The following is a 72,089-nucleotide window of genomic DNA, read 5'->3' as shown; positions in this document are numbered from 1 at the left end:
TGAAATTGAAAGGACAAAGAGATGGCCAAACTTAGAAAAGAGATGCTGGTGCAGTCCAAACTGGAACACTGTTCGGTAATTAGGTCATATCTGGAGCTGTAGATCTTGGATTTAGGTTCATTTTATATGGATGGAAAGATAAGACATAGGCCTACAACTTTCATGTGGAGCCCAAGATTTAAAAAGGCCGTTTTCAAGTCCAAATTGTAGCAACAACGAAGAAGTCCGAATCTGTCCTGCAGCCCAGACACTGTTCAGTGTTCAGCCCATATCTCGAGTTCTAGAAGTCCAAATGATCTCAAATTTTTACCCTGGAAATATAAGACAATTTCCTAGAACTTTCATGATTCAAGTTTGTTCAAATTATGACGTCATCAATGACGTTTTTGGCAGACAAGAAGATAAGAATTGTCACCAAGTCAAGATGTGGCCACCCACTCATCAATTAGTCAACAAATCAATAGTTCCGAATTTTGGCCTATAAAAGGAGGCATTTGCCATGTATTTAGGAATCTTGGTGTTCAGATCAAGATCATGCTCTTGCTCTCTCTTTTGTAATACTTAAGTTTTATATTAATCTCTTGTTTATGCCTTTCATTTCCTTTTCTTTACTTAGCTTCTTTCTCATTTATGTTCTTATCTTGTTTATTTATGTTTCTTTCTTTCATTATGTCTAGCTAAATTAATTATGTCAAGGTGAAAAGGATACACTAATGGTGTAAGAATAAGTATAATTTAAACTTAACATGGACCTTAATGTTGGATACTAATATGCTTTATATTTGCTATCTTGTTCACTTATAATACTTTGCTTGTTAAATGGTTAATCTAGATTTATGTTGTATAACACTTGGTACAACAAATACTTGGCACTTTCATAGCCCATACTGTATGGTATAACCGACACCTGAGCTATGAAAGGAACTTGATTTGTTGTTAACATAAGTTATAATCATGAATGCCTGACAACATTTACAAGTATTAGCATTATTCGAATAAGATAGCTAATGTAATCATGTTAACAATTTATAATCTGATTGGAAACTCCTTTGTGTGTGGTTTCCAATTGAATAATAAGAGTTTATACTATACTTGTTTGAAGTACCATTAGTGGATCCTCTAACCTTGACATTTGTTGTTATCATTGTTTAATTCTTACGTTAATCTTTCATCTCAAAGTTCTCATCAACTTCCTCTTCTTCTTCACTATTATTATTATCACTATTATTATTATTATTGTTATTATTATTACTACTACTACTACTACTACTACTATTATTGTTGTTGTTGTTACTATTGTTATTATTATTATTGAATTATTTATTCGGGTTATTTATTACTTCACATTATTCGGGTTAGAACTCTTAGAGATCACATGAATCCCACAAGAACAAGTGCACCCTCATGCATAGTTTTTCCTCCTGATGCATCTCATTTTAATTTTAAGACAGGCATTATTCAACTTTTACCGTCTTTTCATGGCTTAGATTTAGAAAATCCATACTTGCATTTAAGAGAATTTGAGGAGGTTTGCAACACGTATAATGACTCAAATTGTAGCATGAACACCATTAGCAAAAACTTGACACGACCAAAAGATTGATGTCTTCTCCCAAGTGCAGGAGTGTCGAAGTAATAAATAACCCGGCAAGACCGGGGTCGAACCACAGGGAGGTTACTTGTATAAATTATAAGCAACAATAATACTACAACAATAGTAACAACAACAACAATAATAATAGTAGTAGTAGTAGTAGTAGTAGTAATAATAACAATAATAATAATAATAGTGATAATAATAATAGTGAAGAAGAAGAGGAAGTTGATGAGAACTTTGAGATGAAAGATTAACGTAAGAATTAAACAATGATAACAACAAATGTCAAGGTTAGAGGATCCACTAATGGTACTTCAAACAAGTATAGTATAAACTCTTATTATTCAATTAGAAACCACACACAAAGGAGTTTCCAATCAGATTATAAATTGTTAACATGATTACATTAGCTATCTTATTCGAATAATGCTAATACTTGTAAATGTTGTCAGACATTCATGATTATAACTTATGTTAACAACAAATCAAGTTCCTTTCATAGCTCAGGTGTCGGTTATACCATACAGTATGGGCTATGAAAGTGCCAAGTATTTGTTGTACCAAGTGTTATACAACATAAATCTAGATTAACCATTTAACAAGCAAAGTATTATAAGTGAACAAGATAGCAAATATAAAGCATATTAGTATCCAACATTAAGGTCCATGTTAAGTTTAAATTATACTTATTCTTACACCATTAGTGTATCCTTTTCACCTTGACATAATTAATTTAGCTAGACATAATGAAAGAAAGAAACATAAATAAACAAGATAAGAACATAAATGAGAAAGAAGCTAAGTGAAGAAAAGGAAATGAAAGGCATAAATAAGAGATTAATATAAAACTTAAGTATTACAAAAGAGAGAGCAAGAGCATGATCTTGATCTGAACACCAAGATGCCTAAATACATGGCAAATGCCTCCTTTTATAGGCCAAAATTCGAAACTATTGATTTGTTGACTAATTGATGAGTGGGTAGCCACATCTTGACTTGGTGACAATTCTTATCTTCTTGTCTGCCAAAAACGTCATTGATGACGTCATAATTTGAACAAACTTGAATCATGAAAGTTCTAGGAAATTGTCTTATCTTTCTAGGGTAAAAATTTGAGATCATTTGGAGTTCTAGAACTTGAGATATGGGCTGAACACTGAACAGTGTCTGGGCTGCAGGACAGATTCGGACTTCTTCGTTGTTGCTACAATTTGGACTTGAAAACGGCCTTTTTAAATCTTGGGCTCCACATGAAAGTTGTAGGCCTATGTCTTATCTTTCCATCCATATAAAATGAACCTAAATCCAAGATCTACAGCTCCAGATATGACCTAATTACCGAACAGTGTTCCAGTTTGGACTGCACCAGCATCTCTTTTCTAAGTTTGGCCATCTCTTTGTCCTTTCAATTTCAGTACTTCAACTCATCAATCAATTCTTTCATTTATGTGATAGGCCTGCATTTAAGATGAACATTTACCATAAATTAAAGGTATCTTATATAATTAGATATGTTATTATAAAACATGCTTTAGTTAAGGAGTTATTGATACTTTAAGTGCAAAATGATGATATAAAACCTTGATAAAAATGCACTTTTAAGTACTAATCACGTAACTTGGTGGGCTGACCCGGTAAGACCCGATCAAAAACTCGATTGCAACCCGTTAACTTTTATATTTTTTTTTTATAAAAACAACATCGTTTTGATTTTAAAAAAATTGATCCAAATAACCCGGTAATCCAGTCAAAAACCGATAACAATATCAACACCTAAAACCCGACTCTTCTAATGAAGAGCAAACATACCTTCTTCTAGATTCCTGTGCAGTGTGCATGTAATAAATCAAACCCACCGACACGTTACTGCACTGGGTGTCATTTTAATATCAAAATTAATATTCTTGTATTCAGCGAAATAACCACACAATTACTACTTTGCTAGATTAAAATACTATTTGGTATTTGGTATTGTTATAATAACTATTTTTAATTTTTTTTTGTTTGAAAATATATTAAAACAATATATTTTTTTAAAAATTTAATTTTTAATATAAGTATGTCAAAATAATATAAAAACACCAAAAAAGGGAACGAAAATCTTATTTTCTTTCATTTTCAATACTTTCTTTTCTTAACAACACAAAGCAACAATTCAAACACTCATATTTGAACTGGCAAAAACATTCATGAAAGGTCGCGGTATTGATTTTCTATAAGCAGCCTTGAGACTGTCATTCAGCACAGAAGAAAACAAAGTGCGAAATTTGACCAATAGCCTTTCTCCAAGTAGACATGTGACCTTAAATATGTAATAATAGGGCAACAAGCCCTTGTAACAGCTTACAAGCTGGCAAAATGTATTTCCAACAAGATTATTTTGTTAGGTTGTGCTGCTGTTAGAATTAATTTTTTTAATATAAAAAAATATCTAGATGTTATTAAAATATTTTTTTAATAATGTTTTTTTAAGAAGTGTAGGGATTGACTCAAAGTGATATGATTGGCTTGGTGATTTCAAAAACAACCGGGACAACCAATAAAAACGTAATTCAAGGTGATATTTTGTCTTTTTAATATTGAAACGATAATATATTTGATTGAGTTAAGTCAACTCTACTTAATTTGTCAAATTCATAACTATGATCATAAGACTATGATAACCTCATAGAAAATAAATTGAAATAAATTATAAAGACTAATTCTCAATCAACCTATTATTGAAGGATAAAATTGAAAAAACAAATCATTTAAAAAAGAACAAAAAAAATTGACTTACCAACTCAGGTTGACTTACTAAACTTGTTGCACAGGTTATAAGATTAGGATAACCTTATAGAAAACAAATCAAAATAAATTATGATGTCCAATTCCCAATCAACCCAATATTGAAGGATAAAATTGAAAAAAAAATCAATTAAAAAAAAACTTTAGTCAACTCAGGTTAACCTGTTAAATCCCTAACTTGGGTTATGAGATTAAGGGATAACCCCATAAAAAAAAAATCAAAACTAATTATAAAGTTCAATCCTAATAAATTTAATATTAAAGGATTAAATTGCAAAAAATAAAAAAATAAAAACCAAAATAAAAATTAAAAAAATATATTTTTTCAGTGAACAATGTTTTATGAGGAGGTTAATAATAAAGTTGCCTCTTTTTTTTTAATTTTAATTTAACATTTGAAAGGATAAATTACAATAATCTTTTTAAAGTACCATTAAATTATATAAAAGTGTTTGAAATTTTAATTAAAAAAACCCTTGTATACTAAGAATGACCTTAGTTATTATTTAGAAAAGGCAATATTTGAATTAAATTTTTAAAATTTGAGAAATAATATTAAAGAAACTTAGAACAAAATTTACTCGAAATAAAATAGTAAATTTAATATTTTCATGTAATAAAAAATAATATGTCCATCTTTTAAATTCTTTCTCTAATTTTATAATTTAAATATCTTTTGTAAATCACAATTAAAGGTGTTTTGGATACAAAAGAAATGTTTTGTAGTATTTTTTTAAACAGAGGTCTTCGACAAATTTTTATATGTTTTGGATTTTTTTTATAATTTTATAATATTTTAAAAGATTTATTTTAATTTATTTTATTTGAAAAAAAATACTATTTTACAGGAGTAGATGTTGTCCAAAATTATTAGACTACTGAGCTTAGATGTTTAATTTATCAATATAAGAAGCCACTAATCAAATTAGTTCATACAAGTTTAGTTTATAAGTATATAAAAATATATCATAGAAAACTTGCCATCAAAACTAAATATCATATAAAGATTTTAGCATTTGTACTAGGTATATATCTAAACTTGTATAGAAAATTGAAACACAATCCCAAAATACTAATAGTGTACGAGAGTCTGGGTAAAGGGATTAGTTATGCAAGGGGAAGACGTATTACCCCAAGACGTATCATAGAAAACTTGTTATCTAATGTTTGAAAAATGTTCTCCTTAATATAGAGATCCTTATCTCATCAACTTCCTTAGTAGGGAGATCCCTATCTAAGGTTCAACCATTTTTTTTAAGTTATTATTTTTTTAAATTTGATAAATTTATTTTTTCTTTCTAGGATACATATAATAGCTAGTTGAAGGAGAGATACGAGGACGATTATTCGACTCATCTGGATCTCGATCTGGATTTGTGGTTGGAGGCAAATAGCTGGTTGAAGAAGAGATACGAGGACGATTCTTTGACCCATCTGGATCTCGATCTGGATTTGTGGTTGGAGGCAGGATCATCCTATGAACCCGATAAAAATTGATTTTATGGACTTTCTAACACTACAGCCAAGAACTTGCGAACGTCTCGTAGTGTTTTGATCGTTGGATTTTCACAATCAATTCTGAACACTCAAACTTCGGAGTTTACGACGATGTTAGACCAACAAGTACAGGCTTGGACGACCCATCTTAATGAAAAATGTAAACGACTCACTACTGATTATGAAGAACTCTGAAAAATGTAAACGACTCACTACTGATTATGAAGAACTCTGCCAATTAATAATAGAGATGAGATTATAGATGAGTGGTACATGTGCAACTCTTAATAGGATCACAGTTCCAATGACGATCAGCCTCCTCCTCCTCCAGCCTTGCATCTATTTTAGATTTATTGTATTTGAATGTACAAATGTTGAAATTTGTAATAAATATTTATTTTATTAATTATTTTTTTTACTTATGTTTAATATATCTTTTTAAAAAATATATATTTTTAAAATACTATTGACGGGGTTTTTGACAGAACAACTCTATCAGTATATTCCAGATAGAGTTAGAAAAGAATTACTATAAATGTTACTAGTACTGTTAATTTACTAACAGAATTACAGATGGTACTATATCAGTGGTATGTTATATTTATCGATAGATATATTAACAGAAAAATAAAAACATTAACGACATTCCATTGAGTTTTTTTTATTGGTGATATATATATATGACAAAAACAATATTAACTCCCAACACTAGATATCGATTTACACCATTCTATTTATCACTAAAAAGAAATTCTAAATATATCGTGTCGTTGGGATTTATTTAATCTTGAGCAAATATATTCACTCATTTTCTAAAATATTTTTTTTAGATGTATAATGATAATAAATTAATAATTTACTGTATCATCAGAGAGATCTCGCTATTATTTAAATCCAGTTTTGGTGCACACAAAATAACAATATGAGGTAACTATAAAAATGTCCCTAATATATATGTTTATTAATGAAATACTTTTAAACATGCATAAAAAAGTACCTTTGCTTTAGATTTCGTATACTCTTGAATAGCGTTTTAATTAATATATAAGAGATTGATGGATAAATAAATAAATAAAATATTGTTTTCTTTATAATAATGTACAAAACATGACTCGATATATATTTTTATTCATAAAAGATAATGTAAAACAAAATACAAAAACTTCTATTTTATTTTTATTTTTTATTTGAACTTTCAATGTTTAAAATAATAATTATTGAACATTAATTAACTTTAAAATTACAATTTCTTTGCTCATTAAAATAATGTTTAAAAAATAACAAGGAAAACATATAGTTTCTCATTTTTGGTAGAAAATCACCCCAACTTTAATTTCACAGATTGTTTTACCCCAAGTATTCTCATCAATTAAGAAAGTTTCTTTACTTTTGGAAAGTTCATTATTTCGCCCAAATAACCAACCAAAACCAAGGAACTCTATTCAAAATTAATCCACCCTTAACGGCTAGTTTCCCTGCAAACGTGTGAATCCGTGCGCTCGTGTTTAGGCTCTAACGGTCAAATTCTCTCACTTTATAAACCCTATCTACTTTGTCAAAAAATCTATTTCTTAGTTTGTTCTTCTTGCTCTGCACTTTTTCTCCCATTCTCTGCTGTTCTCTCAGACTCTTTGTCACATTCAAATGGAAACCCCATCTTCAACAAAAAGAGTCACAAGATCACAAGCTCTTGCTGCTCTTACCAACACCACCACCAACAATATTCCTCTTTCAAGTGAGTGATTCGATTCTTTCTTAATCTTTTTCTCAAGATATCACAGATTGAGAAAAATGAGTTTTGCATTAAATCTTGGATTGATAATGATTAGGATTCTGCAGTTTCTTGATTTGTTTCATAAGATTTCTCGTTTTGTTGATTGCATTTTCAGGGGCCAAGATTGAAGATTCTTCTGATAAGGGTGAAACAAAATCAAGAAGGAATGCGAAACAACAACTACGAGATAGGTCTGCACTTATTGATATAACAAATGATTCGCCTATCGTTGGGCTCGCAATGGAAAGTTTAGAGACTCCATCATCAACATTACGCAATCAAAAGAGCAGTAGAGCCAAGAACAACATCCCCCATACACCCGGATCTGGAGAGGCATTGCTTAGGGGTCAAGTGAAAACCCTCTTGCATAAAGTTGAAGAAGAGGCAGAGCTCTCAAAACTTTCATTGGTGAGCCGTCCTTTTCTGTGAATCTTCAAGGATTTATTGATTCTCCAATAGAACATCTTGCACGCAAATACGCCTCAAGTCCTTAATCTTTCTGGAGATGACATTGCCTTGGTTTCTGTTACTCGTTTGCCGGTTATTGAAGAACAATTGAAGATTTGTCAGCCAATGATCCTCGCAGACTTTTCGCGCAAAAAAACTGAAAAAAATTGAGTTATTTTTTTGTTCTTGTTGAGTTTATGCAAATTGCAAACAGTATATGGGGTTCTGGATAATCTAGAATTTGATAAACTATTGTTTTAATTTTCGTATGGTCTTAGTACATCTGTTTTTGTTAATTTTCTCAATTGAAAATATTAATTTTAACATGTTGTTGCTACATTTCAGGGCGTAAGTGAGATCTTTGAAGTGGAGAAACAAGACTGTCTTGAATCTCAAAAGACTCTGACAAGGTCATTAATGCTGGATTTCTCAGAGAAATCTGAAGGTTCTGATTCATTGGAATGCTCTTCTGAACTTACTTTCCAAGGAGATAGCTGCGGAGTGATGGTAAGTGAAAGCAAAGACAAGTCATCAATGACAGAAGATGACAATGCCTCAATTTGGTCCATTCAGGTCAATGCAAGTACTCATGATGAAGATGAGGAAGAAGAGTATTATTGTTACCATAATGAATATGAGGAGGTAGAAGAAGAAGAAGAAGGGGAGCAGGCTGATGACGGAGGGTTGCTTGATGAACTTTGTGAAGGAATTAGCAAGATAAGTGTGACAGTGAAATCAATGGCTAAATTTGAAGGAAAGCACACAAGATTCGTGTACAACAGTGATGATGAGATTGTTGAGGAAGTAGACTGTGGAGATATGGATTCAGATGGTGTTTTACGCTTGAAAGGTCTGCCAACTCCAAAAGGGAAGCATCTACGCTTTCATTCAGACGAGGAATGAGTGATTCTTGATCCTTATCAGTTGGTTTTTGTTCTTGGATGGATGTCTTTCTCGACACCAATTTGGAGGGATAGTTCCTTTGCTTTGTTTTCATTTTTTGTTTAGCATTCTGTGGGTTTGGTTGGACCAACACATTGAATTGAAACTGTGAAGCAAGTTTGATGAAATAATAGCAATCTTTTCCTATTCTTGAGTTTGAGTTGTGTGACTATAAGTCTATCCGAGGAGCTTTTATTCGGTAGAACTCAATATTAAACCATAAAATTTAATAAAAATTTCATTCTAAATGATGACAACCCGATATGGACTTGGTAATTTAATTTTTTTTATTTTATTATATAACAAAAAATACAAAAAAAATATCAATAAAAATTTTTAAATGATAGATAGACATGGAGAAAAAAAAAATTAAAATAAAAAAAATAATTGGCTAAGAAAAAAAAGTTCAACCGCCTAAGCTGCCTACGGAGCAGCAAGGCAAGTGAGCCGAAGGGTGCTTCAATTAACCGAGCTAAAGCCATTACTTTGTTCTAAAGACACTTAAAATAATATATTAATTATTTTACTTTGTTCTCAAACTCTTGACCTCATGTTCCAAATAATTAAAAAAATATTAACTTGTTTTATGAATTGTTTGCGTTTTTGAATTAATTTTTTTAATATAAAAATATAATATTTAACCCATCAAAAATTTCTTAACATTATCATGAAACTCGATATAACTATTAATACTTTAAAAATTTTGATCCAATTATTTTCTTAGTGTAGATTTTAAATTAAATAATATAAGAGTTGTCTTACGTGATCTTATTTATTTAGTAGGTGTAAAGAAAAAAAAAAGTCAATCCTAAACATGTAATCAAATAATTAAAAAAATATTAACTTGTTTTATGAATAAAAACCTCATGTTAAAAAGGCTAAAAAACATAAATGGCCAATAAAAATAGCCATGAGACAAAAAAAATTTAATTTTTTTCTTCAATTGCAACTCGAATATGCAAACCTAAATTGGGCCTGTTTGGGATTGTGGTAATAGTTGCGGTTCAAAGTGTTTATCGCTTAGAAATGCATGAAAAAAATATTTTTTTATTTTTAAAATATTTTTTATATCAGCGCATCAAAACAATCTAAAAACATAAAAAATTATTTTTAACAAAACAAAATTCAAAACGGGCTCAAAATCTCCCACGTATTAACCACAATGCTAAAAACATGGCGTGGGTATAAAAACAATTAAAATACTATATTAACCTCAAAATGTTCGGCATTACGAAAACGATTCAAAAACTATACTTATGTGGTTTACTGTTCAGAACAGTTAAATTGACTCTTAACTTGGTTTTAGATTAGTTGTTAGTATAATTCAATTTCTCCAGATAAGAAACATTAATGTCTTCATTTTTGTGGCAAAGACAATAACTTCATGTTAGGCATAAAACATCTGCAATCCACTGGTGTTGTCAACTTAGCAACAGCTGTTCATCAGAATATTGTTTTCAACTGATTAACGACCAACCAAGGAAATAATGGTGTTATGCAAGTGAGAACAAGTACAGGTAAATCGGCTATAAAGATTTTTAGAGAAAGAAAAGGTGAAAATACGGACTTCTAACATTAATGTACAGAACAAATTCTCGTTTGTTTAATCAATGTGCACTTCTATCCATAATGAAAATCAAGTGTGATGAGCTTTCGTGATGAAGTTTAGCAAGATAAGTAAGATTGAAGGAAAAGAAGAGCTTCAAGATATCTCTTCCTGGCCCAAAGGTCGATCTTGAAGCTTCTAAAGCACTGATAAGGTATCAATAAGATCAAAGAAGAAAAGGCGAGTCCGGGCCTTATTTCCGGCGCGATCTCTTTTGCCTTCGGTTGGCTTATTCGTAGCCTGGAGGCTTTTCCATATCTTCAGAAAGAGGTCGTATCACTGAATCTTGTTCTTCACTAAGCTTGTTAGGAGTGAGACAATGCTTTATTCTCATTGCTGATCGAAGTGCCTCCAAACTATCATTCTATTGTACCACTGACCTAAGATAATAAACTCAAGGTGGTTACTACCTGAGCTTTAAGTTGCTCAAGAAGCGAACTGGGATTTGGAGAAGATTCTTCTAATAATAGATGTTTTTCAAATTGATTTTTTATTTGGATATATATTAAAATTGGATAACAAGGTGACTGAATTGTCTCTACCTCAATATCAACAAGCTTCCACCCTGCAACCCTAAGCCATTTTGGATTGCAAAATGAAGAGATGTAATCAAGCAGCAACCCAGTTCTTGATACATTGGAAGGACCAATCAATATCAGATGCCACTTAGGAATTCATGGATGATATTACACTCAAGTTCTTTCAATTTCCCTAAAGGACAAGGGTGAATTGAAGAGGGGGGAATTGTCAAGGTTCTAATTTGAGAAAGGAGGGAACAAATTGCTTATATGGGATTTAAGAAAAGATTATTGTTAATATAACACAGAGTTTGATTGCTAAACAATATGTCTCACTCAGAGTTGATGTGCACCATTTAGTTTAAAAACAATACAGGTGCTACACACTGTTTGGACTAAGAATTAGCTATAAAGAAGTCACGTGTCATTCTAAAATGTTAAAGAATGTTATATATGCAAGCTAATTTCTGTAACAGAAGGAGGAAAAATATGAATGAATTGTTAAAGACTATAACCAACTTCTCTATCTCTCTCCCCTTACCTTCTCCTAACTTCTTCTTCATGCTAATATATAAGTTCTAAAAATCTAGAACCACAGGGCTTGTTGCACTTATCTTAACACTCCATTACCCTTAGATTCTATAGTCATTGAATCCATTCTAATGTTGCTTGCAACAAGTGTTATCAGAACTACTGCTCTTCGAACAAAAGCAATGCCCCCTTTACACAAGGTCCCAAGATCTCAGAAGACTAGAAAAGTCATTGGAGGCAGTAAACAAGGAACACTCAAAAAAATATGAGCAAATTTTACATTCACTAAAAACCACTAAGCTACTCATGAAGAGCTCAAAGAACTTATTAGTGGGTTGACTCACTAATAAAATGCTCTCCTACAGAAGTGGCAACACACTCCTGGTGAGACTAGTACCAAAAATAATTACCTGACATTCAACAGAGAAGATTCTGCTACAAAATCAGATAGGGTATATAATGGTGGTTGCTAGCCCTACAAGGTACACAAACCTAAAAGAAATCTTTTTAATTTTGATGATGAGGAGATTGTTGAGGCTGAAAAACTTAGGATAATCTCTTATTACTTAGATGACATGACTTTGTATCAGCACCATAATTTCATGAAGGGCAAGAATGATCAATGTATGTCTTAGAATGAATATGTGGAGGCAATATGCTCTAGGTTTAGAGGTCAGAAGGACCTATTGGAAGAGCTTAATGACCTCAGACATAAAAGATAATTAGAGGGTTACAATAGGGACTTTGATATACTTTGGAACAATGCTGAAATCAATGAGAAACAAGCTTTAATGTTCTTCCTAGAGGGGTTCGAAGTGGAGATTAAGAATTTCGTTTAGATGTTTGAACCAAAAACTTTAAATCAAGCCTACAACCTAGCACGTTCGCAAGATTACACCATAGCCTACAGGAGATCCTACCATAATTCCAGCAACCTTATATTAACAAATACTAGCCATGTTGCTCAATCCAGACCCAGCTAAAACCAAAGACCTTATAAAATTCCATCACCATTGACTGTCATCAACCTTAAATAGCCACAAAATAGCTTACTACCAAACTCTAACCCATACCTTCAATACAAACCTAATTTGAAGCCCACCAAATCTATAAAGAATAAGGAGTTGGATGAAAGAAGAGTTAAGGGATTGGGTTTTTGGTGCGATGAAAGGTTTGTGCCAGACCATAATGCAAAAATAGAAAGTTGTACTCGTTAGTTATTGTTGATAATGATTGTGAATAAGTAGATGATGATGTCAGTAATAATGACAAGGAGCCTAACCTTGAATAAATAGGTAATTCCTCACATTTCTATCAATGCACTAGAAAGAGTCGTTGGCTTCCATACTCTAAAGATCACTAGCAAGGTGGTTAAACACCTATTTTTCACCATGATGGATTCAAGAAGTACTCATAATTTCATTGACTTTATCATTGCTAGCAAGTTACGATGTGAGTTTACTACAATCAGACCCTTAACAGTCAAGGCAACTAATAGAGGCACAATGTTGTGTACTATTGTTTGCAAGAATTTTAAGTGGAAGATGCAGGGAAATAATTCCATGGCTTATGTATTCATTTTTTAATGGAATAATTATGATATGGTGTTAGATATACAATGGATGGAAACTTTGAGAGATTGTGTCAAACTATAAGGAGACATGGATGTCTTTTACGTAGAATGGATAACAAGTAGTAATTAAAAGTGACAATCCTATGAAATTACAGGCCATCCGATTTGAACATTTCAATAGTTTATTGAACATCCTCACTCAAATATCAAAAATGAGCCTGTGTAGCTTGAGGGTAGTCATCGAAGAGGATTGTAAACTATATTTTATGACTATTACATTTCCACCTAGCCAAAAAGGGAATACTGAGATGGAATTACTAATGGAAGCATATCAAGATTTACTTAGGGAGCCTCAAGGCTTAACCCCATCTAGGTTACAAGACCACTCAATTCCACTCAAAGAAAGGGCTCAGCATGACAACATAAGGCTATACATGCACTCTAGACTTCAAAAGGATGAAATCATACAACACCGCAACAATCCTTTTGCTTTTCCTGTTATATTAGTTAAGAAGAAGGACAACTCATAAAAATTATGTATGGACTACTGAGCATTAAACAAGCTCATAATCGAGAAGTACCTCATACCCCTTGTTGATGATCTATTGGAAGAATTAGTAGGGGCAACCATATTCTCAATACTAACTAAATATCTAGTTACCACCAAATTAGAATGAAGCTAGAGGACACTCCCAAGACTGCATTCAGAACTTATAGTGGTCACTATAAATTATTAGTTATGCCATTTGACTTAATCAATGGTTCAGCTACTTTTCAAAACTTGATGAATGAAGTTTTTCATGAACATTTTAGGAAATTTATACTCTTTCTTTGATGATTTCCTAATCTATAGTCAAACTTTCAATGATCACCTAAGACACTTTCAAGCTGTCTTTGAATTATTGAGGGTACATAAGCTGGTTGTTAAAGATAGCAAATACATTTTTGGTAGTGTGTCAGTGAAATTTTAAAGGTGCATCATTACTAAGGCAAGTATGGCTACTGATCCAAGAAAAAAACTTGGCCACTCTCTCACACTATCATACAACTTAGGGGATTCCTGCGATTAACTGGTTACTATAGAAGATTTTTTAAATATTATGGCTCCATTTGCAGACCCTTAACCAGGATACTAAAGAAAGATAGGTTTGAATGGAATGAAGAGGCCACTACAGCTTTCAAACTTTTTAAAGAAGTCGTGACTACACCATTAGTACTGGAACTCCTAGATTTGAACAAGTTATTTGTAATAAAGAATGATGCTTCCATTATAGGAATAAGGGTAGTCCTAATGCAAGAAGGTCATCCCTTAGCCTTTATTAACAAGTTTAGTCCTAGACAACAAGCCTTATTTGTCTATGAAAGGGAAATGCTAGCAATATCGCATGTTGTAACTAAGTGGAGACATTACTTATGAGACATACATTTTGAGATCAAGATAAACCATGTCAGCTTGAGATACTTATTGGACCAAAAGGTAACTCTTCTTTAACATTTATGGCTAGTTAAGCTAATAAGGCATGATTTTGAAATTGATTATAGGAAGGGAAAGGAAAATATTGAAACTGAAGTATTATCTAGACTCACAGTGTAAAGCCTTGTATTTCTATCATGAAGAGCAAAAAAGGCTTGAATTAGACGAAGTTTTGGAGTTTCTTCTACTTGAGCCTTGGGGATGACATGATCCTTCATATATGCCCAATCAGGAAATTTCCAGAGGCTATCAAGAAGAATTTCATAATTGTCAATACTTTTACCAAAATCAACCAATCCATCCCACTGACTCAATTGACTTGCACAGTAAAGCCACTGCTCTTCCCAGAGACACATCTCAGCCTTAGGGACCATGTTATTGTATGTGCCTTGAGTTGCCTTAACCATGGCCTCGTAAAAGAGGCTTTGAGCACGCTGCCAGTAACCATGCTGAACTAGTGAAAGTCCAGCTCTGGTTTCTGCAGTGATTGACCTCTTTTTCCACAGCCCACATCTCATATCTTCTTCATTGAGCAAACGATAAAGCTCAGCCAGAGACTCAGAACAATCTGTCTGATTCATGAATAGCATGGCATGACTTTCTAACAAAGCCAAGGCAATGTGCCATGCATTATATGTTTTTCCAATGTACTTAATGAGTTCACTTGGCATCCGAGGTTGTGGGTGGCTCAACTGAAGGCCTTCTAGAAGTGCTTGCACCACATTTGGTCTGCTGGCTTGCTGCTTCTTGTGATAATCTTTTGATAAGAGCGTAATCATTGGTTTTGCTAATGTAACTTGTTCTTCTTTGTGCAGGGTCACCCAGACAATGGGAAATACCAGCAACCACAGATGGTATGCGACATTTGCATCTGTATGGGCCAACTCTCTTAATGGAATAACCAGATCAGCCACCTGGAAGAATAGAAAAGGAGTTAAACGTAAGATGACATTCAGTGAAGCAAAACTCTCAACTCACATGCTGGGCTATATGGGCATACGACATCACTAAAGTTAACAATGAAGCAGTTGAATCATTAGCTGCATTCAATTGATAATGAAACAGAATAAAGACCAGAGGCACAAAATGTATTGATTGTATTACTTGCAAAAGAAATACTGCTACTTGAAAAGATGTTTTCAGCATAATGGAATAAATAATAATGCACAAATATCAATAGAGCACAAAAACATGTACCAACACTTACACTTCATAGTAATACACACACTTCGTTGTTAAAGCATGAGATATCACTAAGTAGCAGGACGTTAAATATAAATGCAATAACCTGAAGTTTGTTCATCTCATTTAGAAACTGGGCATGCTTAAGAACAAGACCGTCAAAAGTGAGAGGAGCTTCCTCAGAACCATCTGGAACATCAGCAACCTGTTGCAGCATCCCAGAACTATCTGGAACAGAACTCGAGACCACAATTGGCTGAACCCTGGCAGAATTAGGGGCAAGTGTGATTGGTTTGTCCTCAACTAAGATTGCCAGAAGAAGATCAAGACCCTGTTTGAGCCAGAAAACATCACCCAAAGCTTCCCAGTCCTGAACTTGGATAATATACTGCAGCCTTGTAAACAATGATTTCCCAAGAGGTTTATGATAAAGCAAAAAGAATTTCTTCCTAATGTCAGGATCTCTTGCTCGTAATCCAAGCATGCATTGCCTTTCCACCTTCTGAAACACCTCCTGCCGTAGGGCCAATGGATATCTGGACATCAATAAAATATTATAGTTATACCATTATACTATAAAAACATCAGTTATGTCAAAATATTGCTTACTTTGAATCAGCACAAATTCCATAAAGAAGCTGAAGATATTTCCTGTCCCACTCTTCAAGAGAATCAGGGCTGAGGTTTTGCTTATCAACTTGTGAAAGCTTTTGAAGAAAAGAGACTATTTCCTTATGACTGATAAAACCACTTGATGTGACTCTTCCTGGTTTGCATAAATCATCTTCAATCCACCCTTTTATCACATCTAGTATGCAAAGAAGCACACTGGAATCAGTGCCTTTCTCTGAAAGCGATGAATTCAAGACTTGAGTTGCAGATCGTTTGCAGTCAGGAACAGCCATCACTTTTTCGCTAACAAGCTTCAGCACAGATTTTAGATTAGAGATGACTGCTACAAGATCTGCACCTTGACGAGAAGAAGAGACTGTGGAATCTGGATCAGTTCGCTGACCCTGATGTAGAGAATAGCATGATATAAATCAATGCAAGTGAGAAGGAGAGATACATCATACATTATCCCTGATTAAGGTAAACAAAGCTGGAATATAAAGGTTTTGCACATGCAAATAGGTTATTAATTAGATGCTGCTGATCACCAAGAAAACAACAGAGTATTCTGCATTTGCATGGCCCCAATATATACCAAAGAGAGGCTACTGATGGTCTTTAATAGGCTTGGATACTACAAGAGATATTATCACTAACTTTTGTATAATTTGTCAATGTAGAAGGACAACACTGAGCCACTTTATCTATTACACTGTTCAGTAACTTCAAACATGTTGGACAGAGATTTTGCTACTAGTGGAGAGTCTTGGGTGATCCTAGATAGATATTTTTTTGTAGTTCTATTTCTGTTAGTGATAAGAGTGCAGGATCTGTCCTCCGGGAATTTCAAAGGTTTTGGAGGACAAAGGACTATTGAGTTCATGGAAATGTTCAATGTTTTCCATTAATTAGAGCATTTGGTCAGAGCACAACTAAAAAATCTTAAAAATCAAACTATATGGAGATAACTGATTTGTCATAGAATAGGGTTTTATTTCTAGCCTTTATGGTGTTTTGCTTAAAAGGGATGGAAGTGGTATCAAAGGATTTAAAATCTTTCAATATTGAGGCGGATTTGGCATATGATCACACAAAAAAATAAAGAGAAAAGTTTCATAACTAAGTGTTAATCACAACAGGGATTAAACATTTGGGGACACCAGACCCACACCGTAGATTACACGAGTATATGGATGAAAACGATGTAGGATAGCTTAGCCTGTCACTTTTTACCATGCATTTGTTCCAGTGCTTGACAATGTACAGGTTCCCAAGTCTACTGAAGAAGCTCTCAAAGACTTAGGATGGAGAAGAGCAGTCAGAGAAGAAATCAATGCAAGAAACCAGTTGGGTGCAAATGGATATTTACTATCAAACACAAGGCTGATGGGAGTATTGAAAGATTAAAGGCCCAACTGATAGCAAAAGGATTTACTCAATCTTATGGGATAGATTATCAGGAAACATTTGCTCCAGTGGCCAAGCTCAACACCATCAGAATTCTCCTATCTCTAGCAGCTAATCAAGACTGGCCATTACATCAACTAGACATTAAAAATGCAGTTCTTAATAGAGATTTGGAAGAAGAAGTTTACATGGAGATACCTCCAGGACTAAAAACATCCTCCAACTACAACAAAGTATGTAAACTGAAGAAATCACTATATGGACTCAAGCAATCACCACGGGCATGGTTTGATAGATTCACAAAGACAATAGTCCAAAATGGGCATTCTCAATGTCAAGCAGACCACACCTTGTTTATCAAATCTTCTCCAGAAAATAAAAAGGCAATATTAATTGTATATGTTGATGACATCATCCTAACTGGTGACTATAGAGAAGAACTAGTGAAATTGAAGACACTCTTAGCCAAGGAATTTGAGATCAAAAACCTTGGGTACCTCAGATACTTTCTTGGCATGGAAGTGGCACAATCAAAGAAAGGTATATATGTTTCTCAAAGAAAATATGTCCTAGACCTACTAAAAGAAACAGGAATGTTGGGTTGTAAACCTGCAGAAACACTAATGGATTCAACCAAGAAGATAGGAGCAGTACAGGACAGAACACCGGTTGACAAGGGAAGATATCAAAGATTGGTAGGAAGACTCATCTACCTCTCACACACCAGACCAGACATTGGCTTCTCTGTCAGTGTTGTAAGTCAATTCATGAATAATCCAACATAAGAGCATATAGATGCAGTTAATAGAATTCTGAGATATCTAAAAAAGAAATGACCCCTGGAAGAGGTCTGCTATACAAGAAAAGTGACAACAGAAATGTTGAAATATACTCAGATGCAGATTGGGCAGGAGACATTTTAGATAGAAGATCCACCTCTGGGTATTGTTCCTATGTTTGGGGAAATCTAGTGACTTGGAAAAGCAAGAAACAACAGGTTGTATCTAGAAGTAGTGCAGAATCTGAGTTCACTTGGCATCTGTGAAGGAATGTGGAGACAGAGATTACTCAAGGAATTTGGAGTGGAACTATTAAACCCCATCATGATGTTCTGTGATAATCAAGCTACCATAAGTATAGCTAAAAACCCAGTGCATCATGACAAGACAAAGCATATTAAAATAGACATTTCATCTTAGAAACGATTGAAAAGAAAATTGTCCATCTGATCTACACTCCTACCAAAGATCAAACTGCAGACATACTTACCAAAGCACTTCCCAGAACTAATTTTGAAGATTTGAGTCACAAGCTGCGCATGTATAACATATACAACCCAACTTGAGGGGGAGTGTAGAAATCTCCCTCAAAATTAGTTAGGAAAATCTAGTATTAGCTAAACCAGATCTCATAGATTATTCCTTTCTAGTTTAGTGTAGGATCCTTTCTTGTCTAGTAAATATTTCCTATTTTGATAGATTGTAGGGTTAGCACGCTTCTCCTATATATCCTGTATTATACTCTTCAGTTATAATAAGAATATAGAGAAACTTCTCTCAAATTTCTTCAAAACACAATCCCATGCCACAACAAATCCAAAGTCAGTGTTCAAGAGATATGAGATCCAAAGTAAATTTTGTTTTTCTCTAAAAGGATGGGTGCAATATGAAAACTTCCTATGAGGTCACCCATCCAAGCATTACTCAACTCTAGAGCTCTGATGGGTCAGGTGCAATAGCACTACTATGATTGTACCCACATCCAAAAGTAAATTTGATTCAAATGGAGATGACATAAATATGGAGGGAAAATTTGAAATTGGTAATTGTGGAATAGAAAGTGCTAACAATTGAGAATTTAGCAACACTTCAATCAATATTTTTCAACTAACCTTTATATCTGATGTCTCAGACCTATGCCAGGATGAATCAACAGCAGAAACTAACAAGGTTGACAACTGTCTGGCTGTATATCCCTCATCAGAAACATTACCAGGCAAATTAAGTTGAGATGATAAGCAAATGCGGAGGAACATCAAAGCCTGTTTTCGGTAAAAAGCATCCATGCCACTGTTTTTGTTTATGACAGCTGTTACAGCAAGATTAATGCATCTATCCAAAGGCACCAAAAATGGAGTTGATGGCTCAAATGTAAGTATCAGACGAAGCCCGTGCTCTGGGTTATCCTTGCACTCAAGTGCAAGGGACTCTTTAACAAAACGTCTGTTGTGGCCACCTAACTTGCCAAGGATTTGCACAGCTTTTCCACCCCATGGATTGGGTGCAGGCCTCAAGTGAGACCATAAGGATAAAATCACCTCTGACATCACAATAGCCATACTGGGTTCCAGGAAATCAGGATTCAAACTATCTATCCAAAATTCAAGTGTTCTTAAACCTAAACTCACTAGGTCATCACTTCCCTTTAGACAAAAAACAAGAGGTCTCATAAGATGAGGAAGGTGTGGCAGCAATGAGCTTAAGCGTGCAGGCAATGTTAAGCATAGTTCAAGTAAAAGGTCCCTCATATCTTCAACAGTTGGGCCCTCGAGCATTGTTAATAACATATTCAGGCAGGGCTGTAACATTGGAATCAGGTCCCGGAGAAGAAGCTCGAATTTACATCCAGCAAGTGCCCTAAACATTGTTCGAAGAAGCTGCATATAACCAAGAGGTCTTTCAACTTCAGTAGCATTCTTCATGCAAACTTCCATAATAAGAAGGGCATGAGGCTGCAAAACACGTTCAAAATCTGCTGGTGCTTTAGCAACAGCACCTAATATAAACCGAAAGAGGTGCAAAACCAGTTTTGCTGCAGGTGAATCTGGGTTCTTCAAAACATCAAGTTTCCTGCTTACGAGAAAGTTAACCAAGGCATCTGCAAATGGCCGATATACTTTCGAAGATTGCAAGAGCAAAGAAAATATGTGAACCAGTTGAGTATTGCTAACCATGCATTCAAAAAGTTCAGGCATGCACAATGAGAACATGTCCATAAGGTCTCGAGGTTCCATAATACACAGTATCTGGGAGAAGAGATTAAGCATGTCCCTCTCCTCATCCTTCTCCTTAAAGAGAGCTAAACAATGCACCCCACTCTTCAGGACACTTGATGCTTTCCCCACCTGCCCAAAATCAAAGTCAGACCATGCCGATCATGGGACAAACAAACAGAAGACACGTCAAATAATACCTCATCTTCTCTCATCCCTTTGAATGCTTGAGGAGATGGTAAGTTAGATGGCAGTGAAACAAGCACTTGAGAGTGTGTTCCATGTGTTGAAGGAGAAACCTAAACCAATGAAATTAAGCAATGAAAAAGAAGAACGAGCTAAAATGTAAAGAACTGTTAAATAAAAGGCTGTTTTGGAAAAAAGTTAAATTTTCAGACAGAAACCTGTGATCTTGGCAAATGTGCGTGAGTGATGCTCCATATAATAGTCTTCATTCCTAAAAACATAACCCAGAGATTCTTAAGTTCTCTTAAAATAGGTTAATTAACAATGAGAAAAATAATTCAGTGGCATTCATCTCCATGGTGTAGTTATCATTATAAAACATTGAAATAGAATACAGATGGTATAGCAAGAGGATCTATTATTACCCATAACTAAGGTCTTGATCAGATTCTTACAATCACTGACTTCCTTGGAATGTTCCACTGGAACTTGCAGATTCAAAACTGCCTGCAATCAACTGCATGTCAGATTGAAGACAAACCCCAAAGAAGATATATGATGGATTCAAAAGAAAAATATTGTCCAGTTGTATACATCCAATCAAAAGGATTGAAGACAATCCTGTGATGCCTTAATGACAGTGCTTCACCGAAATATTCTAAATGTTTCTATATATTTCCCAGTACATCAGGATATCTATGCATAATTATTCAAAAGAACTCGACAATGCTGGAGAAAACACTCAACATTTTCAAACTATGAAAGTTCATTGAGATAAAATAAAGAGATTGCAGATAAACTAAAAGGCATTTTGTTTCAAGGATCAACTAAACATTTTCTATTTATTCTTTGAAATTTTATGAGAGATACTAGGTTCTAGCAGTTTGCTTCTTCCCAGAAACAACCAACATCATCACAGTCAGGCTCTAGCAGTTTGCTTAACCTACAAACAACTAACTTCATCACAGATAGAGAGTTCCATATCTTAAACCATGCACACAAAAAAAAGCACTATTGAAGATTGAGTAATCTGGCCATTCCCAGGATTTTCATTATATATTTATTTCTAGACTCCAGATTTGGGTACGAGGAAAGCAAACTGCAGGTGATATTCCAAATGACCTTCCAAATGCTTCACCGAAGCTTCTTTATCACAAGAACCAACAAAGAGATACAATGCACAAGCAACAAATAAACAAGTCCTATGAGCAGACACCTAGCAAATGCTGAATAGGCTCAACATTTGTAATAATCATATATACACAGTAAATTTGAAATTAGGGAATGCATAACAAAGCACGTTCTTCTAACAGAGGAAACATGATGCCCAGAGAACAAAGACTAAAATTCAAACTGTTGACCCAAGCAACATGAAACAATGATTAAAAAGCACACAGAAAGTCACAGAGCTACCTGCACAGGGAGTTCAAGCTTTGACCTCATTGTAGCATGCTCCCTTCCCTCCTTACCCTCTTCCAACAGCTATCAATTAAAAAGGACATTAAAGTTCACAAGCAAACAAGACAAAGTGTAGTCAAGAATATTAGAAATGAACAAGCGAAAAAGACAGTCTTCTAAAAAATGTGAAGAAAATTAATCAAAGATATCTACAAAGAAACAAAGCAATGTTAATTATATCTGAGGACAGTTGGCTCCACATACTTAGAATCTTGAACAAGCATATGAAAGCACGTAGGCCAATTAATTAACTCAATGCAAAAGGTCAGGAAAAATCTTATTATAGTTCAATTTCTTTTCTATTATAAAAAAATTATCAATGGAGTTGCCTTAGGACCAAGGATAAGAAGTAAGGGCTACAAAAAAAACTGGAGCAGGAACATATGTGAGCTAAAGATCTGCAATGAAATACTTCAGCTAGATACCTCCACAAGTAACATCAACATGTTCCAATGAGCTAGTATCCACCAGAGAAGAGCAAACAAGAAATGGGAATTGTGTTTGTGTCACTACACTTGTAGACCATGTCGAATTGCATCTGCCTTCAAATTTGTAGCAATGTAGAAACCCGATAAAATAACATAAATCTTCCATCCACTCCAAAATCTTAATCAGAGCTATCCCAAAAGATGAAACTTATAAAGGAATCATCCTATAACCCAGATCAAACAAAGACATGAACCTGTAAATTTCTATCTCTAACACAGTTCCAAAGGTGATGAAATGCTTCATATGCCAAGACATTCAAATGGCTCACAGTCAAGTAATTGACCATAAGTGAGCTTCATAAAGATACCTCCCAGTAATTAAACTATTCACTGTTGTAGCATCACAGCTAAGGTTTGTCCCACCACAATACCACATGAGAAAGGGATCACCAAGCAAGGATTACCTGTGGAATGATGCGCTTGAAAGTGCTAAATTTGCCAACAAAAGCATCCAAAATACGCCCCTGTAAAGCAAGATGAGTTACTCCAAAATATAATAAGAAAATCCAACCAAAAAATCTTCACAAGAATACTTAAATTGATGTCAATACCAGTAAAATACGAGCTTCATCCATGGTTGATTGGTCCACACCTTTCTCAAAAATTGGCTCTACCTAAACCCAACAAACAATTTAACAGCATAAAAAATAGATTGTAGAACCAATCTTAACTATGCACCTAATTAGGCAGCTAAAGCCTTTGTTGGCCCAAGCAAGCATACAAACCAGATTCAACATTAGCCGGGCACAGGTAGTATGGATGCTGAGCGACAGTGAAGCATCATGCATGTTACTTGAGAACAGGTAAATAATCCGTGACAACTGCAGTAGAGATAGAAAAGAAAGTTAGAAGACAGATTTTTGATGATAAGAACCAAAGGAATCTCAGATAAAATATATTTGAACCAACAGATATCACCTTATTCCCTTTTTATATGAATAAACTGGCAACAAATCACTCAAAATGGCAACAATACTGATCAATAATTAAGAGTCTAGCATAGGTAAGAAAACAAGAGATGAAAAAGTAATTGAGAAATTTGATGTCAAAGTAAAATTTGACATCAGGTATCCCACAAAAAGCAGCACCTGTGATAAGGAAAGGTCACTCCGGACATGATGAACAACCTCTGCAAGTAGGCTATATGCCAATGGCCTCAGAGTTTCATAGCATGCCCGACCAGTTCCAACTAGAACCCTAGAATGAACAGGAAATATTCAGTAACACAGCAATAATGAACTTAAAATCAAAGAGCCAAATATCCACAACCCATCTGAAAGTGATCAGATGCAATGTCAAACCATAAAAGGAAAATTCTAAGAAATTTCTCATAGGCAAACTAATAAATAAGCAAAAATAAAATAGACAGAAAATTGAATCCATTTATGGAAACAATTGCACAAAATACATTCAGAAGAAATGTGATGGACCCCTACATTCCTGTTAAGCTACCAACCACATGATGCTTCCTTGAATAAGTTCAGTTTCAAATGATTTGTCAGCAATTTATACAGAACCTCTGTCAAATTATTATTTTCCAGGTGTGGATATAGGTTGCCAATTGTAATGTTCATGTTCAATTTGCTCCTCCTCTGTTGTGATTTTTTTCATCAAATTCTATAAACACTAGACCATTCCTTCTCTTAGTACCACTAAGCGCACACATCAAACAGATTAGAGTGCTATTTCAAGTGTTACTCTTATGCCCCCAAAATTTAATTATTCAACATTTTTAGAATCTCCTGGGAGTTTGTGATCATCAAAGCTCATTGAAATGTATGCCCCTTAATAAGATAAAGGATTTTACCTCTCTTCTAAAAGTGTGTCAATTAAAGGAAATAAACCCCTCTTGAAATCTGTCCCCAGAACATGCTTCAAGGCAACTAGCAGCTCCTGCACCCAAAGTGCTCAGATATCAGTTTTTGACACTACAATAGATCAATATTCATAAAGAGAAAATCAAATTAAAAAGCAGGGATCATTAACCTTTCTAATGTATACAGAGTCTGAGATGTAACAAGCAGATTCACAATGCTTTTACATATACTTTCTTCATGTGGCCTGATATAGTCGGCAAAACTCTTCAACAGGTATGTTAAGAAGGAAACTGTCTGCAAAATGAAAAATAGTGATAATTAGTGGAAATCATAAGATACAAACAAATTGAAGAGCATTCACAGTTCTGCAATTTTGATTACAAGAATCTGATTTCTGCCAGACCTCTATTTGTTTTTTCCACAGATGACATCTATTTATTTTATGTAATTCTCTCCCACCTTTTTGAGAAAAAAAACTGGTAAAATTGCAGTGTAGCACTGAGCATGACAAGAAAGGACGTCAAGTGTAGCTCAACAGTGAATTTCATACAATTGTGAGCAGAGGCACATAAGAGTTTTTGTGGATATATTTGAAAGTTTTTATTGTATTCAACTAAAGAGTTGCTTGACATTTTATAAGCTCAGCAAAAGAGGTCACAAGTTGGATCCTTACAGCCAGAATCCCATTGAAACTTCATATCCTTAAATACAAATCTAAAAGCAAGACTCAAGACTCCATCAAGTGGTTTCACAAGCCTAAGACAAAAAGATTTTAACTTATTTGCAGGAACTACAACAACATCATTGTTTCCACAATCATGCTAGATTAAGAATCCCAAGAATTGAATATCTTTTCTATAACACCATGATTCCAAGGCCTGTGAAAATAAGGTTTCCCTTCAATATTTGCTAGAGAATTGCATATTTTGGTTGAGAAACAATCTCTCTCATTTAAGAACATGAGCACACGTATTTAACAGGCATATTAATGACTACAAAATCCCCTCTATAAAAAAAGTGGTTTTCTCCCCTCCGGAATCAGTCTAAATATGCTAAAAAACTCAGTATTGCCACATGTCATCTACAAAATCAACATGAAACAAGCTTTATTGCATCAGGGAAAACATTGCAGGGATATCAGTGAGAAAATGAAACTTACCTTAACCTGTGCACTCTTCAGCTCAATGAAGTTAGTTTTCAAACGGGGAGGAACCTTGTCAGGGCCCGGGACAGATATTGCAGCAACCATCAAAGGCAACAAGTGAGGAATATTAGTCTGTACAAGTCGGCTATACAATTGGAACAGAAAAATAACCACAAGTGGACTCTCGGTAACTATCTTAAATGAACGAGTACTAGGATTAAGCTGGCCATTCCCAACATGTCCAGCACTCAAAAGCCCTTGGTCTGAAGATGTAGAAATTTCCATTGGCTTAACATCATCTACAGCCACGCTTGTGTTATCAAATAAATGGCTAATAGTCATTCTAAAATTCTGGTAAATCTTACATACAAAATCTAAAAATGGCTGAACCTCATTTTCTAATGTTGGCCTAAAATTTCTAAGAAGATCAAAAATTATACGAATGCATATCAACCCATTTTCTTCATTATCCGTGGTAAGCACTTGCATTGCAACTTTCAAAAGATCCTGAACAAAAGGCCGAAGAACCTCACTATGCGGTAAACGATTCAGAATCTCCACCACAATGTTCCGTAACTTATGCTCAGGATTATCTACAAACTGCGGTTTTGTAATTTGTAACAGAATAATCGAAAATGCCCTGAAGTAACACTTAAGGAAATTCAAATACCCCGCAGTATGAGCAATCTCGAGACTATCCCACACCTCCATCGCGTTCTGTAGCCTCATTTGAATTGCTGTCCGAAAATTATAGACAGAATATAATTAAGAAAGTGAAAAATAAGGAATTAAATTTCTAAAACTCTATCAGCTTAGCCTAATAAAACGATCATTTCCCTTATATTACTTCAAATTACACAATAAACAACCAAAAAATAAAAACAAATTACAATCATATATTCCATTTCCTTCATTTTCTCTGCGAACAAACAATAAAATAAATAAACAAAATCCATAGAGAGAATTACAGAGGTCAGGCTCCACGAGATGGCGAGAATGCAGCTCGAAATTCTGAATTGGACTCGTGGCATAAAAAAAACCGTTTGTTCTCAAATTGAGCTTCTAGGGTTTCATGGTAGTGAGGTTTTGGTTCTCTCGCTTCGGTTCTGGTAAAAATTTATGGTTTTCCAAAGAGAAAGAGAAATTTTGGGTTGTTAGGGTTTTAGATTGAAAGTAAGAATTGGAAATTTTAATGCTACGAGAAAGTTTTGTTTAACTATACTACCTGCCATGACTTTTACTATTTTATTAATTATTATTGTACCTTTAATATTTTTTAAAAAATATAAAAAATAGTTTAAGTATTTTAGATTTGGTGATACGAATGTATTGAATTTGATAATTTGATAATCATTCAAGAGTCTTGAAACTATTAAAATTTGATAATCATACTAGATATAATAGACTTGAATCTAGTGATTATGTCAAACACAACACTTGAATATCTATATTTACTTGAATAATCATAATAATAATAATAATATAGAAATAGTTAATTGTAATTGTAATGATAATAATAATAACAATTATTATTATTATATTAATAATAATCACATGAATAATAATAATAATAACAATAATAATAATAATAATAACAACAAAAATAATAATATGAGTAATAATAATAATAACAACAACAACAACAACAACAATAATAACAATAAGAATAGCAACAATAAAAAAAAATTATGATAGTAATAATAACAACAACAATAATAATAATCATGCTAATAATAATATGAAGAACAACAACAACAATCATGTCAGACCCAAGGTGCTTATATCTCACAAACATGTCTTATCCAAGTTTTACTTGGGTCTGACAACATGTCAAACCCACGTTATTTCGGTCTGGTGGTCATGCTTGACCCAATAGCTTTGGATCTAATAGCAATGATAGATCCAGGTACTTGGGTTTGGCGACCATTTCAGACTCAACAAACTTTGATACTTGAATAATAACAACAACAATAACAACAACGATAATAATACTAAGAACAATAAAAATAACAACAACAACAACAATAATAATAATAACAGCAACAACAATAACAACTATGTCAGGTCCAAAAGTGCTTGGATCTGGCAAACATGTCTGATCCAAGCTTGCTTGGGTCTAATAACAACAACAACAACAACAACAACAATAATAATAACAATAATAGCAACAATAATAATAATAACAACAACCATGTCAGAGCTTGGATCTGACAAACATGTCTGATTCAAGTTTACTTAGGTCTAGTAACAATGTCAGATTCAAGAGACTGGGGTCTGGCTTGGATCTAACGGTTATACTAGACCCGAGAGCCTTGAATCTAGCAGCTATACCAGACCTAAGTCTATTACGTTTGACGATCATACTAGATCCTAGAGCCTTAGGCCTAGCATTGTTGCTTGACCCCAAGCAACACAATAAGCAAATAGAAGACAATTGTGTACTTTAGTTATTAGGAGAGATAAAAGAAAGAAAAAACGCAAACAATCAAAGAAACATCTCATGAAAAGATAAGATGAGAAAATGAAAGTGAAATTATTATTACAATCCACAATAAAAGACCTCTTGATCTACAATGATTTCCTCACACCATTTAGCTTTTATTATAACAATCATTGCCTGACCCAAGCAAATAACAAACAAACAGAGGACATTGTGCACTTTATTTGTCAGGAGAGAAAAGAAAGAAAAAATAGAAACAATCAAAGAAACATCCTACAAAAAGATAAGATGAGAAATTGAAAGTAAAACTACTATTACAATCCATAGTGTCATTACCCAATTTTTTGCCTTTTTATTTTAATTATTATTATTATTATTATTATTACTACTACTACTATTTGATTTACTGAAAAATGATAATAAAAAAATGAAAAATGATAATGAAAAACAAATAAAAAATAAAATAAATGAAGAATGAATTAAAATTTGGGTTAAGGGCAACATAATTGGAAGTTTAGAGATTTAATTAAACTCTTGACTAATTTAATTAATAAAATCAAGGGTTTAATTGGAGAATTGATAAGATTTGAGACTTAATTGAGCTTGGAATTAATTTAATTAATTAAATCAAGGGTTTAATTGGAGAATTAATAAGTTTAGACTTAATTGAACTTGGAATTAATTTAATTAATGAAATCAAGGACGTAATTGAAGAAATACCAAAGTTTGAAGAGTCAATTAAAGGCTGGATTGATACATTCTGAAACCAAGGATTGTTTCGTAAAATGCGCAAAAATACAAGGGTCCAATTAAAGTTTACCCAGGGGTTTACTTACAAGAAGTTCAAAACTTCGAGGACCACATCAAAAATAGCAATTTGAATGGAAAACGGAGTCGTTTCTTGGATAAACTGTTCACTGCCCATTTCAGCTTCCGTTTCCATAGTTAAAGAGAAGGTTTATGTTTCAGCGTTAAAGGCATTAAGAGGGGGGCAACCCAGGAGACGAAGAAAAAAAGGCAAAAAACGCAAGAGACACAAAGGAGGGGGAGAGAAAAAAACAGAGAGAGAGAGAGCGACCGAGAATGGGAAAGAAAAACCGGGAGGAGCATAGGAAAAACAAACACAGAGGGGAGCAATTTTTTTGCCCCTGTTTCTTCTCAAAGAAATAGAGGCGTTCGTGCCTCACGATTGTGAGGCACGAACACGTGAAGAGAGGCCATTCTCTAGCTTTATAAAAGCCAGAGAAGGCCACAGAGAAAGGGAACGAACAAAAAAAAAACAAGGGCTAGAACACGAAAACCAGAAGAGGGAGTAAGAGAGTCAAGGGAACAGAGAAGATAAACAGAAAAGAAGAAGACGACAGAACAAGGAAAGCTAAAAGATATGAGAGGAAGCAGTGTTGGTGGAACAACCTTTCCACACCGCCATCTTCGTTTGCAAGCAGCAGATTCCAGGAACAGATGAAGGAGAAGAGAGAGAGAGAGAGAGAGAGACCGGAGAGAGAGAGGACTGACAGACAAGAAACAAGGAGGAAGGACATCGTCCGGCCAGAGCTAACCGGTCGTCACCTTCGTCTTCATCTTTACCCCGCAGCTACTCCAGGTAAACTCTCGGTTTCCCTCCTCTTTTGCATTTGCATTTGCATTTTAATTCACTAGCTATGCATGCAAATACAATTCGCTTGGCATTGTACACTTGTAATTTTAATTACTCTTGTAATCATAGTTTTGAAACCCGGCCCGGCCCGGCGGGTCAACCCGGGACCCGGCCGACCCGGGGCGGGAACCGGGCCGGGTTGATGAAAAAACGGGGGAAGGAAAAACCCGATGTGACCTGGCTGACCCGGCGGGTCGACCCTGTAACCCGGCTGACCCGGCAAGACCCGGTCAAGACCCGGTGACAAACCCGTTGACTTTTGTTTTTTTTTTACTAAAACGACGTCGTTTTGATTTTTTTTTAAAAAAAAAGACCCGGCCGACCCGGTCAAACCCGGTGACCCGGCCAAAACCCGGAACCCGGGCCTTAGACCGAGCCGGGTCTTAAAACTTTGCTTGTAATGTGCTGAGCGTGCGTGAGGATTTCTTGACCAGCCAGGTCACTGGCTTAGGCCAATGACTAGTGAGGCATGTTGGATCCTGCCCAATCTAAAAGAAAAATATATAAAAAATATATAAAAATAAAAAATAAAAAATATATGCATGCATATAAAATAAATTTATTTTCTTGATTTATTTACTGACGCAGAGTCAGAAATAAAAATACTGATTTAATTGTATTTTAATTTTATTTAGCTACATAAAAAAATAAAAAATATGTGTATGCGTAAAAATAAATTTATTTATTTATTCACTGACGCTAGAGTCAAGAATAAAAATATTGATATAAATTTTTTTTATAGCTACGTAATATTTACCAACGCCAGAATTGGAAACATATATATTTAAAATATTCACTGAATCCATAGATAGGAGCATCACTTTTTTTTATTTGCGCGATATTTACCAACACCAAAGTTGGAAATATTTGTAGGAATTGTTTACTGACAACAGAGTTAGGAACATGAAAAGAAGGATAGAAAAGGAAAAAGAGAACAAATTCTTAGCAATTTTAGATAAAACCAGCAATGCAGCTTGCCTTAGGTAGGATGCTTAAGGGGTAATAACATCTTTCCTTTTGCGTAACCAGTCTCGTACCATGGAATCTCTGCTGACCAGTCAGGGTTTCTAGTGACCATAATACTAGATGACGACTCCTTAAACAAGATCTTTTTCCATAAAAAAATAGGATGCCAAAAATCTGTTCTTTTCCATGAAAATTTTTAAAGCCGCCGCGATGTCGGGTGCGACACATAGTAAAAGGTTTTTTTATCTACAACCTTATATTACTTCAAATTACACAATAAATAACTAAAAAAGAAAAACAAATTACAATCATATATTCCATTTCCTTCATTTTCCCTATGAACAAACAGTAAAATAAATAAATAAAAATCCATAGAGAGAATTATAGAGGTCAGGCTCCATGAGATGACGAGAATGTAGCTCAAAATTTTGAATTGGACTCTTGACATAAAAAAAATTGTATATTCTCAAATTGAGCTTCTAGGGTTTCATGGTAGCAAGCTTTTGGTTCTCTTACTTCAGTTCTGGTAAAAATTTATGGTTTTCTAAATAGAGAAAGAGAAATTTTGGGTTTTTAATGTTTTAGATTGAGAGGTAGAATTGGAGATTTTAATGGTATGAGAAGAGTTTTGTTGAACTATAGTAGTACCTACCACCACTTTTACTATTTTATTACACACTATAGAGTATGGACCACCGACTCACACTTTATGAGTTAATGATAGCTATACTGGATAATAATATATTGGTATACGATGATTTTTTTGTAAAGTTATTTGGTGTATTTTTGGATAGGATAAAAAATAATTTTTATCTTGTTCAAAGTTATTTTAGTGAAGAAATTTTTGTTTGACTAAAAGGTAAGATAAGCTTATTTAATTTTCTGCATAAGGGTTAATCTAGATGATTTAAGTCAATATAAAGATAAAAATGATTGTTATCATAGTTTTAAAACTCAACTATTGGCAGACCCGGGGCAAAATCCGGGTCACAAACTAGGTTGACTATCGACTGAGGTCAACATAAAGATAAAGCCTACCTTGGGGGTCGAACTAAGGCCAAGACCAGGTCAAGGGTCGAGTTAACTATTGACCCGGTTCAACATAAGGATAAAATAATTATTATTATAGTTTTGAAATTCAATTTGAGGGTAAACTCGGGACCAGGCTCGGGTAGCAAGTCAAGACCATTGACCTAAGTTAAAGTAAGGATAAAAGTAATTATTATCATAGTTTTAAAAACTGACTTGAGAATTGATTCAGGACCAGACCTAGGTCATGGGTCGGGTTGACCATTGACCCAGGTCACCATAAGGATTAAAGTAGTTATTTTCATAGTTTTTAAAACTCGACTTGGGGTCGACCCGGGGTTAGGCTCAGGTCACGGGTCGAGTTGACTATTGACTCGGGTCAAGTAAGAATAAAAATGGTTATTATCATAGTTTTAAAATCAAAATCAGGGATCGACCTGAGGTTAGGTCCTGATTACAGTTCGGGTTAACTATTGACCCAAGTCAACATAAATATAATTATTATTATTATAGTTTTAAAACTCAATTAGTGAGGCGGCCTTAAGCTAGGTCTGTTTCACAAGTTGGGCTGACAATTGACTTGAGTCAACATAAAGATAAAAATGGTTATTATTATAATTTTAAAATTCAACTCAGAAGTTGACATGAGGCTATGTCCCAGTCACGGTCTAAGTTGATCATTGATTCAGGTTAATATAAGGATAAAAATGGTTATCAACATAGTTTTTAAACCCTACTCGGGGTTGATTTGAGGCTAGACTCAGGTCATGGGCTGGGTAGACCATTAATCCAAGCCAATGTAAAGATGAAAACAATTGTTGTCATAGTTTTAAAACTCAATTAAGGATTTAACCTTGGGTAAGGCCTAGGTCAAGATGGTTAACTCAGGATGACCCAAAGCAATGTAAGAATAAAAATGATTATTATCATAGTTTTAAAACTCAATTCAAGGGTCAATCTTGGGTATAACCCGAGTCACAACCTGGGAGGGTCAACCCGGGTTGACCAAAATTTAAAAAAAAATCAAAGAAACCTCGCTTTGACCTATATATATATATATATATATATATATATATATATATAAAGTCAATGGATTTTTTACTAATGTTTTATTTGGAGTCGACTAGATAATAAGTTGACTCGAGTTTTTGACTAGGTCAGGTTGGTTTAATCATTTCTCTATTTTTTTAACTTGGAAAGCTCTAAAACTTGGGTAGGCTGAGTCTCGTCTAGTGTTAAGCAAACACAAAAATAAAGCAAATTATCCAGTCCAATCCAAAGCACACCAAACACAGGACCAAAAAAAATTATTTTTCTATTCTTCTCCAGTTCAATCCAATCAACATTTTTTAGCATACCAAACACTATTTAAATGTGTGTTTTATACACTCTGATGTTATATGGATATTTTTTCCAATAAACAAAAGTAAATTTTTTTGACATGTTTGTTTACATAAAAAATATATAATGTAAATAACAAATCTTATGCACACATCTAATTAAATAAATTAAGAACCGTTTGTGTAAACAAATTAAAAAAAAGTCATTAATGATAATTAAATATGTATATGAAAAAGTCAAAAAGTGGATATAGATCAAGATATTTGATATCGCAACACGGTCCATCTACACAATTGCATTTAATGACCATATTCATTAAGATTATTTTTTTATTAAATAATATGATAGTAGAAATAGACATACATATAAAATTGATTGAATAAAATCAAAGAGAAAAAAATATCTCGCAAGGTTGAACATATTAGAGATAATATCTAGAAATAAATATTTTTTATTTTTAAAAATAAATTTTAATTATATAAAACATAAAAAAAATTATAAGTGAAATAGAAAAATCTATTTAAAATTAAATATATACAAAATACTTAATAAAACCATTATTTAAAAAAATATTAAATACAAAAATAAAAAAACTAAAGAGAAGAGGTATTAATAAAAAAACCCATTTAGGAGGGCCGAAGCACGAGCCCATTTATTTTTAAAATGTAAGTAGGGTGGACAAGATGTTGTTTGCCCTAATGTTTTTTGGAAAAAAAAGAAGTCATACGAAACGTCCCCTGACTTAGGCTCTTCTAGCCATTGTAGTGGCTGGAAAATTAAGACTAAATATTTTTCGATCCAAAAACTTATTTTCAACTCATTCTTGACCTAAAACACCTAGAAAACATCTTAGAAACCTTGATAAATTCATCTATGGCCTCAAAAAACTATTCCAAAACCTGAAATCAACTCGAAACAAAAAAATCTTCCCAAGCTTATATATATATAAGCACTCTCAATATAAAAAAAATGAAAAAAACATCTAAGTTAAGCCTCTCTCATCAAATGAAATAATTTGACATAAGATCGACTGTTTTTGTGGTCTAAATTAGTGTCAACAATATTTGTTTCTCTCTGCTGCCAAAATCCGACGATCTCTTTGCCATTTCTCAAACTAGGGACTAAAAACAACAAAAATAAACTTTTTGCATCAAAATTGAATTTAAAAAATATTAAGGGACAAAATAAGAATAATTTGTAAAGTTGAAGGACTAAATTAAACTTTATGTTTGAACTTTAAAACCATAACCCATTTATGATACCTTTTTTACTTTGGTCCATGTTTTTCAATTTTTTTCTTAGTTAACAAATTTGATTTAATTGTCTTGGAATTTGGCTTGGAAAGAATGCAATTGTGCACAAAAAAAATTTGAAAAAAAGGAAGAACTTTGAATAATGGATCAACAATAAAATATGTAAGGGTCAAATACACGCGTGTATAGTGTTTTGGCCACATCTTTTTGATAATAATGTGCAACTTAGCTTTTGTAAAATTATTTTTTAATTAATAATATATAAAAATAGTTTTTTAGATTTTTAATATAAACGCATTAAAATCATTAAAAGCACATAAAAATTAATGTGATATTTTTTTAAGCTAAAAACAGTTAAAAAGCATTTTGAAATACATGTTAAATTACAAAAACAAACATACTTTAAATAACTTTAGGTGTGTTGAGAAATGGAGTAATATATTGTTTTAGGAATTATGCTTTGTGATTTTTATTTTATTTTATTTTGACAGGTTATATATCAATTTTATAGATTTAATTTTTTTTTTCTATTTCAATCCTCAACATTGGATATGTTAGAATTGGAGCTTCTTAACTTTTTTTATTTACTTTCTATGAATTTATCTGAATCTCATGACTCAGGTCACCAGTTTCACATGTTACCTGGGTTGACTTGAGTTATTTTTTTAGCTATTTTTTTATTGATTTGTTTTCAATTTCATCATTCAACATTGAATTGCTTGGAATTGGATTTCGTAATGTTTTTTACTTTCTTTCAAAGAGGTTATTCGGATCTCATGACCCAAATTACAGGTTTTGCAAGTTGACCTAGGTTATCTCTATTTATTTTTTTATCCTTTTTAAATTAAATATTTTTTTAATTAGGCTTCACAATTTTTTTTTGCTATTTATTAAGTTATCTCAATCTCATAAACCAAACCACGAGTTCGACAAGTTTACTCGGTTTATTATTGCTTTCTTTTTTTAATTTTATTTGTTTATTAATTTCACCCTACAATAACTGATGGAACTATATTATTCGATAGTTTCATCCACATTTAACTAGAGTTTTGCCTATGTTTTATATATAAAATGCCTTGATATTCTTTGTTTTATGTTTTGAAGGCACTTTTGAATGAAAGATACAAAAAGGAGTAAATTTGAGGTAATTGACAGATTTAACCTTCAGTCGATGTTTTGTGCAGAGCGTGAGCTCTAAAGGTTGAAATGACGTGATTTCAGTGACATTAAAAAGCTAACATCCATACCTTTCTAGACATCTAAGGCAAGAAAATAAAATAAAAAAGGGGATAGAAATCGCAGCCTTGGCAGAATTTAGTTTTAACTAACTATTTGATCCGTCCTTTGCTACATGTCAAATATTTTTCTTTCTTAAAAAAATATGTATATGTAGATTTTTACATGTTTTTATATATAATAAAATCCCAAGTGAAATTCAAAAAGTATATGCATACATCTAATTAAATAAATCAAAAACTATTTATACAATATTTTTTTTTTAATAGTTCGAACCCTACCTTGTCTTTTATAAAAAGAAAAAAAAAAAAACCTCAGTGAATCAGTTTTGGCAGAAGAATGCCCCGAGAGATGGGAGAAGAAACGTACTCATGCAGATTTCTTGCATGCATGTGTAGATATTTCGAGTACAGACTCGCATCCAGCAATCATGCAACAGTTTTTGGTTAAGAGATAATGGGAGGAACCATGTCAAGCATTTCTTACACATGCATGTGGCGATATATGGAGCATAATGTCACATGAAGCACACTTTACCTATGCAATAAAATCGATGACCACTAAGCCACATGTACATAACAGCTCTTGTTCAAAATCCAAGATCGAATGTAGGCCACTCATCCGTTTTCCTTGTACTCTTGGGCTGATCAATAGTCTTCTTTTTATCATCATTAGGACAGTGAGTACAGGAACCCATCAAACTGGAAATAGTAGAAGCAAAAGCTTCATCACAGCATTTGGTGTCAGCTTCTACTTTGGCCGGATGACACTACACAAGATGTGCAAGAAAACATACAGTTTCAGAACCACAGAGCTTATAAAAAAAAAAAAGTAGCAGGATAGTGCAATTCATGTTCCTATAATAATACTAATAATAATAAGCTTGTGCCTTGGTATGAAAGACACTGGTCAAGTGTTGTATAATTCATGTATTTGGACTCCAGACAACAGACGATATACTTTGATGTCCAAAGAAATGAGCTGAATCTTTATATGTGCAAATTTTGGTGTGGATTTTTACTGATTTTTTTGTAGAAGAGTTAAAATCCTTAGCCATGGTTGCACAATCAATTAGTTCAGAACAATCACATGGTTGCACACATTGCCAAAATGGAGGAAAACTTTTCTGAGCACAAGGACAATAATGTAGGCACACGCAGAAATAGGACTTTCAGAGATGACATGGGGGAACAATAGCCCATACCTGTTCAAAATTTCCAGCAGCTTCAGTGTCATTGGGAAATTGATTACCGCTAAAAGTAGATAATACTGCAAGATTAAATACAGCCAGATTCTCAAAATTTAGATATTAGGAAAGACACGACCTAGAAGATTGGGCAAAAAGAAGCATTCATTGCATGATCACATATTGCATAAAAACCTGCCTTCGGAAAAGTTGAGATCAGCAGATATCTCAATGTCCACAATTTTACTTGATCCTCCATCATCCAAATTTTGACTGGGTCCTTCATGTGGGAATGATTGTCTCGATAATTCAGAGTCTTCAGATAGAGTCGAGGCATTTATGCTCTTATCAATACACTGGACAGCAACACTCCCCTGAACTGCAGGTTTTTGGAGAATGGACAAGATTTGACAGGCTGCAAAGGTGAAAACTTGCAGTTAGTTTAAGCTTAACCAATATGGCAAAGCATCATAATTAGAATTGTGAATCACAAATACATAATGACTCTGACCTATTTAACTTTGGTTTTCACACAAAATGTAAGACGAGCATTCGCAGAAGTCTTTAATTCACACTGCATGCTAATGCTGGCTGACAAATACATTCCAAAGTAACTTTTTGATTGTCTTATGCCCAATTATGGAATGACATGTAAACTTTCTAAACACAACTTGATTCAGATAGTAGAACCAGAGATACTGGAATTTTTTATATGTACAAAACCCATATAGTACAATCAAAGAGATCAGATTCAGAACTCAATAATGTTGTGAAATTGATGAACCAAGGAAAACAAAACACACCATTGCGTAAAGTTTTGTTTGTAGGAACAGCATTGCCCAACCTGGTTCTATCTTCAATAGAGATGCTTCTTGAATTTGCATCTTCCCTTAAATAAGTGTTTTGATATTTTCCTGTCAAAAATAAAAATTCACAAGTTTTCAGCTACAAAAGCATTAAATTAAAGACAAATAAAAGGGCATTGCTCTGTCCAGTAAAGTTGAGGTATCCGTGGTACATACAATCCTGCAAAGGCTTCTTTGTAGGGATTGTCTTAAGAAATTTCATCTCCTCATAAATGTACATGCTAAAATTTGAGTCTGCAGCTTTTGTTGAAAAGGCACTGTTTTGAAGTTTCTCTAAAGGTGAAATAAGTTTCAGGAGGAAAAATCAAACCCCAAGATACTGCTAAATTCCAAAGCAATGGAAATAAAAAAGGTCAAGTAAAATCCAAGTTCTAGTGAACCAATAATACCTTCAGAACTCATTAATGGCTCGCCAACTTCTACCAAATATTTTGGCAGTGCAAACTTGCTTCTGACTTTCACATCTTCTGACAAGCTGAGGAACTTACTGGTCAGGAAGGTTTTACCTTCACTTAATAAAGTGACCTGCATGCTTGAAAGGCTTAAGAAAAGCAGAAAGGAACAGTAAAAAATAAAAATAAAAACAAAGTACTCTTATTCCTTAAATTATCGAGTACTATGCAAATGAATACGGTTACTGACAGAATACTTCATCAGAGTATAGACCATGTAATGGTGTATTTTTTAAATATAAGGTTCGTTTATAATAGTTGGATTTCACAAATTCATTGCAGTTCTTGCAGCTTAGCACACCAAACAAAGTTGCAAGCATGTAACTTAATCATTGAGCAGATATCTCAAAGTCATGACTTTCCCCAAGATACATAAATAATCAACACATTTTGTGCAGAAAGCCAATATTAAGATTGTTCAAAACCCTGCAAGCTACCGCATACGTTAAATTGAAAACCATCTAGGATAAAACAATTTCCAGTGGAACTCTCCCTAACTAAAGTAAATAGATGGTGTATATTAAAGAAGCTAAAGTAAATAAATGACTATCCAACCTCAGAAAGGCCATGTACTTCGAAAAAGCTTCGTTATTACCATGAAGTACATGCAAGTGGTTCAACATTAAATTAGGAAAGCAAACCAAAAGGGACTATATTAAATGAAGCACTATGAATCCTAGGAACATCCAAGGAAAGGCTCAGATATAATGTAAAGCATGTAGACCAACCTGCATTCTGTAAGAACCACAAGAAGCAAGCCTGAGGATTCCACTGTGGTACTTCTTGGCCTTTTGAGTTATATGACTAGTGTAAAGAGCACACCACTCTGCATTGCAGAGGAATCAAATGCAAAAGGTAGAATGGTGTAATAAAAGTCAGATTATCAGAATTGAAAAATTTATAAATCTGGAATGCAAAAGATATCAATAGATATATGTAGCTACGAGAGGAGCAACTTTAGGGTAATGATGACTAGGAATACTGGAGGGATACTGGTGATGAGAAATTGATATCCATCAATAAACTTACAGAACACTGGTTCAACAACCACATGAGAGAGAGAGAGAGAGAGAGAGAGAGAGAAATAATCCATATCAACAATCATGCTGGCTAACCTTTTGCAACGGATTTGTTGTCTTTAATACCATTTGGCTGTCCATGCATTGTTCCCGGTTTGCTAGCATCGTTAGAATTATTTCCTTGAATGTTCAAATCCTCTAGAAGCTGATTTTCTCCTCCAGGTTCTCCAATGTCAACCAAATGAGCATCAAATGATATTGATTCACCAGAACTTATTATTTCATCTTTCTTGAGGAACCTACAATCTAATTGTCTCTTGCTTGCATCATACAGCATGATCTGAATGTACACCCAAAAATGAAGCTAGAGATTAATTGTTATAAGAAAGAAAGCAAAACTAAAAAAAAAAATGTCTTTATAGTAAATTCACACATTATTGTTTAACTTTTTTTAATAGGTTAAATGGCAAAATAAATTATCTAATATATAATTAATCAGAAGCAAAGCTTCTGGAGTGAATGATTCTTAGAATTCAACAAACAAGATGATTAGCCTTGCAAATAAGACTGACTTGTGTAAGTCCTCAAACGAACCTGCGTCCCTAAGGATTCACGATTTGCAAGTCTTAAGAAACCATCGTGGTACTTCTTGGTCTTTTGAGTCATTTGCGTAGTGTATAAGACCTGCCATTCTGTGTTGAAAAGGGGAAAATGTTGACCATAAGTTTTCTAAAAGTGATGCAGATAGCACAAACATAACAAAAGAAACAGAATCCTAATTGAGAACCATCTTCTTAATTGTAAACAGAAAACCATCATAAGAAGCATCTTTTGGTGTGCAAATCAAGCATGACATCACAGCTGTTAGAATCTTACACAACAGCTACACCAAACCATCCATGCACATGATGAGTATGACCATCTAACTGTAGTTCCCAGGAATCAATAGCATTGATGTGGTTTGTACTGATCCAAATGAGTTGGAGCCTGCAGCATGCCATCTGAACCAGATATGCTGTGCTTGATGTTCGGTTTGCCGAGCACTAATTTACCTTTTTGTTATTTTAAGAGATTCAACGTTAATTTCACTACACACGGATAAATTAAAAATCAAAAGTGATACTTCCTAGCCCTTTGAGTCACTAGTGTAGTGTAGAGGACTTGCCATTGTATTCCAGAAAGAAGTTAGTTAGTAATCAAACTAAAAAAAGAGCATAAAGAGTTGAAATTATAGAAACAGAACAAACAAAATGCAAAGAACTTTTAAAGCATCATACAAGATAAAGAAGCAACAATTTCCTAATTCCTTAATGATGACTAATTTGACCTCTACAATTGCTTCAAGGTAGGAATGACATGGTTACATGATGCTCCCTCATTTTTGTTAAAACATGAAAAAGAAAAAAAATCAAACAACACCTTCAAAGAAAATGGAAAAATTCTATTCAACGACAAACCTGTTGCACTTTTTGACATATCTGGACTGCTCTCTGGCACTACATACCTTCGCAGTTCACTTTTCTTGATCTCTAAAACATAAGCAACCATCACAACTTAGCCCGATACAAGCTCAAACACAAACTATTATCTAACTTAGGCCCATAAGAATTAGCATCTCGATACTGTCATCCTAAGAACATCGAGAGAACAAACAACATGATCATTTCTACAAAAACAATAAATTCATCAAACCACAAAATAAGTAAAACTAACCTTTGATGATCTTTTGCGACGTGCTTAGACAATCCGGTCGTGCTTCATTCTTCTCCACGGTATCCTCTCCACCTTTGACCACAAAAATTAGCAATACATTTGAATTATAAAATTGTCAAAACAACAAATTCAAAAACAGAATATTGTTAACATCACTACCGGGGGAAGAAATCGAAGGATTTCTAAACTTTTGTCGACGCATGAAGCCAAACCTTTCGGTAATTTTCCTATCTCTTCCGTGAAAATTCAAATCTGATACCGGTAGCTTATTATTACTATTATTATCACCACCGACCTCAGGATCTCCAACATCAACAAGAAAGGAATTGAATGTTAGGGTTTCACTGGAACTAACAACTTCTTCATCCTTCAAGATTCTGCATTCTAATAACTTCTCGCACTCGTCAAACAGCATGACCTAAACACGAATTTGACAAACGAAGCAAGCGCAGAAAAGAAATAAAAAAACGGAAAACCCAAATCTTACGAAATTAACATGAAATTGAAAGCTCGTATGAATTTACCTTGTTTGTGGAGAAGTGAAGATCTAAGAAACCGTCTTGATATATTTTTCGCTTTTGCTTGATGTGCTTTGTGTAGGTTACGCTCCATCTCTGCTTATTCCTCTTCTTCCAATCGATATCCTCCATTATTGAAGTGTTTTTTGTGGTTTCGGAATTCGAAATCTGAGGAAATGATGTCAATATTACAAAACGCAATTTCTACTTGGCGGGAAGGGAAAATTATAAAGCCAGTGAGGCGTTATGTTTTATTTCCATTTTGGAAGGTTGGGATGAATCAAAATGATGTGCATGAAACGGTGCTGTTTCGGACCGCCATTTGCTTTACATCTGCATATTCGTCCGTGTCTCAAGAGAGGAATTTATTATATTTTCATCTTTCTTTAAGATTGCTCTCAAAAGATTCTTCCCATCATACTTTTGAAATCCGGCCAGCGGGTCGATCCGAGATCCAAGTAACTCGAAGTTAGAGGTGAGCAAAAAAATCAATAAATCGGAAAAACCGGAAAAAAAATAACTGAAAAAACCGAACCGAAAAAAAAACCGAATTAACTGATTAAAAAATCATAAAAAAATTCTGGTTCGGTTCGGTTTCGGTTTTCAAAGTCTGAAACCAATTGAACCGAACCGGTTCAACCATTCCAGCATTTAAAAAAAAACCAAGTATAAATAGAAAAAACCCTAGACCTAAAGTGCAGTTGACGCCCCCCCTCTCTTTTCTCTGCCACTCAACATCTTCTCACACAGCCCCCCTCCCTTTTTCCTTTTTTTCTTTTTTTTTCTCCCTGCCTCTCATCATCTTTTGATTCTTTTCACAGCCCCCTCCCTTTCCCTTTTTTCTCCATGCCTCTCATCTCCTCGTAGCCCCTCTTCATTTTCTCTCTATCTCTCATCTCTCATCTCTCATCTCTCATCTCATCGCTTTAAGTTCACCCTTACATCAACAATATATATACTCTAATCAAACTACATGGGCTGGGCAGATAAAAAGAGAGACAACTTTTTGATGATTAAAATTCTAACTTCATTTCAAGTTCATCTCTGCAGTCTGCATCTTGTGGGTTTTTGTTTTTTTATTATTATTATTAAGTTATAATTTGCTTGTAATTTGTGGGTAGATCTGTGTTCTTGAACAACAGAAACCGAGATTTGCTTATAATTTGTAGGCACTGGACATCGAGATTTGCTTGTAGTTTGTGGGCACTGGTTAGATCTGTTTTCGTGAACAACAGAAACTGAGATTTGCTTGGAGTTTGTGGACACTGGGCACCGAGATTTTCTTTTTGGTTTTACCGGTTTTTGAACAACAAAAACCAAACCGAACCGAACCGAAACCAGTCGGTTTGAACCGGTTTCGGTTCGGTTTCGGTTTTTAAATTTTAAAATTAATCATGTCGGTTTGGTTTATTTTTTTATGTAAAAACCGAACCGAACCAAAAATGATCACCCCTACTCGAAGCTGAAACCAGGTCAGATTAAAGAAAAAATATGAAAAGAAAAACCTTGGTGTGACTCGGCAAGACCCGGTTGCAACCTGTTAACTGTTGTTTTTTTTTACTAAAACGATGTTATTTTGATTTTAAAAAAAAATTATCCCGAATGACTCGGTTAAAACCCGAAACTCGGGTCTTGAATCAGGCCACCCACTAGGCCGGGTCTAAAAACTATGGTTCCAATAACTCTCACTCCTTGTATGTCGATAAAAGCAAGCTGGTATTTTACATGCAATAGTAATTTCAGGGGTAAGCAAAAAACATCAAAAAAACCGATTAAACCGAGAAAACAAAAATAATTACCAAAAAAACCGAACCATGAAAAAAATTGATTAAACCGATTAGAATTTGTACAAAACCGACCGGTTCGGTTCGGTTTTATAAGCCTAAAACTGAAAAAACCGAACCGAACCCAAACCGAAAAAAACTTGAGTCAAATCGGGAAAAAAAACCGAGTCAAACCAAACCAAATCAGAACCGGTTGGTTTGAACCAGTTTTTGTTCTAAAATAACCGAATCGAAACCAGTCGGTTTGAACCGGTTTTTGTTCGGTTTCGGTTTTTTAAAAAAATCGATTTGGTTATTTTTTTTAATAAAAACTGAACTGAACTGAAAATGATCACCCCTAAGTAATTTAGTAAATTGATCACACTTTCTTCTGTGAACACAACCCCACCATGTTTAGCTTCTATGAACTCTTGCAAAGATTTTTGGTATAGATATACATCACCGAGAAAACCAGAAAAAAAATAACTGAAAAAACTTAATCATAAAAAAAACCAATTAAACCGATTAGAATATTTTTAAAAAATTCGGTTTGATTACGGTTTCATAAGCCTGAAATAAAAAAATCGAATCGAACTAGTTTAGTTAAGAAATAAATCAAACCGAACCAGAAAAAACCCACTAAAAGTCCAAAAAACAATATAATTTTCAGTTTTTAATATAAAATAACCAAACTTAATTGAATCAAACTGAAACCAGTCGGTTGGAACCAATTTCAGTTCGGTTTTGGTTTTTTTTATATTTTACAAAATTTTAGTTTGGTTGTTTTTATAGGTAAAAACTGAACCGAAAATAATCACCCCTATCAAGTTCTTCTCATGTTTGACTTTCCAATAATTATATGACTAACACAACACCGTAAGACCCTCTACATCCTTTCCTCCAATGGCTCAAGGTCAAAATTGTTTTTGTCAAAATTGTTGTAACTCGACTAACATCATTTTTTTTTATCTTCTTAGATACATGATAATCAACGTTATGAGATGTACCCTTTAATAGTCAAAACAATTTTGAATTGTAAGAATCAATTGCATATTAGTTGTCTTAAATATAAATGACATATTTTTGGTTTCACATCAATATCAAGTGATCTATAATTGAAGTATTAAAGATTGAGATGTACCTCATGGTTTGAGGTTTAATCTCCTCTAAAACATTAGTTTCAGCCATTAAAGTTTTCTTTCGATAGTTATCGGTGTTACCCACATTTTCCTCCTACTTTTAACTATGAAATATTTAGTAAATGAACCATAAAATCCACTCCAAAAAACAACTTCATCTATGGAGTGAAACTTCGCCATCACTTCCTTAATGTTGCACTCTTTCCTATCCATAAAACCTATAGTAACTTTTTATAAAGACACTGTTAACCAATTTATCTAAGCACAAAAGAAGTTGCGTTCCTATCCTAGAACCTTTCTTCTTTTTAAAACTCTTATTGAAACAATTTTGAGTGACTTTTCTCTTACCACTACTACTAGGATTACTAGTTTTAACACTAACATTGACACCAACAACCATGTTGCTAACATTGTCAACAAAGTTTGGTATACTATCTTCCTTAGAAACTCCATTACCCTCATTTAGATTAACATCTTTTTTAGATGTATTTTTGATCTCATCACCCACCCCAACATCACCCGAAAACATTCCTTGAGAAGGTTCCCAAGCAAACTTACCAATAGGAATACAATTTCAACAATGAACAACTTCTGGTTAGATTCGATATTTTTAAGAACATGCACAGATAAAATTGAAGAAATATTGAAATCAAAATTTACCTAGATTTTGCTGCAGAAAGCACTTGCTTATACATGAAAAAAGGATTACAGGACTTAAGGAAAACAAATCTGGTGGTAGATTTTGTAGATCTTAATCGTAGTGGTGATTTGTGTAGATTTAGAATTGGTTTGTAGGTTTTGTAATTGTTTGTGGCTACAAAACAAAAACAAAAAGAGAAGAACAACGTCTACAAACAGAGGTTCTTCAAGAAGGGAAAAGGTTGGTGAAGAGATTGAAAAATATGAACAATGAGAATAATTGTTTCACTGGGTTATCATGAGAGTAGGGATGAGAAGAGAGGATAAAGGGGTATTTTGGTCAATAAAAGATTAATCAGTCTTCTAGCTTCAATCTTTTTTTGCACAAGAATCTTAAAAGTAGGTTAAACATGCTTTTGAGAACCTCTAGTTGAATCATAGTTTTGACATGGGTTCCACTTTCTTAAACCTATATTTTAATGTTTATGAAACATTCATTTATTGTGGTTAAACCACACCACACTTTCTATCACAAAAACAAATACTCTCTTAATAATGAAGAAACAAATAGAGAAAACAAGATCATAGTGTTTGGTTTCAATTACATTAAACTCATAACTTTTAACTTGTCAACTTTCAATCTTTTTAGAACATGGAAGATTTAAAGGATTTTCATTAAATATATTTTATTAAATATAATTATTTGATACTTATTTAAAAGATAATTGTTTGATATTTATTCAATATTTTATGAAAGATAATTATTCAACATTTCAACTTCTTATTTTTATTTGGTTGCTTGTTTAAAAGCAATATATTAGGGATTTTTTTGGTATCGTTTTATTTTTTTATGTTTTCAATTTTTTAGCTTTTTTTAATTTATTTTCTAAAACTTGAAAACTTATTTAGTTGACTACTTTTTAAGAAATTATTCATGGTTTCAATACTTGAGTTATTAGACTAACCATTAAGATCTTTGGATTCAAAACTTGGATGCTCTAGATCTAACCCCAATATACCATGAACTTCACCTAAACTTGACCAGATACACCTTGTATCCAATCCTAGTCTTCATCTAAAGCACCAAATTCAATCCCATTTTGAAACTAAATCCAGGCTCATCAAACCGTATCCAAACTTAAATCCTATGTGATCCAAACTTGGTTTATATATAGGTTTTGACTCACATCTAAATACCTTAAACCTCAAACCTCATGCTCCCTAAACTAGGTCTAGCTCTTAGTTAGAACCATGGTGTCCCAAATCGACCCTTGCTCAACATTAGACATTCGAAATTGATCTCGAACCAAACTTTGATCACATTGGACTTGATTTCAGTTTGAACACCTATATTGGTCTTGTTCGAACCTTGAACCTAATCCCTAATACAAGTCTTGACCAAAAAACCTAAGTGCACCGGACCAAATCTTAAACTAAACTATGAGATACATTCCTATCTCGAACCTTAGGCACCACTAACTTGGTCATGGTCCTAACCCTAGCACTGATATTGACGCAACCCTCAAAATATTATCCTGGATCAACTCTTGAGATGCCAAACTAAACCTCAGGTCATCCGAATCAATTCATGAACCTAAAAGTTAGGTGTTAGACCAAGTCTTAACCTGCGCACTAACCAAGTCTTGACAAAAAACCAAGCACCCTCAACTTAGTCTTTGATTGACTTCTAAGTGCCCTTGGGCAGGTCCCAACCCATATCTCAAGCATTTTGAACTAGGTTCTAACATAAATCACCACCATAATTCATGCCCCTTTCGTAACTCTATAACCTAACATGACTTCTAGAAACATATAGTGACATTGAAAAAACTAGTTTTGAAAACCTTTTTTTGTTGTTTTGAAAATTTTCAAAGCTTGTTGCTAATTTTTCTTTTAAAACAAAAAAAAAAGTTTCGCATATAGTTCTTAAAATTTTGAATATAAAAAATAAAAAATAAGAAACAAAACCAATACCAAGTAGCTCTTTGGCTTGTTTATAAACAATGCAACTCTCTTGACAAATAAACTCATCTTTTCATCTCAAAGTTTTAATCTCATTTGACTTTTTATACATAATAAGTGATGCAATTAATTGTATGTCATTTCATCTATGTTTGAATATAAATAAATGAAAAGTTGGATTGAAATAATCAAAGTAAGTTATAATTAGGAGTAGAATAGTAAAATAATAATAGTTTGATATTTTATAGTGGAGTTTTGGGACATTCTAGTTAAAATCTTCAGAGAGAGAGAGGAGTAAATAAAACATATAAAAAGAAAAGAAAAGATAAAATAAATCGATCTAGTTGCTCAGTCGAGACAGATTAAAAATACGTTTTCCAAAAAGTTTATTTATTTTTGCTAAAATTTAATATGTTTTGTATGTTTTAGATCGTTTTGATATGCTGATATAAAAAATAATTTTTTTAAAAAAATCATTGATATGTATTTCGGCACGAAAAGTTATTTAAAAAGCAAGCACAACCATACTGTCAAATACTCTCCAAGTGTCCAACCCAAATCTAAGGCCCAACATGAGCATTAAGCCTATAAGAAAGCAAGTCACCATTTATTTATTTAAGAAAAGAAAAGAAATCCTCAAGCAGACAAGGTGTAATCCAAGCAAAATATCTTTTACTAATACCATCTTGAGAAACCTTAGTATTGACATCCTCCATTACTCCATCTATTGCATTTTTTTACAATCTAAACCTTCATTTTAAACCATAAAATCACACGCTCAATATGTCAAATCAAGTTTCTCTATCTTTTTTTTTTAGGAAAATCTTGAAAAACACCCTTTTAACTATAATTCTTTTGATTTTGCTACAAAATAATTTTTTATATCAATTTTACTTTTATTTTTTTAAAATTCTCAATTAAAAATATTCATCCATTTTGAATATTTTTATTCAAATTATAATTTTTGTTGTAAGAAACAGTGTCATTTTATTGAAAACTTAACTTTTTTTTGTTAAGTGATTTTCATTCATGTTTTTTCTTTGTACGTTATGATAATTTTTTGTAATTAATTCAATTACAAATCCTAGGAGTATCTAGCACGCAAGACACTCATACTAACATTATAACATACTACCCAATACTAATACGTAAATTCATCTCATCTCTATTTATGAAAAGGTAAATATTGATAAAATTTGTAAGAAAAAAAAAATTCTAAGAGATAGGCTGATTTTTAGAATGAATCATTACATAATAGGGTTTTCTGATTTTTTTTTATTTTTGAATATTTATGCACCACTTAAAATCTTAGATAACATGAAATAAGTTGTCCAGATCACTTCTAAATTATATAATACTATATTAATAATTTATTTTGACTATCAAAATTCTAAAAACACTTAGAAACAGTCAATAAAAAACATAAAGTATTAAAACTAAAAAATAATTAAATTATATCAAAATTCATTAAATTATTAAATTCAATCCTTAATTCCATTTCAAAACCCTCTGAATTGAATTTAATTAAGAGTTTTTAATAGAATCTTATATTTGTAATCCTTTTGAGTGTTAAACATTGAATTTTAAATTGAATTCAATCTCTATAATTGCTACAAAAGTAAATCAGAGGTCAACCCCTCTAGCTTACAATTTTAAAGAGTAAAAAATTAATATTAAAATTATTTTTCTTAAAATATCCATATACCACTCTCTTTTTTAGAGACATTTGAAAAAAATAAGATGAAAATAATGAGAGTAATATAAGAACTAAAATGAATTAAATTTTATCTCTTCCAAACATATGAATTCAACTTATTTATTAATTAAATGTAATTTAAATATTATAATTAAATTTAATTATAGTAAATAATTAATTCTAATTATCTATCTTTACCAAGATTGTCAATCCCGTTTCGGTAAGTGTTTTATTTTTTCAATTGGAATGGAATATTTCAGTTTCGGAGCGTTTCGGCATGCCGTTACTGTTCATGTGTGTGTGTGTGTGTGTATTCAACAAACGTAATTCAAATTCAAGATAAATTAATTATGAATTATGCAATACAAATACAATATCAAACAAATATATTTTCAAAATTTAAAATATTCGTAAATAGTCAAGATTAAATAAAACTTTAACTTAAAGTAATTCAATTTAAACAAAATACCAAAATATTATGAAAGTAAAATGTTTTAACACAAAAGAAACATAAATCAAACATCATCTCCATCATTAAAATAGAAATAAGGATCTTGATCTTGTGGTGGTATGTAGGGAAAGTCACCAACTAAACATTTCAATAGTTGATCATTTCCACCAGGCTCATTCTCATCATCAAAACACATCTATGCATCCTCTAAAGTTAAAGTAGACAAAGGTGCTTTAATAGCCTCCCAACTTATATCTTCTCCATCAAGAAAGATTAGATTCTTCACAAATCCATTCATTCAATAGGTCAATGCTATCTAGGCTAATGAGATATAAAGCATCTCTTATTTTGCTCAAATTCCTACAAAGTATAAACATGAAAAAAACAACATGAATATAAACCATATATATTAGTGATAAATCTAATTTTAAAAAATTAATATCATTGTTAATAAAAATAGTAATAATCATTTTCAATATTATTATTAATATCATTGTTATTGAAAATAGTAATGAAAAAAAGCTTTTTATAGTTTATACTTGGGTGGTTTAATTAATCAAACTGAACTGGGTTGAATTTGATTCAAAGGCTTTTCAAGCGCAGAACGAAAGATATGAAATGAAACCAGAACATTTCGGTCGAAATTTATCCGAAAAATACAGAACAGACCGAGATTTGAAATGAACTGAAAATTATTTTATTTTTTGAATTGGTATGAAATGTTTTGGCCATTTCAAAGAAAACGGAATGAAATTGACAACGTCGATTTCTACCACTAAATATTTAATGATTACGTGTAATTTTTGTAGCCATTGACGTTGAGATATCAATGCTTTGCAAAGAAGAAAATACGTACAATAGTAGAAAAGGTGTGTTTTATTCTCTCTTTGCATTTTTTTTTTCTGTTTTGTGCTCCTTGAAATCCGTCTCGTCTTCCTATTCTTTAATTTATAACCGGGAGTTGATTTTTTTTTTTATTATTATTTACCATGAAAAGGCATGAATACCTTTTCACTCATACCTTCAATTGATGAAGAATATTTAATTTTTGTACATGCGAAAACAACTATATATTTTTAAAAATTATTTCGTACTGGTAAAAGAAATTTAATACATCAACAAATCAGATAAAATATTATTAAGAGGGAAAGAAAGAAAACTACAAGCACTCGAGGCTAAAGTATGAAATGATGAGGGTCGGTTGGTGGGTGGGTGGGTGTGTGTGTGTGTTGGCGGGAGGGAGGGAGGGAGAGAGGGGGTGTTGTGTTCTTTTAGAATCGGAAAGACTAAAGAAGCTGTCGAAAAGATGATGCAAAGAAAGCATTTTTCTCGTTTTAGGTGGAGTCTTCTCCATCTCTGAGCACGTCATCACCACCCCCACAACAAAAATAAATTTTTAATTGCAGATTTGAGTGAGAGAGATGTGTTATTATGTGATGATGATATGCCTGATTAACATCTACATGCCACGTGGTTCTTTCAAAATGAAGTGTACTCTACCATTAAGTTTTTTAAAATATAATATTTTTAGTCACAGTTTTAAAAAATTAAATCTACTAAAATATGTTTTGTTAAAATTATCCTAAGATGAATTTTAGTATGTAAAATAAATGAAAAACAAGTGTGCTTATAAATAAAAAAATATTTTTATTTATTTTTTTATAGAATCAAAATTTAAAACGCTGAGATTTAATACAAAAAGCAAATTTTTTTTTATTTTAGTTAGGTTAAAAAATAAAAACTATCTAGTACAAAATAATATTTTAGAATGTGACATGAGAACGAACTCCATGACTTTAGAAAACATAATTATTTTGCATTGAATTTATTTAAATTAAATTAACTTCTTAAAAAACAACATGCATGATTTGATTGTTAATATTATCGGATCCACATTTCACCACTTATAGCTTGGTTAGTTGGACAAGGCAGATGAATCTATTTTTGATGAAATCGCGTTTGTCTGACGTCGTGCAATTGGTTTTATGAAAAAGAAGATTAAATTAAACGACCGGTCGATTGTTCATAAAACGAAACGAGAGAAAAGGGTGTTAATGAGGCACATAGTTGTTGACGGTGCGGAGGCCTGACCATTCGAGTATAAATTAAAAGCATCATTCTCATATATCACAAATATTGTAATATTTTGTGGTCGTTCTTGAGACGCATGGCCCCACGTCGGTTAATGAAGACACACCATCGAGGTAGTTGTCTGGTGGGGCCTGATCAGATTGGTCACAGCAAGCCAGGGGATCAGGGCGGGCTCTGTGTGTGTGTGTGTGTGTTCGAGGATGGGATGGGGTGGTGGCCCATATGTAATTTCTCGCTAGATTGTCTGGGCATATAGGTAGGGTGGGTCATGAGCTTCTCGCAGGTTATTATAGGTTGTAAAATGACAGTTAACACAACAACACAACACAAGTAGTTCCAAGTCCGAACAAAAAGTTCTCTCCTAGTGGAGTCTTTCACGTTAATCACGCAACTTCATGTTCCAGCAACAGCCCATCAACCCCCCACCACTGAACAAAAAGTTTTAGTCCCATTAATTTACATGATATGCCATTTGTTTTTAATTACATTATTCTATCTTAATTATTTGAATATACAAATAAAAAAGTAATTGGACTGAAAGAATTAATGTGAATACAATTACGTACGGGTATATGTAGTTGTACAATCAAATAATTAATATATTATAGTGCTTTAATTAGAAAGTATAAAACAAACAGACAATCATACCTATATACGTACGGGATTTTGAGAAAAGAAGTTCCTTACTCGATATACAAGAAAGCATAAATTATAAATTCAGAGTGCAGTTTGATTTACATTAAAAAAAACCCAAAAACTTGTGTGATGATTGTTATTTATTTTTTTATTCACTTAATTTTCTAATACACAAAATTATTAACAGGAGGGGGAGTGTGACGAGCTAGCTAGGGTTGGGGGAAGCTGGCCTAAAATGCCAGCTGAAGCTAATATCATCACATATACTCAGGCTTTTCTAGCATGACTTCAACTTATCATATTTTCATTTTCACGTAAACATAGATATTTTATTTATTCTAAATAATCTTAAAAAAATTCCTACATCGACTAAATGCATTTAAAAATTAAAAATACTTTCTTTAGTTTTCAAATTAACTCAAAAAATTAAATTTCTTTGTATGTACTATATATGACCTCATGAGTTTGAAGGACCGAGATCGAGCACGGTGTCTTTTAAGATTCTTGAAACAAGTTTTGCATGCACACACACACACACACACACATATATATATATATATATATATATATATATATATAATAATAATAATAATAATAATAATAATAATAATAATAAGGGCATCTACGTTCGCTTATGGTAAACGAGAAGTAAAATTGAAAATATATCATTTTTGGCCTATATATAATTCTTGTTTTATGCACTCCAACAGGATAACCATGTAAAATGTTAAAATCTCATTTCTCAAAAAATAATAATAATTCCTATATATATATATATGTATAGAAAAACAAGAGCATAATTAATATATTAAAACAACAATATTTTTTTTATTTTTTAGTATATCAAATATATTAAAATACAATTGACTTTTTTTAGAGTGCATATATATATATATATATATATATATATATATTATGAATTTGACTTTTTAAAATAGGGGAGATGCTCTCTCTAGTATCCATATTTAACTTCATAATGCTAGCTAGGTTTAAAGAGTATCTAACGCTAATATCTATATATATATATATATATATATATATATATATATATATATATATATTGTGCTTATATAGGAGGACCCCGTCGTATACACAAATAACGTAAGTAGAGAATAAAGATGGAAAGGCAATCGAAGAAAAAGCAAGGCTTTCTTTCTTTCTCACTATTCACAAACAGAATCACAATGAGAGGTGATCAGTAGGAGTCGTAGTGGCTGCAGCAGCAAATTGGCACGAAGGGGTTCTCTCCCCAAGGCCCTAGCTGAAAAGCTAAACAAAACATTTTGTATGCTAAAGAAACAAACCCTAAGCTAGCTTTAGATGCCATCTCTCTCTCTCTCTCTCTGTACATATGTTGACAGTCTTTCATTCAATACACTTTCAAACCACCACTTTTTCAGACACCACCAAATCACTCCACACTGCAACTAATTATTATGCGGAGCCCTATGCGCCCAGAGAGAAAGCCAGAGAAATAGAGAGATCAGAGAAGGTAAAGCAGCTGGCTAGCTAGGGTTTTTAACATTGCAGGGCTACGAGGGAGGACCTATGCAGAGAAAACCTTGCTTAACCAGTTACTGATACTGTGATGTTAATTGGCATTGTTTGCTCAGTAGCTGAGCTGAGAGAGAAAGAGCAACAGACACACTGAGACAGTGAGAGTTGTGGATAATGACTTAACATAAAACAAATCAAAGATATGGCTTTAACTCTCCCCCTTTAATAACAGTCCAAAATTCACACAGATCCCAAAGAGAAAGAAAATAGAAAAGATCCCAAATATAACTGTTGAAGAAAAACGTTGGAGTGACTTTCTAGCTTGTGAGGCATGGATGAGCACCAATTTACCATAACAAAAGGCTATAACATGAGTAATATGGAGCTACACGATACCTGAGTAGCATCTCCTACAAATGATCGATCATGTAGTGCAAAATTAATTACCATCCATTGTGCTTAATTTGATAACATATATATATATATATATATATATATATATATATATATATATATATATATTTTGTAATGCTACGGATATAGCATCCACCACTTTCTTTTTCGTCTGAAACTGGCCTTTTATTTCTATCATAAACAGCTAGCAGGAGTCCTGCATCTTTGTAGTAAATATGCAAAAGAGATACATCGAATAGCGAAAAGAAATATTATCAGCACAAGTGTAGCAACAGCAAGACCTAAATTATACTATTAATATCCTCCAACATCTTGCTAAGTACCAATACAAAAAAAAGAAAAAAGAAGAAGAAGAAGAAGATAAATACGGTCTCATTTTTCCCAACTTTTACAAGTTGATCTTTATACCTCTAAATTGGGATTTAGATAATTAATATTGTCGTTTTTTTCCTATTTGCTTCAATAATGTCTACTTGATCTTGATGCTTTCTTGTCTAGGGCAAAGCACTATACTGATGCAAATCACCCCATGCTTGAACCCCATTCCAATTGCCTGTGTTGTCATTATTGCCATTGTTGCTAGTATTTGTTGGCGTTGCAGTCACCTGAGAATATGAATTCCCAAAGAACCATTCTGTTGCTGTATCACCACTAGCTGCACCTTCTTTTCTTGAATTACCAGCTGCGCATACTTGTGGTTTTGAAATTTCAAGATTTTCAAACATAATAGGCTGTGGTTTCTGTACCTGGTTCTCAATAGGATCTGTAGAAACAGTACTGCCATCTTTATGATTTTCTCCTGTACCAAATAGCATAGCCAATCTCTGCTGCTGCAACTTCCAGTGTAAATCTTGGTTTATACAACTCAGAGATTCAATTGAAGACGGGAGATTAGTGCTGATATTCATTGAAGCACCACCAATGTTCTCCTGAATTGCACCACAAAACCCACTAGCAACCGAAGTAAGTGGATAATTAAACCCCATTAAGGAACAAGAACCGGTGGAGCTCACAGATGGATCAAGAGCGAAAGAAGGACTAGTAACAGTAGCTGCCGCTGCTGAAGTTGCTGAAATATCCCCAAATGAAGGGAAATGATTATATAAGCCGTTTTGTGAAGGGTTTAGCCTAGGAAATGATAACCCACCAAGATTAAAATCAACGGCTGGGGAGAGTCCATGAAAGAAGCTGAATCCAGCGATCTCTGAGGAGCCACTGGAGTCTTTGGAGTCACTTGAGAGCCTTGAAGATGACTTTATCTTCTTGTTCTTTCTACAGCCACCGCCGATGGGTACGCTGCGCAAGGCTCCTCCTTTAGTCCAGTACCTTCTACAGGTCTTGCAAAAATGTCTGGGCTGTGTTAAACTGTAATTGTTGTAGTAGCAGAATTTTGTGTTGGGTGACTCACATCTTGGACACTTCAAGGCTTGCTCTTGTGGCCTTGTCGTTGCTGTTTTACGGCTGCTAGAAGAGCTTTGGTTGTCGTCTTTGGAGGTCTGTTTCTCCTGAAGATTATCTGGGGGCATCATGGAGGGAAAGAGAGTGAGAGAGAAAAGAATGGGTGTGTGTAAATTCGCAAGGTTGTGTATGTGATGGATTGTTCAGTTTCTTCTTGCAGAGGCAAAGATACTCAATTCAATGATGTCATGCATGGGGTGGAGAGGGGATGTTGATGTGGTCTTGTGATATTCATCAAGACAAGAGTTTTGTTTGGGAAAAGGAAGCTTTGTGATGTAAGTAGCTGGGTTCAGATCTGGTAAAGCTCTCTCCCTCTCCCTCTTCCCTCTCCCTCTTTCTCTTTCTCTGTGTGTGTGAAAGAGAGCGCGGATTTAACTAGAAAAAAATACAAGGGGGAGGGGGTCCGTATATATACATGGAGAGAGAGGGAGTGAAGACAAGCAGCAAATTAATGATTAAAAGTTGAAACTCATGGTCTGGCAAAATTGAGAGATCCATGACCATGAAAATGGGATTGGATAGAAAATATTTTGTTGAAGATTCAAGACGCTGAAAGACACCTTTGATGGGCCACAATCATAAATTGTAATTGAACTCCTTAACATCTCATTGTAAAATTGTTGACATCCAAATTATATATATAATTTGGAGAAATTCTTAATCACGTGATGATTATAACCGTGAAACTTTTAAAATTTTGAAAAATATAAAATGTTATTGTGTCATGTTTTGAGATATGATTTTTTTTTTCAATTAGGCAACGTATGCATGTCATGAGAATGATATACTGTTACAAATATCGGAGGTGAGATTTTGCGAATGGAAGATTTTCTTATTTATTCCTTGTAAAAAACTCAGTGTTTTTATCAAGTTTTGGTTTTTTTCTTCCTGTTTTTCGTTATCTTATTTTTTCTTTGTAAACTGTTCTAAACATGAAATTTTTTAGTTAAGAATTGACTTCTAAAAGATAGTTTTAATTACATTTTCTAGTGTTTGTTTAATATTGTGATGTATAGTGATTTTTAAAAGTTTCGCTTGAAAATATATTAATTTTTTTTTAACATTACATCAAAACTATTAAAAAATATTAAAAAAAATATTAAGTTAATATATTTTTAAATAAAATACATACACTTTTATAACACATCCAAAAATAAAAGCTACTGTTCTCCAATGCACTTATGGACAAATAGCTTTTATGCCTTAGAATAGTCTTTAAGAAGAATTTCATACATTGCAATTCTTTTATTTGCCCCATATCAACAAATTTGATACAAACTTTTTCTCTTTATTTATTTTCTATAATTTAATTTTATAAGTTTATTATTTCCTCTAGTTCTATGATTTATCTTTATTTACTAGCTACCTTTTATTTTCTTTATTTAGCATTTCTTTTATTTAGTAGCTTTAGAATCTCATATAAAATTTACAGTTTGATCAACTGTCAAATCAAAAATTATTTTTATTAATATAAGGATACATGTTAAGAAAATTTTGTTGCATCAATCTTCCCGAATTAGAGAGGACTTGTTCTCATGTTCAAACTGCTCTTGTTTTGATATTGTGATTGTCCAATCAAAAGCTCTCAACCCTTTACATGTTCAACATTTTAGTTAGAAACATCATAGATACTATCAACATGTTCATTTTTCTTAGCAACGAGACCAATCTTAGCATTAAGTTGAAGACCATATACAAGAACTCTTGTAGTAGCTTTCTCAATCTCTAACTCACCATAGATTTAACATTTTAAGGATTAAATAATCTCTCCCTTGTATCTAAAATGAATAATGTGAAATTTGTTTGAGGAGTTAATTGAAAAATTATCTGTTGTTTTGAGGGTAAATTAAATTTGCAAAATACAAAAGCATTATTTAATAGTTTTTAAATATTAGAAAGGTAATTAATATATAAAAAAACTTTTTTAAAAAAATTTGATAGTACTTTTATACTATTTAAAGAGGTAAAACAAAATTAACTCTATTCAAATCTAATAATGCATGGCTAGATGTACTTAGCCATAACCTAAAATTCATGTATGAACATCCCCAGTGAAAATCATCTCTCTAGTTTATTTAGAACATACTATAAATTTTGCCTTTTGATCATGCAAAACTTTACTATTTTGCTTTTAATGACTCAAAGTGATGGAATTTCTACTTAGTAGAAAAACAAACCTACACATCAATTTGCACTCATAAAACTCACTACCATATTTAGCAATACTATAAATGGTTGGGCATGAATTTAATTTATAGTAAAATAACTTATAATTCATCATCCATCTCGATTGAGAGAGGATTCCCTAACTATATTTTAATGAACAATGTCAAGCTTTTTAACAATTGATTGGGTGAAAAAAAGGGTTCTCTAACTATATTTAAGTGAGATATTTTATGCTTTTATTGATATCTATTAATCAATCAAACAACATAACAACTATGAAGTTAAAAAAGTGTATGTGTGTGTATGTCATTTCTTATATCATGCTATTAATTGCACTAGCACATGATAGGCAATCCACTTTCTCTTATCCTTAAGACTTTTAGGATAATTTTCAAGATTTAAAGTCTTGCTTTTAATAATAGGATTGTTTATAAATTTATGATCAAGAATTAATTAACTTATTCATGCAAGTGTATTAAGAAAGACTTAACATGTTTTTAGAATAGTCCTTAAAATATCTTGACTTCAAGCATAAAACTTGTTCCACTTATGTCCTATATTTTAAAATTTTTTAAAGAAAACCATAGCATAGTGGCAATCATTTCCTTGTCATTTTCCAGCAACTAGCATGCCATCAACATGTAATGACAAGAAATTAAAACTCTAATCTAGATTATTTAATATACAAACAAACATCTTCTTCGATCATCATAAGTTTATCAATTTATGATTGCTCGATGGAATTGAAGATATCATTGTTTGAGAGATTATTCTAATCTATATGCATATAAAGTTTGCAAACTTTGTGTTGCTAATCTTTTATAATGAAACCAATTAATTGATCTATATAGATCCCATCTAGGTCTTTGTTGACAATACAATTTTAACACTCATTCAGTAAAGTTTTGAGGCTAAATTTATGATGATTACCAAAATTAGATGAATCCACTTACTATTAAAAGAAAGTTTTTCTCATATTTACACCATATTAGGTGTAGTCTTGGATTGCCAAATGAACCTTTGGCCTTTCTATAAAACCATCATCCTTCTACATGACCTTTAAAACTTATTTATTTCTAATGGTCTTTTTACCTTGAAGGAAGGTCAACGAAGTTCTAAACATGGTTAATCTTATTAGATTTTATTTTCTCTATCATTTTATTAATTCTTCAATTCTTTACTAACAAGAGAAGAGAGAGCCTTTTTTAAAAAATCTTCATCATGCATAAAGTTTTCTTTTTCTACTCTAAAATGATGATGAAAAATAATTATGTTTGTGCTTTTACAAGGTTGAGGTCTTAAAAATTTTCATGTAATGGAGTGCATCCACTAATAAGCAAATAGCTCTACTAATTTCAAAATGTTAAGGAATTTATTCTCCTACCCTAAATGGTGCAATATAAATGTAAAGTTTTCGATATCCCATCTTATGAAAAACAATAGTTTTCCAAACTTTATCTTTATAACAAAAATCCTTTGCTATAAAATGTGCTCTCATGGCCTAATTGAGACACACCTTTATTTGATTGCTTCCCAAAGAACACATATCTTTTGAGTGATCAAAGTATCTTATAAAGATATATCTTTTTTATTTATTTAATATAGCCTTACTTCTCACACTTGTAAGAAGTATTATATATAATAAATAAATGAAAGCAAGGTCTCAAATTTATAAAATCTTCCTTACCATAACTCATAATATGAAAGCTAATTTGGAAAAGATATTTCTTAAAATATTGGCAGCAAATGACATTACATTCCTACTATAAAGTATGTATAAATGTTCTTAAATCATCATTGTTTTAACCATATCTAGCAAGGCTTGATTTTGTTTTCACAACATCATTTTGTTGTAGATTTCTAAGAATCATTATATGATAATTATCTTTTTTATTTCTATATATAATTCCTTGAATCTCTCAAATAGATATCACCTTTTTGGTCAATTTAAAAACCTTGATATACTTTTATCTAGTTGATTCTCGATATCATTTATATATTTTCTAAAACAATCCAATGCCTCAAATATACAGGAGATCAAATAGACATGATATGAATAAAAGTGTGTATAGTCATCATAATTCTTAAAATTATTCATCATATAGATACTTATCTTTTTTATTAGTTTATGTAGTTGATCCTTAATCTCTATTATGTAGTGCTTAGAGCAATCTAATGCTTTAGATTTATATAAGAACCTTGATTATTTTATCTAGTTGATCCTTTAATCTCTTTTATATAATGCCTAAAGAAACCTAAAGATACTTTAGATTTGTATATAGTTAATTCTCTTTTATATAATGCCTAAAGATACTTTAGATTTGTAAAAGATCAAATAGACATGATCAAAAAACACATTGTTAACTATAAAAGGTGATAAAATAGGATCTCTTCTTACCTTCATCTTATATACATTTGAATCATGTATATTTAAATGAATAAGTTATATATGAGACTTCTCCCTAATTTCTTTTCCAAGTGGTTTTTTAGTTTTTTTTATTAAAAAATATTCACAAATTGGTAGATTAACTTTTACGAGTGAGCTTAAAATAGATCTTATCTGACAAATTTATTTATCTTGTTTTTCCTTGTATTGCCAAATTAGCTAGTTGTTTTAAAAAAATGTAAAAACTATTAAGAAATGAGCAAAGCAAAAGAATTATTATGAATATCTAACATCTAAAAATAGAAAATCATCTAAAAATAACCATAACAATAACATTTTATTCTAAGATACTTATTGATAGAGTGCTATATAGGAAAGTATGAAAATCTAACCCTTTTTTTTTGTGCTTTTCACTTTTCTAAGCACAAATCCAACACTTTCCTTTAGTGTCACACCAATATTCTTGAGTGTGGTCTTATATGCATCACTAAGACTAGAATAACAATAAATACTTTTGAGAATTTAGTAGCCTTTAGACCACTCATTCTTCAACTTTTCATGATGTACAACATTGTCCTCAAATGTGTGAACATTCTCATAGTGCATCATCTTAGGAGCTCTTAAGAGTTGGAAAGGCAACAAAACAAGCTTGAACTTGTTTTTATTAGTCTATTATTTTCTATATCTTGTAGCTCAACAATTATATTTGACATTCCCCTTACTTGTTTTGTAAGTGTCAAACAATATAGTAAAGTCGAACAACTTAGTTGTATAATTTCCACTAAAATTTATTATAAAAACCTCCTACATAATTAACATGAGTAGTCTTATAATATAAAAAATTAACCAAGATGTCATCCTGATTATTGCTCAACATTATTTTTTACAAGCAATATACTCAACTTTCACCGAACTTTGATGGGCTTCTAGCTTGATATTATATTAAGCTCCATTATCCTTATTGGGGTTTACCATATTTATATAGACTGAGGTCTTCAAAACCTTTTTATTCATCTAACACTAGCTAAATGACAGGTTGTTAGTGTCATAAACATCATCATCAAGCTTCTTTAATTTCTAAAAAATATTAAACATATTTTGAGCATAATAAAAAATATTTTAGAAGTTAAAATTTTCTCAAACATTAACCAATATCATAAAAAATATAAATACTCCCACTATTCAAATACAACCATTTTATTAAGAAAATTATGATATGAGGTTACAAAATAAAAAACCTCTATTCTTCTAGTCTTTAAAATTTAATAAAAAAATATTATTTTAATATTATAAAATAGGTTATTTGAGAAAATCTAGTTGCAAAACAATTCCCCGGGATCACTACCCGCTCCCATACACGTTACTAGACATGAATAGGTTTTCTTCCAGTAAAGCCAACAATATCAAACCTCACACATATTGTGTCTTTATCAACGAGATTGTTGTCTTATAATGGTCTAGTGCACATACTAGTGTGCTTCAAATTATACGATTGGCTATTGAACCAAGCCTATAATGCTCTCGTCTACTCTACATTCTACACCATTGTTGGGCTGATCCTCATCCTTGTGGGAGGTGCGTGTAAGCTGCACACTACTTTTTTAGTATCCAATGTTTTCTGGTCTAATTTCCAACCTAAATAAATTCAGATCTCTAAGAAATTATAACTTTCACTAAAAAATTATTATTAAGTCATATTTCATATCATTGGAAAACTTCCGTTTAAAAGTTAATTTATACTATAAAATATCACAATATAAGTTTGATTAAAAAATATATATATTACATGTCTTGAAATTTCTAAAATGCTCTCTTTCTCGAAACCCTAGAAAAATGTTTAGTTGAGGGTTCCCAGTGGTTTTTTTTTGTATCTTTTTCCTTAGCCTTTTTGTTAATATAAGTATTGATGTAAACTTTGTGGATATAAAAATCCAAAAACTCACAGTCAAACCGATCATTTCTAAGAAAACTAAATTCAAATTTATAATTAAGTTTGACACAATGATAACCTGTACTGAGGCATCAAGACTATAGAAACCAAACTCCCATCCAATGCCCTTGAAGAGATGTGAACGAAAAGTATAAAAGATGTCACGAAACTTGGTTAATTCTTTGATAAGTTAGAGTAGTTCAATAAAGAACCAAAATAAGAGAATTTTCTAAACAAAGTTTCGAAACCAAAGTTAATATATTATTTTGAAACAAAGTTTTTATATCAAAAAAACCTAAATAAAAGTAAATAAACTTATTTATAATTGGTAAATAAATCCTAAACAAAGTTGAAAAAAATAATAAAAGAGTTTAAAATAAAATAGAAAAAAGAATCCTAAATTAACTAGGAAATTAATACAATATACACACAATAGCTTTTTGATCTTATTGCAAGTCTTTCTCATTGTCTGATCGTTATGCAATTCTAACTGTATATAAAAAGGCCTCCGAAATCTTCTAGTAGAATTTAGTTAAATCCAACGATTTGATTGAAAGTTATACTTGTTAGCATAAAACTGTACATTAGAAAAAAATAAGCCCATAACCACCTCTAATGTCATTGAATGATAAAGAAACCTTACCAATGAGAAAATCAACTAAACAAAAGAGAAAACAAGTTGTTGCCGTAATCCCAATTTCTTCCACCTATGCTTTCATCGTAGAAAAGAAATCCTTGATAAACAAAAAGTCCATAAATCATATGGAAACAAATAGCAAAACTCATACAACAACTTTTGACCTGAATTTTAACACATCATTCTTTCTCTTCTAGATGAATTACTTGACCTGCAATATATGGATTAAAATTTTGAGATATCTAGTTTCTAGTTCAACTATAATCATAACAAGATTCAACCTGTAACTCCAGATATTACCCAAATAGATTCAACCTGTAACTCCAGATATTACCCAAATAGATTCAACCTGTAACTCCAGATATTACCCAAATATTATACAACGGTTTAGTCTAGTAGATTTGTGACTTGTTAGTCCAAATATCCAGGATCAACCCAATCAATTCCCTTTAGATTCTCTTAGTTTTAGTCCTTGAAATAGGCCAATTGGTACCTCTAATGGCTTCTTTTATAATGCTCTCTAATTCATATCAAGTGTATTTCCATCAACTATTTCTTGACTTATTTATATCTAGATCTTAGATTTAGATAGTTGTAGAGGGTTTGATGTTTTGCTATACCTAAATTTGCTTATAGATTTTGAAGGTTGTGGTAGAGAAGAAGGCAACATATTTTATATAAGTAGCGTTCTAGATGATAAGGGTTTCAAAGCTACTAGAGCAACCAAGAAAATAAACTCATAAGCTTACTTGTAGATCTGAGCTCACCCAAACTTATTGAGTTTCAACATCTTCTCTCACCTAAACTTACTGAGTTTTAACATCTTCTCTCATCTTTTATACAAGTTCACTATATGTCAACTTGGTTTTAAAAGGCAAATATATTCTTTGAAATATGCATCTAATTCATCAATTTTAAATGAGAAATTAGTCAGAGAATATGAAATCTTGAAAGCTCAAGCTATTGATTTAAATTCTACTTTGGCTAAATTTACAAAAGGAAATGAGAAACAACATATAATTATAGGAAATTAAAGATGTGTGTCGCACCCGACATCGCGACGGCCCTAAAAATAGTTTTGATTGTGAATTATGGAAAAAGAACAGATTTCTGGCATCTTGTTCTTTTAGGGGGAAAAGGGTCTTGTTTAAGGAGTTGCCACCTAGTATTATGGTCACTAGGAACCCTAACTGGTCAACAGAGATTCCATGGTACGGGATTGGTTACGTAAAAGGGAAGATATTATCACCCCTTAAACGTTCTGCCTGAGACAGACTGCATTGCTGATTTTGTCTTAAATTGCTAAATATTTATTGGTTTATGCTCTGATAGTTTACTTGCAATATTCCTGACTCTGGCGCCAGTGAATATTCAACTACGAATAATTCCAACTCTGGCATTGGTAAATATTACGTAGCTATAAAATAAATGTGGATCAATATTTTTATTCCTGACTCTGGTGTCAATGAATAAACAAATAAAATAAATTTATTTTTACACATGCACATATTTTTTATTTTTCTAGCTAAATAAAATAAAATATAATGAATATAAATAATATAAATTTAAACCGGTATTTTTATTCCTGACTCTGGCGTCAGTGAATAAACCAATAAATTTATATTATTTTTATTTATACATACACATTTTTTCTATTTTTTCTATTTTTTATTATTTATGTTTTTGGGGGCTGGGCCTAGCTCAGCCCATGTGGGGGTTGGGCTGCACCCAGCCAGCCCGGCCCGGCCACTGGCCCAAGCCAGTGGCCCGGTTGGGCAAAATGAGAAGAAGCACGTGTGAATTACTCACGCATGCTGGCAACAGTGCTAGTGTAATTAAAAAGGAAAGATGAGGGAAAAAGAATGCTACTGACCTGCACCTTGAAGACTGAAGATGAAAACTCTGGTGACGACCTGGCCGAACAACGTCCTCTGTGCTACTGACCTGCACCTTGAAAACCGAAGATGGAAACTCTAGTGATGATCTGGCCGAGCAACGTCCTCTCCCTTCTTCCGCTTTATCTCTTGCTTTCTTCTGCTCTTAGGATTCTCTCCCTCTCTCTCTGTGTATCTGTTTTTTCTTTGTTCTTCATCCGTGGGTTTTATTTTTCCTCTGTTTTTCTGTGTTAGTTCCCCGTCTTCATTTTTTCTTCATCCCCCTGTGTGCTTCCCCTGTTTTCCCTGCTTTTCTTCGGTTTCTTTTCCCCTCTCTCTGTGTATTATTGCTTTGGATTTGTGCTCTGCTTTTTCTCTCTTCTTTGCTCTGATTTTCTTCTCTGGTTTTTTGTCTGGGTTTAGCTGAAGTTTTTTTCGGTTTCTCTTCCAAAATCCCACTGTTTTCCCCCTTTTCACTCCCCAGTTTTTCTTCCTTTTTTTTTCCTTTCCTCTCCCAGTTTTTCTTCTTCCCCCGCGAGGTCGCCTTTGCTCAGCCTTTATAGAGCCAGCGGCAGCCTCGATGGTGGTAACGGCTGCCCCCCCTTAAATGCTCCGTAACCGACGCATTGAATGAAGAAAACGTCCGCCATGGCCGCCAACGGACGAAACGTCTCTGCCTTTAATGGCAGAGCCGTTGCAGAGTAAAGAGGAGGTGAACAGTCGTTGCAAAACGACCCCGTTTTGCTGGCTGCGAACTTGGTCCTGATTCTTCTAATTTTGCAATCACACCCCTAGTTAAAATATAATTGGATCCTTACATTTCTGCGCTATTTTCAAGTTGGTCCTTGGATTTTAATTTTTGCAATTTGGACCCCAATTAAACCCCAAACTTTGATATTTCTTCAATTAAGTCCTTGATTAAATTAATTAAATTAATTCCAAGCCAATTAAGTCCAAAACCTTATCAATTCTCCAATTGAACCCTTGATTGGATTAATTAAATTAATTCCAAGCTCAATTAAGTCTCAAAACTTATCAATTGTATCCGTCGGTATGGACGTCAGTGGTTGTGGCATTTCAAGTAATTATTTCGTGTTAGAAAATATATCATCCATGATCTATAATTATTTCAAGTAATTATTTCGTGATTGTGGCATTTCAAGTAATAAATATTTCGTGTTACAAAATATATCATCCATAATCTAAATTACATGAAAAAAGGGTTTTACACAAGGCTTCATTTTGGTAGTTAGTCAGAATTTTCTTCTTCTTCATCATCAATTAAATTGTCATCACCTTCATCGCAATCTTCAATATGGATATCATCTTCTTCATCGACATTTGCTTGTCCGCTAGAGCTCAAAACAAAATTCAACTCCTCCGCGTCAACATTAACAAGACTATCATCGAAAACATGAAAATTTGAATTTTCTTCCAATTCAATCGAAGGCGCAACTCGATATGGTTCAACCAACTCACTAACTTGAAAGACTTCTTCTCGCACACTTGTGTCTTCGTTCTCATCCTGAACAACCTCGACACGACCCCGGGGTTTCATTTTTAAAACTGACAACCAATCCACTCTTGATCGATCCTTTCTAAATGAAGGGGTGTATGTGTAATAAACTTGTTGACATTGCTTTGCGAAAACAAAGACATCATTTATGTTGCGGAGTCTAGCTTTTGAGTTGATTTCGACCAGACCATAGTGAATCAACTCTGATTCCTCTGTCAGTCATGTCATACCAATAACATTTGAATAAAAACACTCTATTCTGCTTGTTATGATATTCTAGTTCGACGACCTCTTCTAATCTACCATAGTAGTCAACTTCTAACTCACTACTAGTGGATCCCTTAACACAAACACCGCTGTTGTATGTCATTCTTCCTTGCCCGTATTCTTCAGTATGGAAAACATATCCATTGACAAAATACCCGTTGTAGCACTTACATTTTCTTTCAGGCCCCAGGCTTAGTGAAGATAATGACTTAGGCGCACTCCTTCCCATTTGATAAACCTTCTATGTAATGTACATCAATAAACAATAAATGAATGAGAATCTCGTAATGACATGTATACGTATAGTAATTTTGCAAGTTAGAATGAGTTTGTGATAGTGCTTACATGTGTTCTGAACTACGTGGCAAACTGTTCATCTTGTAATTGAAAGATCTGGGATTCGGTCAGCTGTGAGTTATTGGAAAGCAAATATTATCGATGTTGCCTCCAAGTGATGATGAGTGTATGATATTACAATATATAATTAACAATATATTACTAACAAAGTTTAATTAGTATAAACTTACTGAATAATAGGTCTCAGCTCATCACAGTTAAATAGAACATAGTTGTGTACTTGTTTGAACTCTATTTCCGACAAATATCTTCCTCTTACGGTATTTTTAGGTATGGGTCGTCTAGTATTGGAGAATATTGATAAGTTCCCACTGGAAGGCACTTCATCGCCATCATCATGCCGTGGAACGCGATTGATTCTTGTTCTCAGATGAGGTTCAAAATAGTACGAGATAAATGTTGAGATCTCCTCAACAATATAGGCCTCACATATCAAAGCCTCAACATGCGCCTTGTTCTTAACCTTTTTTCTTGAGATTAAACAAGTACCTGCATTGAAATATTAATCAAGTATTTTCAATTAAGAAAAACATATAAAATACTTTTATATATGAATTACATTGCAACTGTAATATCTAACCGTTCAAATGGGTACATCCATCTATATTGGATCGGTCCTTCAGCTTTTGCCTCAAACGGTAGATGTATAGGGAGATGCTCCATTGAGTCAAAAAATGATGGAGGAAATATCATCTCAAGTTTGCATAGTGTCTCGATGATATTCGTTTGAAGCCTCTCAATGCGATCAACATTCAACTTGTTGGAGCATATATCTCTGAAGAAATAACTGATCTCCGTGAGTGCATCCCACATTCCCTTTGGCAACAAATCACGAAAAGCTAATGGGATGAGTGTTTGCATAAACACGTGGAGGTCATGACTCTTCATTCTATACAATCTGCAGTCCTCTGTATTAACCAGCCTTGATATGTTCGATGATGTCCATCCGAAAAACGCAGACTCTTAAGCCATTTGTAGACTAGTAGTTGTGCGTTTTTCTCTAACACGAAGCTTGCTCTTGGTTTTGCGACCCGTGACTCATCATAAACCAACTACATATTTTTACGGTTATAGTATAAAGCTATATCCAATCTAGCCTTGATGTTGTCCTTTGTCTTCCCCTTCACATTCATAACGGTGTTGAAAATGTTCTCAAACATATTCTTTCCGATATGCATGACGTCAAGGTTATGGTGGAGCAGATTGGTCTTCCAATAAGGAAGCTCCCAAAAGATACTTCGCTTTACCCAATTATGGGTCAAACCAAAACTATGAGAATTAATTGAGATAGATGAACATATAAATCAAATGAAGGAGTGTGCATGCAAGTTTTAAAGTTTAATTGGTTTAGGGATTGACTTTGAGAATATGTCATGTTGACTTTATAGTGTTATACCAATACAAGCTTTTGAGCCTTCAACATTATATTCTTTGATTGTGCATTCTTTCAATGATATGTATTTCTAGAACTTGTTTGATATCTTGTTAAGATTACATTCGCATTACGTATATACATGAAGATGATAAAGGCATTGAGAATTTTAACCACTTGAGCTAAAAAGTCAACCTAAAACATATTATCCTTAGTGAGTCCCTTTTGAGTTTGTTTATCTTTTATTTGCTTTATCCATGTATAAGCCTTAACTTTTTATATGTTTTCCTTTTCCCCTGGCCAAGGATTAGTAGAGCATATACTTATGATATCTCATGGAATTATGGTTGGAAATTATGTGAAAAGAAAGAAGAAGTGATGTTTGATGAAAAGATAGGCAAAGTTGCCAAAGGTGAAAAACAAAAAAAAAGAAAAAGAAAAGAAAAGAAAACGTGTTCCTTTATGTTCTTAAGATTTTCTATTGAAAGAGCTTAAAATCAAAAGAAGTTAAGCATTGGTGATTAAAGATGGAAAATTTATGTGCTTTGAGGAATATCTTGTTTAAAATATCATTTTTCAGAATACTCTACTTTCTTTGGTTTGAACCTTTTCTTTTACTCTCTTTTACCTCACCTTAACCTTAGCCTCATTACAACCGGAAAATAACACCTTTTGATTCATGTATTGCTTCTAATATTTTAGTAATTGAGTTAAGATTAAAGAGCAAGTTTATGGTAGAACATATTCATTGATTGAATTTGAGAGATTTAAATACAAAAGCCCTAAACACATAAGTGTTGGAGTGTATATCAATGAGAGGACCTATCACTTTGGCATGACATAGATTTTATTTAAATCCCAACGATTAATTGAGTTTTGAAGTTTGCATGTAAATGAATTCATGAAAATCTATACTCTCTATCCTTCTTGATTAAATTTTTATTTATAATGCATATATTCTTGGACATTGATGGGAGATTAAGAGATTGGTCATAGTTATTTTCAATTTGATTTTATCTATCCTTTCTCGAGGACAAGCAAAAGCTAAGTGTGGGCGTATTTGATGCAACCATATTATTTGATAGTTTCACTCACATTTAACTAGTGTTTTGCCTTTGTTTTATATATAAAATGCCTTGATATTCTTTGTTTTATGTTTTGAAGGTACTTTTAGATGAAAGATGCAAAAAGGAGTAAATTGGAGGTAATTGGCAGATTTGACCTTCAGTTGATTTTTGTGCATAATGTGACCTCTAGAGGTTGAAATGAAGTGATTCCAGTGGCATTAAAAATCTAACATCCATACCTTTCTGGAAATCTAAGGCAATAAAATAAAATAATGAAGAGCATGGAAATCGCAGCCTTCAAAGTCAAATCTCGCAATCTACCAATGTTGACCTTAGGTCATTCCGACTTGAATATCTTAAGCTACAAAAGTCCATTGGATGCCAACTCGATTTTATTGGATTCCTGACTCAAAGACATACCAACGCTACAACTTTCAGCCCAAAACGATGACATATGATTGAGATGATTTTTCAAAGATGACTACTCAATTCTACCAACAAACAAGTTTCGTGAAGAAACGAGTCCAAATTACATTTCAAAGCGCCTGAAACGACATCCAAGTTTTTATTTTAGAAATTTAGCTCCTCTAAGTCAAAGCTTGAAGATTTCATGCAAGGTCATTTCTTTTTTTAGGAAAATAGTATTGTAGTACTTAAATGTAAATTGTCTACTTAATAGAGGACTATTTTGTAAAATGGAGACTAGGGTTTCCTAAAATATAAAAAGAATGAGAGAAGAGAAGGGAGCGCAACCAGTGAAGAAGAGAAAAACACCCCTTTCCTCTAAGAAACCTGAAATCATGCATTCCTCCTTCTTTTTTATTAGTTGTTCAATAAATATGCAAGGCTAAACTCTTTTTCTTGGTTGCAAGGATACGAAAATGTTCAGATTTCAAGAACTATGAGATTTATTTTACCTTTTCTTTTTAGTTTATATGATGAATATGAATGTTCTCCTATGCTTATTTTTCCTATGATTATTTATTTTAATTGCTAGAGCGGACTCTAAGTTATTATTGTAGATAATCTATTACTAAGTTTGATATCAAAACCGGAGTTGAGGTATATGAACTTGTGAAGCAACTGAGTTTAATAATTGTGGCAGATCTACACTATTAATTTTAGGGAGAACATTTAATCAAATCATACATAGACTGCGGACGGTTATGTTTTCTTGATTAATCAACTTATATAGTTCTTAAGACTGCCATTGAATTAAATTATTAGTGCGGACACTGTGGTTGTTTGATGGTTAGGGTTAGTTATACTGCGAATCTGTTAAATAACTAATGTTAAGAAGAGATAAATATTCAGAATATAAATTGATGTCTTGTTTTCATGATCAGTTCTGATTTCCGTAGGTGGATGTTTGCTTGCGATCAAGGTTTGTTCTCTTTATAATTTTCTGATTTTATTTACTTTCGCTTGATAGTTTTTTGTTTTCTTTTGCTTTAGCCTAGATAACTTCACAACCCCCCCAGTTGCATATCATACAACATAAGAATCTGACTTGAACCTTCCTCGTGGGATCAACCCCTTGCTTGCTCTATACTATCTTGTGTGTTGTGTTTTAAGCTAGGGTAATTAATTTGTGCGACCGCGACATTGCAATATTTCATGTATTTGAAAATTCAGCTTTTGGAAAGTTCTATAAGCTTGATGGATACTTGTTTAAAAAAGTAGACTTTGTGTTTCTAATAGTACTATGCATGAATTACTTGTTCGTGAAGCTCGTAAAGGCAGTTTAATGGGTCATTTTGGTGTCGCCAAGATTTTGGATGTATTGTGTGAACATTTTTATTAGCCTAAAATGAAACATGATGTACAAAAAGTGTGTGATAGATTCATTACATGCCAAAAATCTAAGTCTAAGATCTTACTGCATGGTACCTAAAGAACTTTGATAGATATTTTCATGGATTTTGTCTTAAGTTTACCTAGGTAAAAAAAGGAAGGGACTCTATCTTTGTGGTTGTTGATAGGTTTTCTAATATGATGCATTTTATAACATGTCGTAAAACTGATGATGCAACCAACATTGCTAATTTATTTTTTAGAGATAGTACAATTTAATGGGGATCTTAGGAAAATAGTTTCAAATCGTGATGTAAAGTTTCTTAGCTACTTTTAGAAGGTTTTGAGGGAAAGTCGGGAACTAAGTTGTTGTTTTTTACTACTTGTCATGCATAAACTGATGGTCAAATGAAAGTAGTTAATATGACTTTAACTACACTTTTACTGTCATTCAAAAGAACCTTAAGAATTAAAAAGACTAATTACTATTGATTGAGTTTGCTTATAGTCATAGTGTGCATTCTACTACTAATTTCTCACTATTTGAGATTGTTTATGACTTTTAACACATAAACTCTATTAGATTTGATTCATTTACTTGTTGATAAAAGGTTTAGTCTTAATGGTAATAGAAATGCATAAATAATGAAGGCACTCCATAAAAGTGTAAGGCACCATATTGAAAAGAAGAATGACCAATATGAATCCAAGACAAATAAAGGGCATAAATGTATTTTTTTTCCAACCAAGTGATTAGGTTTGAATGCATATGCGCAATGAGAGGTTTCCAGCCCATAGGAAATAAAAATAGCAACCGTGAGGAGATAGGCTTTTCCAAATACTTGAGAAGATTAATGGCAATGCTTACAAAGTAGATCTACTAGGTGAGTATGGTGTTAGCACTACTTTAAATGTTTCTGGTCTTTCTTTGTTTAATGAAGGTGACAATTTGAAGTTGAATTATTTTGAGGAGAGAAAGGGATGATACGTACCAACCCACTAATATAAAGGATGGTGATATTCAACAAGCATTATAACATAATCCTCTAGACTTACCAGTTAGACCAATTACAAGGTCAATAGCCAAGAAGATTAAAGAGGTATTGAGTGGGTTAATTCAAGATATTTGAACCAAGACATGTGTTCAGACTTCAACAAAGGATGGATATACTTTAATTAATGTAATCAAAGAAGGAGATAGTAATGGGACTTAAATAAAATTCAGAATAAAAAAGGGGGAGGCAGTAAGCACGAGATTTTCTTGAGCTA

The 72,089-nt window shown here is 32.9% G+C and overlaps 4 protein-coding genes across 5 annotated transcripts; 1 reads left to right on the top strand and 3 right to left on the bottom strand.

Annotated features, from left to right (window-relative positions):
- Positions 1-7,454: 7,454 nt before the first annotated feature.
- LOC133672758 (uncharacterized) lies at positions 7,455-9,191 on the top strand. Its single transcript, XM_062093275.1, has 3 exons — positions 7,455-7,616; positions 7,771-8,063; positions 8,448-9,191. Exons 1-3 carry the CDS (start codon positions 7,526-7,528, stop codon positions 9,003-9,005), a joined length of 942 nt encoding a protein of 313 aa, XP_061949259.1. The 5' UTR covers positions 7,455-7,525; the 3' UTR covers positions 9,006-9,191.
- A 5,543-nt stretch (positions 9,192-14,734) lies between these two features.
- On the bottom strand, positions 14,735-29,415 carry LOC133672548 (uncharacterized). The gene is given in 19 exon segments (XM_062092996.1): positions 14,735-15,660; positions 16,035-16,464; positions 16,538-16,944; positions 19,839-21,071; positions 21,140-21,238; positions 21,344-21,396; positions 21,551-21,632; positions 22,539-22,607; positions 23,476-23,535; positions 23,623-23,685; positions 23,797-23,892; positions 24,160-24,268; positions 24,879-24,964; positions 25,058-25,083; positions 25,086-25,182; positions 26,048-26,769; positions 27,001-27,094; positions 28,323-28,428; positions 29,309-29,415. Coding segments are annotated over 19 exon segments (4,791 nt in total). The 3' UTR covers positions 14,735-14,808.
- A 6,893-nt stretch (positions 29,416-36,308) lies between these two features.
- Positions 36,309-42,033, bottom strand: LOC133672875 (uncharacterized). 2 transcript variants are annotated; one of them, XM_062093429.1, is made up of 12 exons: positions 41,715-42,032; positions 41,350-41,608; positions 41,191-41,262; positions 40,935-41,006; positions 40,072-40,169; positions 39,574-39,817; positions 39,187-39,284; positions 38,396-38,531; positions 37,944-38,054; positions 37,340-37,555; positions 37,159-37,223; positions 36,309-36,723 (listed from the first exon to the last, which is right to left on the bottom strand). In XM_062093429.1, the coding sequence occupies exons 1-12, from the start codon at positions 41,838-41,840 to the stop codon at positions 36,544-36,546; spliced, it is 1,677 nt and encodes a 558-aa protein (XP_061949413.1). In that variant the 5' UTR covers positions 41,841-42,032; the 3' UTR covers positions 36,309-36,543. The 2 variants fall into 2 exon arrangements, with proteins under 2 accessions (XP_061949413.1, XP_061949414.1); XM_062093430.1 differs by lacking the exon at positions 40,935-41,006 and having other exon boundaries at positions 41,715-42,033.
- Positions 42,034-54,159: 12,126 nt separating this feature from the next.
- LOC133672957 (dof zinc finger protein DOF5.7-like) lies at positions 54,160-56,017 on the bottom strand. The gene has a single exon (XM_062093530.1). The coding sequence runs from the start codon at positions 55,523-55,525 to the stop codon at positions 54,491-54,493; it is 1,035 nt and encodes a 344-aa protein (XP_061949514.1). The 5' UTR covers positions 55,526-56,017; the 3' UTR covers positions 54,160-54,490.
- Between the last annotated feature and the right edge of the window lie 16,072 nt (positions 56,018-72,089).

This window comes from Populus nigra, chromosome 14, assembly GCF_951802175.1.
Source record: "Populus nigra chromosome 14, ddPopNigr1.1, whole genome shotgun sequence".
NCBI classification, from domain to species: Eukaryota; Viridiplantae; Streptophyta; class Magnoliopsida; order Malpighiales; family Salicaceae; genus Populus; species Populus nigra.
The sequence above is the reverse complement of the archived record's forward strand: the minus strand, read 5'-3'. Positions and strand labels throughout refer to the sequence as shown.

What these genes read in the sequence shown, in the direction of transcription:
- LOC133672957 (XM_062093530.1), bottom strand. Translation starts at nt 55,525, where the DNA reads ATGATGCCCCCAGATAATCTTCAGGAGAAACAGACCTCCAAAGACGAC.
- LOC133672758 (XM_062093275.1), top strand. Translation starts at nt 7,526, where the DNA reads ATGGAAACCCCATCTTCAACAAAAAGAGTCACAAGATCACAAGCTCTT. An exon ending in CAACAATATTCCTCTTTCAA is followed by an intron (nt 7,617 to 7,770) that starts GTGAGTGATTCG and finishes TTGCATTTTCAG; the next exon opens with GGGCCAAGATTGAAGATTCT. An exon ending in AGCTCTCAAAACTTTCATTG is followed by an intron (nt 8,064 to 8,447) that starts GTGAGCCGTCCT and finishes GCTACATTTCAG; the next exon opens with GGCGTAAGTGAGATCTTTGA.
- LOC133672875 (XM_062093429.1), bottom strand. Translation starts at nt 41,840, where the DNA reads ATGGAGGATATCGATTGGAAGAAGAGGAATAAGCAGAGATGGAGCGTA. An exon ending in TATGTCAAAAAGTGCAACAG is followed by an intron (nt 40,170 to 40,934) that starts GTTTGTCGTTGA and finishes TTTTCAACACAG; the next exon opens with AATGGCAGGTCTTATACACT. An exon ending in CTGCTGGAAATTTTGAACAG is followed by an intron (nt 36,724 to 37,158) that starts GTATGGGCTATT and finishes CATCTTGTGTAG; the next exon opens with TGTCATCCGGCCAAAGTAGA.